Source organism: Triturus cristatus, chromosome 6 (assembly GCF_964204655.1).
Source record: "Triturus cristatus chromosome 6, aTriCri1.1, whole genome shotgun sequence".
NCBI lineage: Eukaryota > Metazoa > Chordata > Amphibia > Caudata > Salamandridae > Triturus > Triturus cristatus.
Genome location: NC_140589.1, coordinates 934,746,588 through 934,818,676, shown reverse-complemented (window position 1 = coordinate 934,818,676; position 72,089 = coordinate 934,746,588).

The window sequence follows — 72,089 nt, the reverse complement described above, 5'->3', positions numbered from 1 at the left end:
TTTTTTACCGTACGCTTACGGTAAGCGTACGGTAAGCGTACTCGGCGAAATTGCCGAAAAAAAAATAAAACCGTTTTTGCTCTTGGGGGATGTTTGGGGACTCCCTCAACATGACTGTGTGGGAGGGAGTTGTCAAAAATGCCCCGTAACATGTTTTTGGGCATCAAGTTTGAGAAATAACTCTCAATGCGAGAGACAAAATGGCGGACGCCGCTTCCTGGTTTCGGCCGATTCGAATGTTTACTAAGATCTAAGAGCCAATCAGAATCGCGCTCGCGCACGCCACCGTACGCTTACGGTAAGCGTACGGTAAGCGTACCGTAAGCGGGCTCAGATATATATATTGATTTAAAGGCTATTTTCTCAGAATCTACTGAACAGATTTACACCAAACCTACAAAAGGCACTTCCTTGACCTAGGGACTACCTCTCTGCCAAATTTCTAGTAATTCTGTTCAGCCGTTCGGGCTGTAGCTCGTTCTAAAGGTCCTATGGAAAAATGCATGGGAAAAACGCGTTTTGGGACCCCCCTTTTATCTCAGCCCCCGCTTGACGAATCCCCCCGAGACTTTCAGGGTAGGAGCGGAGCGTAGCGCCCCACCTATTTTGAGAAATTCGCGAGGATTCATCGACCGGCGCCAAAGTTATTCAAAATAGAATGTTGAGGTTTTCCTATGGAAAAGGGGTCCTAACTATAACTACCTACTGGCGACCGCCAGTAGGTAATATATATATACATACATATATATATATATATATATATATATATATACATACATATATATATCAAACACAAAGGTTGCCCCATTGGAAGGCCTCACTCAAGGGGGTTTCACACTCGTTTGCCGCCGGCAGTGGCACCGCAGCCTGTCATGCTTTACTCCATCTCGTGCCAAACGCGTTTCGGGCGTACCTCCCGCCCTTGATCACTGGCTGAAACAACAGGAGACACAGGCTGATTACTTGCACGTAATTTATTTGAAAATTCAGTCCCGCCCAAATGGGCGTCATCAGGGAGCATTATGGTCTTTGCAGTTCCTTGTTGGACAAAGTGCAACTGCCCAGTGGTTGCCAGTATTTCCCATTGTTAAAATGTCAAGCCCCAGTGGGCAGAGTACAGCGTGATGAGAGCCGCAATGACACCAATATATACCTGCGGCTCAGGCCCCCCTCGTTCAGTTCACTGCTCAAAATCACGGGCAATGTAGATCCGCTCCTCTTAAAGCGGCGGGGCCTTCCGCGACCGGACTAGCCGCATATTACATCAAACACAAAGGTTGCCCCATTGGAAGGCCTCACTCAAGGGGGTTTCACACTCGTTTGCCGCCGGCAGTGGCACCGCAGCCTGTCATGCTTTACTCCATCTCGTGCCAAACGCGTTTCGGGCGTACCTCCCGCCCTTGATCACTGGCTGAAACAACAGGAGACACAGGCTGATTACTTGCACGTAATTTATTTGAAAATTCAGTCCCGCCCAAATGGGCGTCATTAGGGAGCATTATGGTCTTTGCAGTTCCTTGTTGGACAAAGTGCAACTGCCCAGTGGTTGCCAGTATTTCCCATTGTTAAAATGTCAAGCCCCAGTGGGCAGAGTACAGCGTGATGAGAGCCGCAATGACACCAATATATACCTGCGGCTCAGGCCCCCCTCGTTCAGTTCACTGCTCAAAATCACGGGCAATGTAGATCCGCTCCTCTTAAAGCGGCGGGGCCTTCCGCGACCGGACTAGCCGCATATTACATCAAACACAAAGGTTGCCCCATTGGAAGGCCTCACTCAAGGGGGTTTCACACTCGTTTGCCGCCGGCAGTGGCACCGCAGCCTGTCATGCTTTACTCCATCTCGTGCCAAACGCGTTTCGGGCGTACCTCCCGCCCTTGATCACTGGCTGAAACAACAGGAGACACAGGCTGATTACTTGCACGTAATTTATTTGAAAATTCAGTCCCGCCCAAATGGGCGTCATCAGGGAGCATTATGGTCTTTGCAGTTCCTTGTTGGACAAAGTGCAACTGCCCAGTGGTTGCCAGTATTTCCCATTGTTAAAATGCCCGTGATTTTGAGCAGTGAACTGAACGAGGGGGGCCTGAGCCGCAGGTATATATTGGTGTCATTGCGGCTCTCATCACGCTGTACTCTGCCCACTGGGGCTTGACATTTTAACAATGGGAAATACTGGCAACCACTGGGCAGTTGCACTTTGTCCAACAAGGAACTGCAAAGACCATAATGCTCCCTGATGACGCCCATTTGGGCGGGACTGAATTTTCAAATAAATTACGTGCAAGTAATCAGCCTGTGTCTCCTGTTGTTTCAGCCAGTGATCAAGGGCGGGAGGTACGCCCGAAACGCGTTTGGCACGAGATGGAGTAAAGCATGACAGGCTGCGGTGCCACTGCCGGCGGCAAACGAGTGTGAAACCCCCTTGAGTGAGGCCTTCCAATGGGGCAACCTTTGTGTTTGATGTAATATGCGGCTAGTCCGGTCGCGGAAGGCCCCGCCGCTTTAAGAGGAGCGGATCTACATTGCCCGTGATTTTGAGCAGTGAACTGAACGAGGGGGGCCTGAGCCGCAGGTATATATTGGTGTCATTGCGGCTCTCATCACGCTGTACTCTGCCCACTGGGGCTTGACATTTTAACAATGGGAAATACTGGCAACCACTGGGCAGTTGCACTTTGTCCAACAAGGAACTGCAAAGACCATAATGCTCCCTGATGACGCCCATTTGGGCGGGACTGAATTTTCAAATAAATTACGTGCAAGTAATCAGCCTGTGTCTCCTGTTGTTTCAGCCAGTGATCAAGGGCGGGAGGTACGCCCGAAACGCGTTTGGCACGAGATGGAGTAAAGCATGACAGGCTGCGGTGCCACTGCCGGCGGCAAACGAGTGTGAAACCCCCTTGAGTGAGGCCTTCCAATGGGGCAACCTTTGTGTTTGATGTAATATGCGGCTAGTCCGGTCGCGGAAGGCCCCGCCGCTTTAAGAGGAGCGGATCTACATTGCCCGTGATTTTGAGCAGTGAACTGAACGAGGGGGGCCTGAGCCGCAGGTATATATTGGTGTCATTGCGGCTCTCATCACGCTGTACTCTGCCCACTGGGGCTTGACATTTTAACAATGGGAAATACTGGCAACCACTAGGCAGTTGCACTTTGTCCAACAAGGAACTGCAAAGACCATAATGCTCCCTGATGACGCCCATTTGGGCGGGACTGAATTTTCAAATAAATTACGTGCAAGTAATCAGCCTGTGTCTCCTGTTGTTTCAGCCAGTGATCAAGGGCGGGAGGTACGCCCGAAACGCGTTTGGCACGAGATGGAGTAAAGCATGACAGGCTGCGGTGCCACTGCCGGCGGCAAACGAGTGTGAAACCCCCTTGAGTGAGGCCTTCCAATGGGGCAACCTTTGTGTTTGATGTAATATGCGGCTAGTCCGGTCGCGGAAGGCCCCGCCGCTTTAAGAGGAGCGGATCTACATTGCCCGTGATTTTGAGCAGTGAACTGAACGAGGGGGGCCTGAGCCGCAGGTATATATTGGTGTCATTGCGGCTCTCATCACGCTGTACTCTGCCCACTGGGGCTTGACATTTTAACAATGGGAAATACTGGCAACCACTGGGCAGTTGCACTTTGTCCAACAAGGAACTGCAAAGACCATAATGCTCCCTGATGACGCCCATTTGGGCGGGACTGAATTTTCAAATAAATTACGTGCAAGTAATCAGCCTGTGTCTCCTGTTGTTTCAGCCAGTGATCAAGGGCGGGAGGTACGCCCGAAACGCGTTTGGCACGAGATGGAGTAAAGCATGACAGGCTGCGGTGCCACTGCCGGCGGCAAACGAGTGTGAAACCCCCTTGAGTGAGGCCTTCCAATGGGGCAACCTTTGTGTTTGATGTAATATGCGGCTAGTCCGGTCGCGGAAGGCCCCGCCGCTTTAAGAGGAGCGGATCTACATTGCCCGTGATTTTGAGCAGTGAACTGAACGAGGGGGGCCTGAGCCGCAGGTATATATTGGTGTCATTGCGGCTCTCATCACGCTGTACTCTGCCCACTGGGGCTTGACATTTTAACAATGGGAAATACTGGCAACCACTGGGCAGTTGCACTTTGTCCAACAAGGAACTGCAAAGACCATAATGCTCCCTGATGACGCCCATTTGGGCGGGACTGAATTTTCAAATAAATTACGTGCAAGTAATCAGCCTGTGTCTCCTGTTGTTTCAGCCAGTGATCAAGGGCGGGAGGTACGCCCGAAACGCGTTTGGCACGAGATGGAGTAAAGCATGACAGGCTGCGGTGCCACTGCCGGCGGCAAACGAGTGTGAAACCCCCTTGAGTGAGGCCTTCCAATGGGGCAACCTTTGTGTTTGATGTAATATGCGGCTAGTCCGGTCGCGGAAGGCCCCGCCGCTTTAAGAGGAGCGGATCTACATTGCCCGTGATTTTGAGCAGTGAACTGAACGAGGGGGGCCTGAGCCGCAGGTATATATTGGTGTCATTGCGGCTCTCATCACGCTGTACTCTGCCCACTGGGGCTTGACATTTTAACAATGGGAAATACTGGCAACCACTGGGCAGTTGCACTTTGTCCAACAAGGAACTGCAAAGACCATAATGCTCCCTGATGACGCCCATTTGGGCGGGACTGAATTTTCAAATAAATTACGTGCAAGTAATCAGCCTGTGTCTCCTGTTGTTTCAGCCAGTGATCAAGGGCGGGAGGTACGCCCGAAACGCGTTTGGCACGAGATGGAGTAAAGCATGACAGGCTGCGGTGCCACTGCCGGCGGCAAACGAGTGTGAAACCCCCTTGAGTGAGGCCTTCCAATGGGGCAACCTTTGTGTTTGATGTAATATGCGGCTAGTCCGGTCGCGGAAGGCCCCGCCGCTTTAAGAGGAGCGGATCTACATTGCCCGTGATTTTGAGCAGTGAACTGAACGAGGGGGGCCTGAGCCGCAGGTATATATTGGTGTCATTGCGGCTCTCATCACGCTGTACTCTGCCCACTGGGGCTTGACATTTTAACAATGGGAAATACTGGCAACCACTGGGCAGTTGCACTTTGTCCAACAAGGAACTGCAAAGACCATAATGCTCCCTGATGACGCCCATTTGGGCGGGACTGAATTTTCAAATAAATTACGTGCAAGTAATCAGCCTGTGTCTCCTGTTGTTTCAGCCAGTGATCAAGGGCGGGAGGTACGCCCGAAACGCGTTTGGCACGAGATGGAGTAAAGCATGACAGGCTGCGGTGCCACTGCCGGCGGCAAACGAGTGTGAAACCCCCTTGAGTGAGGCCTTCCAATGGGGCAACCTTTGTGTTTGATGTAATATGCGGCTAGTCCGGTCGCGGAAGGCCCCGCCGCTTTAAGAGGAGCGGATCTACATTGCCCGTGATTTTGAGCAGTGAACTGAACGAGGGGGGCCTGAGCCGCAGGTATATATTGGTGTCATTGCGGCTCTCATCACGCTGTACTCTGCCCACTGGGGCTTGACATTTTAACAATGGGAAATACTGGCAACCACTGGGCAGTTGCACTTTGTCCAACAAGGAACTGCAAAGACCATAATGCTCCCTGATGACGCCCATTTGGGCGGGACTGAATTTTCAAATAAATTACGTGCAAGTAATCAGCCTGTGTCTCCTGTTGTTTCAGCCAGTGATCAAGGGCGGGAGGTACGCCCGAAACGCGTTTGGCACGAGATGGAGTAAAGCATGACAGGCTGCGGTGCCACTGCCGGCGGCAAACGAGTGTGAAACCCCCTTGAGTGAGGCCTTCCAATGGGGCAACCTTTGTGTTTGATGTAATATGCGGCTAGTCCGGTCGCGGAAGGCCCCGCCGCTTTAAGAGGAGCGGATCTACATTGCCCGTGATTTTGAGCACTGAACTGAACGAGGGGGGCCTGAGCCGCAGGTATATATTGGTGTCATTGCGGCTCTCATCACGCTGTACTCTGCCCACTGGGGCTTGACATTTTAACAATGGGAAATACTGGCAACCACTGGGCAGTTGCACTTTGTCCAACAAGGAACTGCAAAAACCATAATGCTCCCTGATGACGCCCATTTGGGCGGGACTGAATTTTCAAATAAATTACGTGCAAGTAATCAGCCTGTGTCTCCTGTTGTTTCAGCCAGTGATCAAGGGCGGGAGGTACGCCCGAAACGCGTTTGGCACGAGATGGAGTAAAGCATGACAGGCTGCGGTGCCACTGCCGGCGGCAAACGAGTGTGAAACCCCCTTGAGTGAGGCCTTCCAATGGGGCAACCTTTGTGTTTGATGTAATATGCGGCTAGTCCGGTCGCGGAAGGCCCCGCCGCTTTAAGAGGAGCGGATCTACATTGCCCGTGATTTTGAGCAGTGAACTGAACGAGGGGGGCCTGAGCCGCAGGTATATATTGGTGTCATTGCGGCTCTCATCACGCTGTACTCTGCCCACTGGGGCTTGACATTTTAACAATGGGAAATACTGGCAACCACTGGGCAGTTGCACTTTGTCCAACAAGGAACTGCAAAGACCATAATGCTCCCTGATGACGCCCATTTGGGCGGGACTGAATTTTCAAATAAATTACGTGCAAGTAATCAGCCTGTGTCTCCTGTTGTTTCAGCCAGTGATCAAGGGCGGGAGGTACGCCCGAAACGCGTTTGGCACGAGATGGAGTAAAGCATGACAGGCTGCGGTGCCACTGCCGGCGGCAAACGAGTGTGAAACCCCCTTGAGTGAGGCCTTCCAATGGGGCAACCTTTGTGTTTGATGTAATATGCGGCTAGTCCGGTCGCGGAAGGCCCCGCCGCTTTAAGAGGAGCGGATCTACATTGCCCGTGATTTTGAGCAGTGAACTGAACGAGGGGGGCCTGAGCCGCAGGTATATATTGGTGTCATTGCGGCTCTCATCACGCTGTACTCTGCCCACTGGGGCTTGACATTTTAACAATGGGAAATACTGGCAACCACTGGGCAGTTGCACTTTGTCCAACAAGGAACTGCAAAGACCATAATGCTCCCTGATGACGCCCATTTGGGCGGGACTGAATTTTCAAATAAATTACGTGCAAGTAATCAGCCTGTGTCTCCTGTTGTTTCAGCCAGTGATCAAGGGCGGGAGGTACGCCCGAAACGCGTTTGGCACGAGATGGAGTAAAGCATGACAGGCTGCGGTGCCACTGCCGGCGGCAAACGAGTGTGAAACCCCCTTGAGTGAGGCCTTCCAATGGGGCAACCTTTGTGTTTGATGTAATATGCGGCTAGTCCGGTCGCGGAAGGCCCCGCCGCTTTAAGAGGAGCGGATCTACATTGCCCGTGATTTTGAGCAGTGAACTGAACGAGGGGGGCCTGAGCCGCAGGTATATATTGGTGTCATTGCGGCTCTCATCACGCTGTACTCTGCCCACTGGGGCTTGACATTTTAACAATGGGAAATACTGGCAACCACTGGGCAGTTGCACTTTGTCCAACAAGGAACTGCAAAGACCATAATGCTCCCTGATGACGCCCATTTGGGCGGGACTGAATTTTCAAATAAATTACGTGCAAGTAATCAGCCTGTGTCTCCTGTTGTTTCAGCCAGTGATCAAGGGCGGGAGGTACGCCCGAAACGCGTTTGGCACGAGATGGAGTAAAGCATGACAGGCTGCGGTGCCACTGCCAGCGGCAAACGAGTGTGAAACCCCCTTGAGTGAGGCCTTCCAATGGGGCAACCTTTGTGTTTGATGTAATATGCGGCTAGTCCGGTCGCGGAAGGCCCCGCCGCTTTAAGAGGAGCGGATCTACATTGCCCGTGATTTTGAGCAGTGAACTGAACGAGGGGGGCCTGAGCCGCAGGTATATATTGGTGTCATTGCGGCTCTCATCACGCTGTACTCTGCCCACTGGGGCTTGACATTTTAACAATGGGAAATACTGGCAACCACTGGGCAGTTGCACTTTGTCCAACAAGGAACTGCAAAGACCATAATGCTCCCTGATGACGCCCATTTGGGCGGGACTGAATTTTCAAATAAATTACGTGCAAGTAATCAGCCTGTGTCTCCTGTTGTTTCAGCCAGTGATCAAGGGCGGGAGGTACGCCCGAAACGCGTTTGGCACGAGATGGAGTAAAGCATGACAGGCTGCGGTGCCACTGCCGGCGGCAAACGAGTGTGAAACCCCCTTGAGTGAGGCCTTCCAATGGGGCAACCTTTGTGTTTGATGTAATATGCGGCTAGTCCGGTCGCGGAAGGCCCCGCCGCTTTAAGAGGAGCGGATCTACATTGCCCGTGATTTTGAGCAGTGAACTGAACGAGGGGGGCCTGAGCCGCAGGTATATATTGGTGTCATTGCGGCTCTCATCACGCTGTACTCTGCCCACTGGGGCTTGACATTTTAACAATGGGAAATACTGGCAACCACTGGGCAGTTGCACTTTGTCCAACAAGGAACTGCAAAGACCATAATGCTCCCTGATGACGCCCATTTGGGCGGGACTGAATTTTCAAATAAATTACGTGCAAGTAATCAGCCTGTGTCTCCTGTTGTTTCAGCCAGTGATCAAGGGCGGGAGGTACGCCCGAAACGCGTTTGGCACGAGATGGAGTAAAGCATGACAGGCTGCGGTGCCACTGCCGGCGGCAAACGAGTGTGAAACCCCCTTGAGTGAGGCCTTCCAATGGGGCAACCTTTGTGTTTGATGTAATATGCGGCTAGTCCGGTCGCGGAAGGCCCCGCCGCTTTAAGAGGAGCGGATCTACATTGCCCGTGATTTTGAGCAGTGAACTGAACGAGGGGGGCCTGAGCCGCAGGTATATATTGGTGTCATTGCGGCTCTCATCACGCTGTACTCTGCCCACTGGGGCTTGACATTTTAACAATGGGAAATACTGGCAACCACTGGGCAGTTGCACTTTGTCCAACAAGGAACTGCAAAGACCATAATGCTCCCTGATGACGCCCATTTGGGCGGGACTGAATTTTCAAATAAATTACGTGCAAGTAATCAGCCTGTGTCTCCTGTTGTTTCAGCCAGTGATCAAGGGCGGTAGGTACGCCCGAAACGCGTTTGGCACGAGATGGAGTAAAGCATGACAGGCTGCGGTGCCACTGCCGGCGGCAAACGAGTGTGAAACCCCCTTGAGTGAGGCCTTCCAATGGGGCAACCTTTGTGTTTGATACATATATATATATATATATATATATATATATATACATACATATATATATATATATATATATATATATATTCAGTGAAAAAACCATAGGTTTCACACATGTTATAGTTAGCTGGAAATTTTACTGATAAAAAACCAATGAAATTCCCCCGTTCTAGTTAGTGCAGGCAACTATAACTCACGCGACCGCAATCTTCTGCTGATGCTAATACTGTATTTAGACACTTATTTGCCCATGTCTTCTTCCATTAAATTTTAGCTATACATATATTACAAATATTTTTTTTTCATAAAGACACATATGTCATCAGCAGAGGATTGCGGTCGCGTGAGTTATAGTTGCCTGCACTAACTAGAACGGGGGAATTTCATTGGTTTTTTATCAGTAAAATTTCCAGCTAACTATAACATGTGTGAAACCTATGGTTTTTTCACTGAATTTGCAAGGTTTTTTAAATGCTAATTCCTAACTATAACGTGTGTGAAACCTATGGTTTTTTCAGTGAATTTGTACGGTTTTTTAAATGCTAAGTTACTTTACGCCATTCGTGGCGTGCGCGCCCACTTAACGCAGTTCGTTCCGTGCGCGCACGGTGCGCTTCGCGCACCGTGCGCGCACAATGAGGACGCGGTGCGCTTCGCGCACCGCGCGCCCACTTTACGCAGTTAGTGCCGTGCACGCACGGTGGGCACGCGGTGCGCTACGCGCACCGCGTGCTCACGTTACGCTAGATGGGCCATGTACGCACGATGCGCTTCGCGCACCGTGCGCACATGGAGGACATATGATGCGCTTCGTTGTGAAAGGTAATATTTTAATTTTTCGCATCGGTAATATGCCATGCACAAATGGTGCCCTTCGGGCACCATTTGCCACGGGGTGGGGAGAGTATGGATAATTTTTGCGCTTCGTTGTGAAAGGTAATATTTTAATTTTTCACATCAGTACTATGCCATGCACAAATTATGCGCTTCGGGCACCATTTGCACACGGGGTGGGGATAGTATGGATAATTTTTTTTTTTTTTAATTAATTTTTACCGTACGTGTACGGTAAGCGTAATCGGCGAAATTATCGAAAAAATTAAACTTCCGTTTTTGGCCTTGTGGGGTCTTTGAGGACTCCGTCAACATGGCTGGGTGCTTAGGAGTTGTCTAAACAGCCCCTTTACATGTTTTTGGCCTTTGTTTTTTAAGCCCCTCTCAGACTGCGAGAGAGAAAATGGCGGCCGCCGCTTCCTGGTTTCGGCCAATTCGAATGTTTACTAAGATCTAAGAGCCAATCAGAATCGCGCTCGCGCACGCCACCGTACGCGTACGGTAAGCTTACGGTAAGCGTACCGTAAGCTGGCTCAGATATATATATTGATTTAAAGGCTATTTTCTCAGAATCTACTGAACAGATTTACACCAAACCTACAAAAGGCACTTCCTTGACCTGAGGACTACCTCTCTGCCAAATTTCAAGTAATTCTGTTCAGCCGTTCGGGCTGTAGCCCTGTCTAAAGGTCCTATGGAAAAATGCATGGGAAAAACGCGTTTTGGGATCCCCCTTTTATCTCAGCCCCCGCTTGACGAATCCTCCCGAGACTTTCAGGGTAGGAGCGGAGCGTAGCGCCCCACCTATTTTGAGAAATTCGCGAGGATTCGTCGACCGGCGCCAAAGTTATTCAAAATAGAATGTTGCGGATTTCCTATGGAAAAGGGGTCCTAACTATAACTACCTACTGGCGACCGCCAGTAGGTAATATATATATATATATATATATATATATATATATATATATATATATATATATATAATCTACTGGCGGTCGCCAGTAGATAGTTATAGTTAGGACCGTGTTTCCATAGGAAATCTCAAAATTCTATTTTGAATAACTTTGGCGCTGGTTGACGAATCTTCGCGAAATTTTCAAAACTAATGTGCGCGCACCCTAACGTACGCAAGCGTAATTCTGATTGGTTGTTACATGTCAGTCAACGTTCGAATCGGTCGAAATCAGGAAGTGTCGGCCGCCATTTTGTTTGTTTTCAGTGGGAGAGTGGAAAAGGAAGGTGGCGAACGTGAAAAGGGGGCAGGGTAGAGAGTTCCTGACCCCCTAGCCTTTGTCAGGGGGTCCCTGAAGGACCCCGAAGGCAGAAAAAAACATTACATTCTTTTTTTTTTTAAATCGCAGGGGTGCGCACACGGTGAAAACCCATAAAAAAAAATATATATTTTTTATACGTAGTTTATTGAAAAATAAATGTATAAAAAAAATAATAATACATACATAACTTAGCATTTAAAAAAACGTACAAATTCACTGAAAAAAACATAGGTTTCACACATGTTATGGTTAGGAATTAGCATTTAAAAAACCTTGCAAATTCACTTAAAAAACCATAGGTTTCACACATGTTATAGTTAGGTGGATATTTCACTCGTAAAAAACCAATGAAATTCCACCGTTAGAGTTAGTTCAGATAACTATAACTCGCGCAACCGGCACTCTATCACAAGGATGATGTCATCAGTGATGTCAAGAGTGATGCCACTGACCATGTCATGAGTGATGTAATATGTGACGTCATGAGCAGAGGATTGCGGGCGCGCGAGTCATAGTTATCTGAACTAACTATAACGGTGGAATTTCATTGGTTTTTTACGAGTGAAATATCCCCCTAACTATAACATGTGTGAAACTTATGGTTTTTTAAGTGAATATATATATATATATATTACCTACTGGCGGTTGCCAGTAGGTAGTTATAGTTAGAACCTAGTTTCCATAGGAAAAGCATTTTTTGATTTACTAATAACTTTGGCGTCGTTTGACGAATCTTCTTTAAAGTCTAAAAAAAAAAAAGTTTATCCAGGTCAGCTCCTATCCTAAAAGTTTGGGGGTGATTCGTCAAGCGGGGGCTGAGAAAAAGGGGGGTCCCAAAACTTGTTTTCTCCATGTTAATTTCCATAGGAAATTTTGCGACGAGCTACAGCCCGAACTGCTGAATGGAATTACCCCAAATTTGGCAAAAAGGTAGAGCTTGGTTCAAAAAGCAACTTTTTATTGGAAATGGTTTAAATCCGTTCAGTAGTTCAAAAAATCTATTTCCCATAGTAAAGTTTGAGCAAACCTACAGCCTAAACTACTGAACGGAATTACTCCAAACTTGGCAGAATGGTAGTGCTTGGGTCAGAAAGTGACATTTTTAAACATGGTGTAAATCCGTTCAGTAGTTGCTGAGAAATTAGAAAAATAAAAGCTTCGATATCTTTGCGGAGCCTAAGTCACGTGCGCGAGCTCCACTGTGATTGGCTGCTAGTAGTACAAACCAGGAAGTGTTGGCAGCCATCTTGTGGCTCGGTAGAAGCGAGTCACCCGAAAACGGAGAAACAAAGGTATAAAACAAGAGAAGGGGGCAGGGTAGAAAAACCCCGACCCCCTAGGCCTGCTCAGGGGGTCTCAGAAGGACCCCCTGGGCCCAAAAAATAATTTTCAAAAAATCTGCAAAAATTTGCGCTGGGGTCGCGGGTTCTTGCGTTTCATTTTAATGAGGCCCTTGGGTGGGCTAGGTTCCGGGGGTATCTCTTAAAAAATAATAGCAGGGGCTCGCAGGGGTTGCGGGGGTGCACTGGGGTCCGTGCAGCCCTGGGGCTCCACTCATGTTGGGAGGGGGTTGCGCGGCCCCCTTTCTGGAGCCTTCTATGTGCTTGTAACTTTGGCGTCGTTTGATGAATCTTTATGAAAGTATCCAAAAAGTTTCTCTTTTTTTGATTAGCTCCTATATTGAAAATTTGGGGGTGAATGGTGTAGGAGGGGCTGAGAAAAAAGAGGGTCCTAAAACGTATTTTCTCCATACGAAACTTTACAGAAGACTACAGGTGAAACTGCTGAACGGAATTACGCCAAATTTGGCAGGGAGAAAGGTGACGGTCCAGAAAGCACGCTTTTGTTTAAATGGTGTAAATCCATTCAGTAGTTTTTGAGAAATATCAAATTTTACAGATATCTGAGAATTCTGACATGTGATTGGCTGAGGGGTTATCAGCACCAGCTTGCGGCTTATTGGCTGTGAATGGTTGAAACCAGGAAGTGTTGGCAGCCATTTTGTGATTAACTCCGTGAGCTCGCATGTCTCCGTGTAGAAGCCATCGGGTTCGTAGTTTTAACTCTGCGAGGCAACACTGGCATCTGTTTCTGTATGAGATATGCCTTTCACGCTGCCTCTCTTCATATCACCAGGTCGTGGCAATGCCTTTAGAAGCCCGTCCGTCGGCTCGGAGCTCTGTGAGTCAGTCTGTCAGTACGATCCCCTACACTACCTAAAGACTACCCAAACACCACTGTCATAAACTCTAAAACACTACCCCCAGCACGATCCTCTACACTACCCAAACACGGCTGCACTACCCTAATACCTAAATCTACCCGCAGCACGACCCCCTACCGAAACACCACTGCACTACCCTAAACCCTAAAATACTACCCCAGCACGACCCCCTACACTACCCAAACACCACTGCATTGTCATAAACCCTAAAACAGTACCCCTAGCAAGACCCCATACACTACGCAAACACCACTGCAGTACCCTAAACCCTAAAACACTATCCCCAGCACGACCCACTACACTACCCAAACACCACTAGACTACCCTAAACCCTAAAAGACTATCCCAGCACGACCCCCTACAGTACACAAACACCACTGCAGTACTGTAAACACTAAAACACTACTCTGAGGATGACCCCCTACACTACACAAACACCACTGCACTACCCTAAACCCTAAAACACTACTCCCAGCATGACCCCTTACACTACCCAAACACCACTGCATTTTCGTAAACTCTAAAACACTACCTCCAGCACAATTCTCACACTACCCAAACACCACTGCACTAACTTAAACCCTAAAACGCTATCCCCTGCATGAACCACCAAACAGTACACAAACACCACTGCACTACTCTAAATCCTAAAACAGTACTCGCTGCATGACTTCCCACACTACACAAACACCACTGTGCTACCCTAAATCCTAAAATACTACTCTCAGCACGACCCCCTACACTACACAAACACTACTGCACTGCCGTAAACCCTAAAGCACTACTCCCAGCATGACCCCCTACGCTACCCAAACACCACTGCACTACCGTAAACCCTAAAACACTAATCCCAGCATGACCCTCCACACTACACAAACACCACTGCACTACCCTAAACCCCAAAACAGTACTCCCAGCATGACCCCTTACACTACACAAACACCACTGCACTACCCTAAACCCCAAAACAGTACTCCCAGCATGACCCCTTACACTACCCAACATTACTGCATTGTTGTAAACTCTAAAACACTACCTCCAGCACGATTCTTACACTACCCAAACACCACTGCACTACCTTAAACCCTAAAACACTACCTCCAGCACGAACCTCCCACAGTACACAAAAACCACTGTACTACCCTAAAGCATAAAACAGTACCAGTCCGTCGGTTCGCAGGTCTGCGTCTGCGAGCCGTCATGTCCCTAGCTGTACATGTGCGAGCCAGTCTGTTAGGTGATAGGTGTGTCTCTGGTAGCAGGGCTGTCGGCCCGTTGCTGTCCCTTTGCGAGTTAGACCCGAGCTCTCCCTCTGCGAGCCAGCACGCTGGTGTGAGTTTGCGAGCCGACGACCCATAGCTCTCCATGTGTGAGCCGAGCCGACGGGCCGCAGCTCTCCCTCTGTGAGCCTGCCCGACGGCCCGCAGGTCTCCCTGTGCTAGCTGGATCGCAGTTGTCACTCTGCGAACTGACATTGGGAATATAAGGCAGCTCTAAAAAGAGTTTATTAGTTGGAGCTACATATAAGTGCGGATGCACAGCTTCAGGTTATTCAGAAAAACTCGATTTCCCTGATATGTGAAGTGTACTCCATCACTTCTGTAGATATCAGCCATATCAAAACTTATGTTGTTGTTGTAGATCGAACCCATTCTATGGCCTCAGAGGTATGGAGACACAGCTTTGTTGATATTCTTCCTAGATTTTTCAATCTGAGAACAAAATTGGTTTGGCCATTTCCACTTCTGTCTTTGGCATATCTTGGAATATACAAAGACAGTGTGAGGCAAAAGCAACATCAATTTGTCGAAAGGTTTCATTAGCATTTCCAAACCTACACCAGTCAATGTGCCTAGGTCGTTTCCACCACAGTGCACAATCATGAGGTCAGGGTGTTGGAGATGCAAACAGGTTTTAACCAAAGATAACAATTGATGCCACTTAAATACTCTCTGTCCAAACCATTTAGGTGTCGATTCCGATCCTGTAAAACCCGGGTACGAATGGTCGTACGGAGCGTTTTTTCCGTCCGACTCGTATCCGGGAAAAACACCTTACAAACTCGCAAGTACGATTCGCACAGAAATACCATTTCCGTACGAGTCGTAAAAAACACCGACCGGCAAAAAAATACATACAAATCTGATTCTGGACAGCGCATACGCGACGTCCGGACGAAGTCAGGCAGCGTTCTACGGACCAGCAAGTACGATTCGTGCCGACATCACTCCGCACGCAGCATCTTTTACGGGAGCCAAAAACTGCCGGGAAATTGAGGACGACGCGAACAAGGAGCCCCGGTACGCGACGGACAGCGATGGACCCCAACCTACGTGTCATCCCGGCCCTCATAGCCTACCACCTCGTGTACAGAAACCGACGCAGATGCTGCAGAAGGTCAGAAAAACCCCCAGGGGCAAAGGGGGGTGTGTGTGCAAGGGGCAGGAAACACAACCCACACCCCACAAATGACTAAAACATCTTGCACATTAATTACCTCCATGGTCTGGTCACTTCGGGGGGCGTGTCCACCAATCCAACGTCCCGCCACAACGGAAGTGGATGTGGACGCGGACCCGTCACCACCACAATGGTGGTACGGGACGTCCCCACGCCCCTCAGAGCGTGGGTACGGGCCGTACCACGCCTACCCCTACGTCACACCAACAATGGCGGTACGGCCCGTACCCACATCCCAAAGGCATGGATACGGGCCGCAGCCCCAAAGTTGGGGTGCCGTAGGGGTACGCGCCGTACCCAGGCCATCAGCGTGTGGGTACGGCACATACCACGCCTACCCCTACGTCACACCAACAATGGCGGTACGGCCTGTACCCACGTCCCAAAGGCATGGGTACGGGCCACACCCCCAAAGTTGGGGTGCCGTAGGGGTACGGGCCGTACCCAGGCCATCAGCACGTGGGTACAGCTCGTACCACGACAGTGGACAGATACATAGGGGTGTGTGCCTATCACTCCCAGCAGTGCCCAGACATATGAGGGGTGAGTGCCTATCTCTCCCAGCAGTGGACAGAGACATGGGGGGGGGGTGTGCCTATCACTCCCAGCAGTGCAAAGACATATGAGGGGTGTGTGCCTATCACTCCCAGCAGTGCCCAGACATATGAGGGGTGGGTGCCTATCACTCCCAGCAGTGCCCAGACATATGAGGGGTGTGTGCCTATCACTCCCAGCAGTGCCCAGACATATGAGGGGTGGGTGCAGAGGACTCCCAGCAGTGCCCAGACATATTAGGGGTGGGTGCCCATCACTCCCAGCAGTGCCCAGACAAATGAGGGGTGGGTGTAGAGGACCCCCAGCAGTGGACAGAGACATGGGGGTGTGTACATCACCCTCCGATGAGCAAAACTCCATGGGTGCATGAAGGCATCTGCAATGTGCGACAATGTTGAGAGTGCCATGACAACACATCACTGACAGCAGTGTCCCACTCCCATGAGGATGGATGTCCTTCTCCCACTGCATGACACACCGCATGTGGGTGTGATGACAAATTACACATGCATACCCACCCCTGGTGGAGGCAGCACAATACACACACTGAGATCATGCAACAAGACTGTATCCTCATGTCAAACACCACTAAACTAAGAGAGCCTAAGGGAACACACACTGTCACCCACATTCCAGGAACGATAGGAATTTACAGGTGCCGGGGCAGCCAACAAGTTGTAGCCTCCCATGGAAGGAAAAGGGTGGAGTACACACAGATACAATGCCCACAATTGTCAGTCAGGTGCCCAAATACCCTGTAGAACACGTAACACATGTGTGTGAGGCAGGGAGTACACACATGCATAGTGCATAAAAGGGAAAATGTCCACATGAAGTCATGTCAATATACTCCATACACAAGTACAGTGTCCAGCAAGGATGCCACAAACGATGCAGGTGGAGACATTGCAGAGCATGCATGGCCAAAGTCGAAGGGATGTGTCACACACTGAGGACATGTTGACACAGCTCAGCACAACAATTGGGAAACACCCTGCAGGGAAGATGTCAGGTGCCACAGAGGAAGGAACACACCTTGGGACAATGTCACCATGCAGTAAGAGCTAACATGACCTACGAATATATGCAGACACCTTGTGACGGCATGCAGATACCAGGGTCCACCCCATGAGCAGCACACTACAACATTTCCCAGACACCCAACACATTATCACCACCCCAACTCAGGGAGCAGCAGCACCAACAGCAATACCAGAAAAGCAATAGTGTGCAAAGGAAAAACAAAAAACCACATTCAGCATTTCGAAGAAAATTAGCTACAGTACACTATTCACCAAGCCCATAGACCATGCCAGATGCGAAGTCCTGGGGGGGGACACGTTGGGACGCGTCTCCCCTAGCTTTCCTGCACAGTGCACTGTACCATATCATCCACAGAAGGGGGGGCATCATGTGGGGGGGAAGAACCAGGCACCGCAGGGACAGGAGGGGCACGGGTAGGTGTCGTGGGTGCAGGGATGGACGACTCCACCACAGGGGGTGGGGCAGCGCCAAAGGAGGAGGTCAGTATAGCGCTGCACACGGCCGCAAGCTCTTCCAGTGTCTTCCCTGCACCAGAAGGAACCACAGGCCCCAAGGAGGTGGGGTGTCGGAGGGATGGGTCGCAGCACAACTGGGTGAGGGTGTGTACACCCTCGCCGGGGAATCCCTCAAACGCTTGCGGGGTGGTGTCACACTGGGGCTGAGGGACAGACTGGCCATGAAGGACTCTCTGTCCGACTGTTGGGCAGGAGAGCCAAGGGGAGTGGTTTTGGAGGTAGTGGGTCGTGAGGACTGCAGACTCCTACTGTGACAGCGTGGCTGCTGTTTGCCCCCCGACCCAGTGGCTGTGCCTTCTCCCCCCTGTGTGTGCGTGACAGGAGGTGTGCGCTTGGCCTTCCCTGGTGGTGTGCTGCCTGTGTCTGGTGGGGTGCGTGCATGGGGATGTCTGGGTATGTATGGGACAGGCATGGGAGTGGGAAGTGCAGATTGTGCCGGGGTAGGGGGGGGACGGAGCGCTGCAGGAGACCCACTGCTGCCATCAGTGACGAGTCCATGGACCTCAGCAAAATCCGTTGGTCAGACATCGCTGATGACATGCCCTCCGTGTACAACACCATCCATGTCAGCAGTCTGGTGTGGCCATGGAGGACACGCAGCAGCGATGTCTGACCAACCTGCAACTGGCGCTGAATGTCCACAGACTCTGCATTGACGGCAGCAGGGGAGACAGGGGCAGGGGGTGCGGTGCCTGGGACGAAGGAGACATGTTTGGTGTACCACAAACTCCCCTCAGAACCCAGAACCCCTTATCCGACTAGCTGAGTGTCCCATTCGTTAGCCGAGGTTGAGCTCGGCGGTCCCAATGTATAGACAACCCAGAACAAGCGATTGACAATATTCTCAGGAATGGTGGGAATCAGACATACCTGTTCGTCATTATTCTCAGATCAGTCCACAACAGAATAGACAGAGACACGGTAAAGTTGAAAGAGTTCATTCAATGAACCTCGCGTCCTAAGATGAAGTACTGTGGCTAACATAAGCAGACAAATGGTTAAGTTCAGAAGCATCAGCATTGTTGCAATATCATAGACAATGAAAGGAGCAATCATAAGAAAATGACAGTGGAAACAGCAACCTTCCTGTCGCCAGTAAACCAATAGTAGTATCATTCGACTAATAGAAGGTCTCTAGGCTTGAATGGGGGACCCCCCCACCGTACAGATCAGCTCAGTGGAATCACATCACAGGATCATCTAGTCTCATCCCCTGCGAAAGTTCTCCATCACAATGAAACTAAAACGTGCTGCACTGCAATATGGCAAGCACTCGTCTATCAGGTATCTGCAGCTGCGTGCATGTAATGGCTAAATAGTGGGACGATCAACCTGCACACAACAACATGCACCATCTAGTCACCCAGACTGTTTGTGTACACAATGTACAGTACAAGCTCACTGCTCACTGTGAAGGATGTCAAACAACAGACAGTTCTGATGTGAAGCAAACTTGAGTAGGCATTTTTAAATTAATAACACACAACTACAGTGTCGCGTGCAAAAGCAGCAAAATTGGCAAGATGGCTTATGAACAATTAACGCGGTGGTGCCAACTTAGCATTGTACATAGGGAGATAGGAATCATCACTACACCCCCCCCCCCCCCTTGTTCATACCACTAACCACTAGGGGCGCAAATTCGAGAACGCAGAGTTCAGGTTTGATAGAACGGAACCAAGGGCATGAACTGGAAGTCCATAGAAGGGAAGCGAAAAAGTCAGAAAAGAAATTTCAATAATGAGCGATGTTGCAGGGAAATTAAACATGTAAAAGGGCAAAAAATATAACATTGATGGATGCACCATGAAATGAGCAGGGCTAAAGTCAATCCATCAAGGTATAAGCACAATAAGTTGCAACAGCTTCCAAGAGGAAATCATTTGAACGTTCCGCAAAATTTTCTGCCATCCAGTTCAGCAGGGGGAAAGAACACACATGTTCCTCAACAATCGGGGCATCCAGCACCATTTGTGGACAACAGGTGGGGACATCAAGATAAGAATTCAGTTACAGCCGTTCCGATGGTCCAATTCCCTAGGACTCCATGTGCTGCAGCACAGGCCATGATCCTGATGCCAGAACTCACTAAGGGGCTCATCAGTCGATCATAATCCGGGTCAGGAGACACCGAGTTAGACAGGCACAAATCCTCCGAAGACGCTAGAAAAAATCGAATGATGAAATGCGGGGATCACACCAAACAGAGTTTGGAAGGAGGTCACGAAGCCAGAGCCCACAATTTAGAAAAAAACAGCCAGGCCACTTGTTGATGAGGCATGAAAGATAGTCTGAATCAGAGTCCCAAAATGTAGTGGGAGATCAGTGTTCAAAAGCGCTTGCACCTCTGTGCGTGTGTTAGCTACGTGAAGGACAAATGTTTCTCGGGATGAAGTCAACACGACTTGTTTTCGAGACAATAGAGACCTTATTCTGCTCATCTTGTTGAACTCTGCTTTCAAGGTTGGAATGGAAGGCCAGATGGATACATCGAGCCGGCCATGCGGGGGTGGGAAAAGGACGTTATTACAGAAAACCACTCGTAGTGATACAGCGTACAAGAATGGGTCATAACTGTCACACAAATCCCTTTCAGATTACAAGCTAAATTATGAGAGTGTATATTACAAGCACCATGCAATTGAATGTGCCAACACACCACAGAAGGATCCGGAGTGGAAGTGCACCCTTCACCTTTTAAATACACCTCCTTGCCGTCTCTCACGCACCTGTTGTCGCCTAGCACGGACACAAGGGACCCGAGCAAGTGGGAGGGCGGTGATGGGAATGGAGGGTGCGGCGAGAGATGGAGTGCTGCTTTCAGCTCTGGGAGCAGTCTCCGTCCCCTCTGGGAGCTCTGCCTCGGACTCGTCAGCATCATAGTCGGTGTTGGGACTGGACAGGTCCTCCGCCTGACTCCCCTCGGCCTCCGTGCCACTTGCTGCGCCAGACTCCCCAGCACTGGTGGCCCCAGTGCTGGATCCCACCCCCATGTCCATGCCAGTGTCTTCCTCGGTTTCCCCCGACGATGCTGTGGGCAAGGTGAAGAGACAGGAAATGATCATACACCTGTATACATATGACACATGAGTCCAAACTACATAGGACACAGCGCATAGCATGAACAGCAACATGAGTAACATGTACAATACTACAAACATATGTAGGCCCTGCACCAGACAGTTGGTTTACCCACCATGCCACTGGGAAACAATGGGGAGCATGACACAACAGCAAATTACTTGATATCAATGTATACAGAGGAGCTACTCTCTGGGGACAGTCGAGCACTGCATCACTTGCATGGCACAGTCACCTACACCCGCAACTGTCCCCTGATGCCAGGGACACGGATAATGACACCTGACATGTAACTACCGGCGTTGCACGATGTAACTATGTCATGTGTGTGTCATGTGTTCCCATGAGCTTGCTGTAGTTGTTCCGTGACATGCATCTGCAGTTGCTGCATCCAACATGTGTCTGCGTGTTGATGGGCATGGCACACTATTACGCACACCAGGCCACATGTGGAATCAGACATAACGGGTGTATGCATGCATCGCACATGGACTTGCGAGACAAGGACATATCTGCATAGTCTCAATGTATGTGTGATCAGTCTTGACATGTACCCCTTCATGGCAAGGTGTGTGGACTGTCCTATTTCAAGGACATGTGACCTGTGCCTCTAGTGTTCCGCAACCTGTCTGTTTGATAAAACATCCTTCTTCTGCACATATGTGGATGTCTGTCACTCCTGTAATGTGTCTGCCTGTTCACTTACACTGGCCCACAGCTAGTTTCATGTCATGTTATGTTGACCTTGAGCACCCACGTGTGTAGCTGACTCTTGGTAGGGGTGTCACCTGGCTGGCATACGTGTCCTGGATGCATTGCACAGAACAGACTCTGTATGTAGCATATGTGTATTAGCTGTTGAACATGTGCTCAGTTCATTGACAGTGGTGTAGTGCTGTACTCAATCTTCGTTCTTTCTTCCAAATGTCTGAAGGGCACCGCCTCTCCCCCGACCAATGCCAGACTTGGCTGCCATGAGGGAACGTGACTCTATACGCCGCTACCGCTTCTCCCAACCGTTGATTGACAACTTGACCACAAGGCTCGCACCACACCTCCAACCGCTACACAGGTATCCTACTGCACTGACACCCAAGATGAAGGTGATGGCAGCCCTACATTTCTTTGCCACGGGTATGTATCAATTGACCATAGCTGATGTAGGTTGCATGTCCCAGACCATGTTCAGCCGTGTTCTGCATGATGTGTTAGAGGCCATGTTGGTACACCTGGATGAATTTATACATTTTCCAACTTGTGAGCAGTTGACAGGTGTCAAGGGTGAGTTCTATGCCCTGGGAGGGATGCCCCATGTCATTGGGGCCATTGATGGGACACATGTGGCTTTGGTACCACCACAGGCACAGGAGGTAGCCTTCCGTAACCACAAACATTACCACTCCATCAATGCCCTTGTGGTATGTCTTGCTAACATGATGATATCCCATGTCTGTGCCCGTTTTCCAGGATCAGCACACGATGCCTACATCATGAGGCGTAGCAGGGTGCCTGAAATGATGCTGCAGCTGCGCAACGAACGTGCATGTCTTGTTGGTGGGTATACTCTGTTAGTCTTGTATTTAGCGGTATCTTAATATCTTACTGCTTCTCCTGACCCACTTCTGTCCATGATATTTCCATGTAGGGGACGCTGTCAGGGTCAAGATGACGTATCCTGAAGTGCTTGCACAGGAACAGAGATGCTAGTTCCCAACACCCTCTACACGGCAGCCAGAGTTCCAGAAACGTTCACCTGGACTCCGAAACTACCCCGCAGGGGGGAAGGGGAAGTGGATAAAATAATAAACAAAGAAGAGACTGGTCCTGAAACTCCGGTTCCTCACTATTCTCCTCGGCTTCTTCTTATTTCTGTTGTCAGCTCTGGTTAATGAGAACCTTGAAACAAACACGACACTATTACTTTCTACTCCCTTCGACTTCTAACACTCTCTATGTGTTTAACACCTACCCTGGGTTTCAAGCACTGTGCCCCTCTTCTGTATGTCTGTCTTGTTGTGTGGTGTTTTCTTTTCTTTTCAATTCTTTTCTGTGGGTCTGGTCACTTCTTGCCGACTCTCTTTCCTACAAAACATCTTTCTATTAATTCTTTCTCTTTCCCCTTGCCTTTTCTATTTGTTTCTTTCTTAACTTAAAAAATAATTATTTTTTAGGCTTACTTCTGGAGTGGGAATATTCTTGCTTGTCCTCTTCTTCTGTGTTTTGTCAAGCAGAGTTATGCTTTCTCTCTATTCGGTTCTAGTACTAAACTTGTCTTTACTTAACCTTTCCTTATTTCTAGGTATCTTGTACTAGTGAACGGTGTTGAGTGTATTTTGTATTATTTTCTTCATCTCTATTTGACTGCACATAAATCTTTCTACTAAAGGGGGTGAATTTCTGATTACTTGAGTTATCAGATACGTTCTCTATGCAATCTTTCCTGTCAAATACTTTTCTCATTCATCTCTCATGTCTCTCAAATGTACTTAGCTTCGGTCTTCTTTTTTCTGTCACCGGATGGCGCCAAAAGACCTCCGACTATCTGCTCGGGATACTCGAAGATGCATTGAAAGTCTTCTCGAGGGTTGAAGCGAATTTCGTCGTCTTAACTGTCTCTGTAAATCTTCCTGAAAATTCTCTTCAGGGGGTTTCTTGGAGCGTGAAAAGGTTTCTGACTTGGAAATCTATTCTGTAAAACCTGGCGCTACTAACTAACTCTAATTCTAATCTCTCTGACTTTTTCCTCAGGAACTCTAATGTCAAGATGCTACTCTCTGAATCTCCTCAGTGAAGTGCGTCGTCCTCTAGGAGCGCGCGCCTCTCAAAACCTCGGAACACCTGTGGGGAGAAAGACTAGACTGCCGCTTCTGCTTCCAGAGCGGCCGCCATCTTGGAATTCCTCTTTCTTTGTAGTTCAGTCCATGAATGGTTCTTTGCCCTTCTGTTCAATTCTGGGCAGCAGAAAGACCCCAACGTTGCCCCCATTACCGCCTCTTCGTCCTCTGGTGGCCTGACAGTACCCCCCAACAAAGGAGGTCCTCTCATTCCTGGTTTGGTAGGGAATCTTTGATGGAATGATTTCACCAATCTAGGAGCATGAACATCTGACTCTAGTTCCCAAGATCGTTCCTCGGGCCCATAGCCTTTCCAATCTATCAAGTAATAAAGCCTTCCTTTAACTACTTTGGAATCCAGAACTTCTTTCACTTCGTACTCAACCCCTGATTCTAACTGAATGGGTTTTGGAGTCAATTCCCTGCGTAAGCCTGCTGATGCCTTTTTTAACAGGGAAACATGAAAAACAGGATGAATTTTCAATTTAGGAGGTAATTTTAACTGGTAGTTAACTGGTGAGGTTTTCTCTTCTATCAGATATGGTCCTATGAATCTGGGCTGAAATTTCCTGTTTCCTTTTAGTCTGAGATTCTTTGTGCTTAACCAGACTCTATCTCCTTTTTCTAGGGAAGGACCCTCTCGTCTCTTTTTATCTGCATATTGCTTGTATTTCTGTTTTGCCTGTTCTAAATTTTGTTTAGCAGTTTGATGAACTCTACCCAGATGGGTCACCAGATCTTTCACTGCTGGAACGGAAATATCCGTTTGTCTAATAGTTGCATTTGGGTGTCTCCCATAGTTTAAATAAAATGGGGAATAACCTGTCGAGACATTTTTGGCGTTGTTATGTGCGAATTCTGCCGCCCATAACAACTCTGACCACTCTCCTTCTTGCTTCAGAAGGAACAACCTCAAATACTGCTCTAACTCCTGATTCGCTCTCTCAGTTTGCCCGTCTGTCTCCGGATGATAGCTAGTCGAATACTTGGCTTCAATTCCCAATCCACCCACAAAGGCCTTCCAAAAATGAGATACAAATTGTGTTCCCCTATCAGAAATAATGACCTTGGGGACCCCATGTATCTTTACAATTTGTGTAGTGAAGTGGTGGGCTAACTGTTTGGCTGTTGGAATTTCTTTTAGGGCCATAAAGTGCGCCATCTTAGAAAATGCATCTACGAACACTAGAATTGTATTATAACCTAAACTTGAAGGTAAATCCACTATTAGATCTAGTGTAACTGTATGCCATGGGTATGGTGGAGTGGGTAGAGGTTGCAACAACCCCTTGGGGGCCTGCCGTTCCGATTTTCCCTGTGCGCAGATCTCACAAGTTCTGACGTACTCCTCAATGTCTCTGGTCATATGGGGCCACCAATAATGTCTCTTGATCAGCTCTTCTGTTTTCGTTTCTCCTTTGTGCCCTGCCAAAAGATTGTCGTGACATTCAGCCATCACCTGATTCCGTAACTCCGGGGTTGGCAAGTAGAGAGCTTCCTTAAAGTAAGGCAACTGTTGCTGAATGTTTCTTTCCTTGTCTTCCTCTACCCATTCCTGTATTTCCTCTGGGCTCATTCGTTTGAGGATCTGCTCCTTTAAGTCAGAAGATATTGTAGCTCCAATTATTTTGTCTTCCGGAATTATTGTTTGATCTTTGATTTGATTCTTCTGGTCATTTGTTCCCAATCTGGATAGAGCGTCCGCCTTGCCATTCTGGGCTCCTGGTCTATAGGTAATGACAAAATCATAGTCCGCGAAGTACAATGACCAACGGAGTTGTCTTGGTGTTAGCGTCTGGGCAGACTTCAAAAATTTCAAATTTCTGTGGTCGGTGAAGACTGTCACTTGATGCTGAGCCCCCATGAGATAGTGTCGCCACTCTTTAAATGCGTCCTTAATTGCCAGTAACTCTTTTTCTGTTATGGTGTAATTTATCTCTGCAGGTGTTAGTTTTCGTGATCTATAGGCGACTGGATGTAGTTGGCCGGTTACCTTATGCCGTTGGGATAATACCCCTCCCACTGCCAGATCTGAGGCGTCCGTTTCCACGTAAAAAGGTTCAGTAGGGTCAGCATGCAGGAGTATCGGTGCGGTCGTGAAGTCTCTTTTTAGGAGTTGAAAGGCTCTCTCTGTTTCTTCCGTCCATTCGAAACGCACTCCTTTTCTCAGCAGACGCGTCAAGGGTAATATTTTCCGTGAAAATTCGCTTATGAATCTTCGATAGAAGTTCGCGAACCCGATGAAACTCTGAACCTCCTTTACACACTCTGGGGATTTCCAATCTACCACAGCCTTGACCTTCTGCTCGTCCATTTTCATTCCAGCCGGGGATAAAACAAACCCCAAAAATTCCACTTGGGAGACCCCGAATGCACATTTCTCCAATTTTACAAACAATTTGTTTTCTCTAAGCTTCTGTAGCACTTTCCTTACGTGTTCCTGATGTTGACTTGAGTCAGACGAATAGATTAAGATGTCGTCGATGTACACTATTGCGCATTGGTCTATGTACTCACTGAGAACATCGTTGATGAAATGCTGGAAGGCAGCCGGGGCGTTGCACAGACCGTAAGGCATAACTTGATATTCGAACAGCCCAAATCGAGTCCTGAAGGCTGTCTTCCATTCATCCCCCTCGCGTATCCTCACAAGATGGTAGGCTCCTCTAAGATCTAGTTTTGTATAGATCTGCGCTCCCTTCAACTGATCCAATAAAACAGAAATCAGAGGAAGCGGGTATCTGTTCTTTTTGGTGATCTTATTGATTGCGCGATAGTCTATACAAGTTCTGAGATCTCCCTCCTGCTTTTTGGGCACAAAGAAAAGCGGCGAAGATACGGGTGACTGGGATGGACGAATGAATCCATTCGCTAGATATTTATCCAAGTATTCCTTCAAGTGGTGATGTTCCTTTTCTGTCAACGCGTATACCCGACTGCAGGGGAGATTGCAACCTGGCTCTAGATCTATTTTACAATCATAAACCCGGTGGGGTGGCAATTGTTCCGCTTCTGTTTCGTCAAAAACATCGGCAAAATCTTCATATTCCGACGGAATCTTCTGGGAGTCTATCGCACAGACAGACATCTCCGCTGTGCACAAGGCCTGAGCAGGATTACACTCTCTGGTTCCTTCTTTTGTTTCAAAACAATTTTTTTGACAATATTCTGAATCCATCACTATGGTTCTTGTGCTCCAGTTTATTGTTGGGTTATGCTCCGTGAGCCATGGAAGGCCCAAAATAAGTTGAAACTGTGGTGCGTCAATTAGATTGAATTGAATCCGTTCTTCGTGTCCATCACAGTGAATCAATTGTACCTGTTCTGTATGACTCACTATTGGTCCAGATGAGAGATTCGTCCCATCTACTGCCCGAACCGGTTCACTCTTGGGTTTCAAGATGGCTCGTAACCCCACCTTGGCAGCAAATTTTATATCACAGAAGTTTCCGGTGGCTCCGGAATCTATCATCACTGAAACTTCTGTCAACGTTTCTTGCCGGAACTTGAGTACCATGGATAGAATTAGATGTGGAGCTGACGACTGTAGAGTGTTAGCCACTTGATGTTCTGTTGGAGTTGACTTCTGATTAGCATCCACCGGTCCAACTCCCGCTACTGGTGGTGCTGCGAGTTTTCCTTCGGCTTAAAGGGGGTCTTCGGTTTTCTTGGACAACCCTTTACAAAATGCCCACTGGAGCCACAATACATACAAAGATTTCCTGCCCTTCTTTTCTCTTTCTCTTCTTTGGTTAGAGGACCTCTTATCGTTCCAATTTGCATGGGCTCCGAACCTTGTTGTCCGTCCACAGCCTTACTCCCTTCTGGCCGAACCCGATCAAATCTCGGAGCTACTGGCCTGAATTCTTTCCTTTTTTCTCCTCTCCTCTCTCCTTGACGAAAGTCTATTTCTAAGACCAGGTCCACTAATTCCGAGATCTCTGTGGGTCTATTAGGTATCTGTGCCAACACATCTTTAAGTTCATCTCTTAGACCTCTATAAAAAACTGCAGCTCTCTTGCTTTCTGGCCAGTCCGTTTCTACGACTAATTTATTGAATTGGGCCAAATATGCTACTAGATCTCGGTTTCCCTGTCTCAGGTCCAATAATTCATTGTCTACTGCTTGAGATATTCTCCGCCTGTCGAAAATTCGAAGAAATTCTTGTTTGAAGTCTTCATAGTTTTGTAACAGTGGATCATCCCGGGAAACCAGAGGCATTGACCAGGACGCTGCATCTCCGCTCAAGTACGACAGAACAAAGGCCACCCTAGACTGCGCATCTGGGAAAATGGAAGGGCGACACATAAAGTGCAAGGAACACTGTGTGATGAATAGCTGTGCCTTTTGTGGGTCCCCACTAAAGCGCTCCGGAGGAGCCAACGGAATAACTGGGGACAATGAATGGATCACTTGTGTAGTTATTCTATTTGGGTCTTCAGTGGATGAGTCTAAGGCGTTCCTCCCTGAGCCGAATGGCTGCTTAACCCGTTGAACTAACTCCGCTGTCTCTTTTCTCGAGTTAATCACCTCCTGCCTCAGGTTTTGGTTGTCTTCTCTCACTGCCACCAACTCCTTTTGAATGGTCTCTAGCACTACTCCCAAGGTCTGTAAGTTTATTCCTTCTGCCATCTCTGTCCGGGTGCAAGTTTACCACTTGGGCACTTCACTCTGTCAGGGTCAAGATGACGTATCCTGAAGTGCTTGCACAGGAACAGAGATGCTAGTTCCCAACACCCTCTACACGGCAGCCAGAGTTCCAGAAACGTTCACCTGGACTCCGAAACTACCCCGCAGGGGGGAAGGGGAAGTGGATAAAATAATAAACAAACAAGAGACTGGTCCTGAAACTCCGGTTCCTCACTATTCTCCTCGGCTTCTTCTTATTTCTGTTGTCAGCTCTGGTTAATGAGAACCTTGAAACAAACACGACACTATTACTTTCTACTCCCTTCGACTTCTAACACTCTCTATGTGTTTAACACCTACCCTGGGTTTCAAGCACTGTGCCCCTCTTCTGTATGTCTGTCTTGTTGTGTGGTGTTTTCTTTTCTTTTCAATTCTTTTCTGTGGGTCTGGTCACTTCTTGCCGACTCTCTTTCCTACAAAACATCTTTCTATTAATTCTTTCTCTTTCCCCTTGCCTTTTCTATTTGTTTCTTTCTTAACTTAAAAAATAATTATTTTTTAGGCTTACTTCTGGAGTGGGAATATTCTTGCTTGTCCTCTTCTTCTGTGTTTTGTCAAGCAGAGTTATGCTTTCTCTCTATTCGGTTCTAGTACTAAACTTGTCTTTACTTAACCTTTCCTTATTTCTAGGTATCTTGTACTAGTGAACGGTGTTGAGTGTATTTTGTATTATTTTCTTCATCTCTATTTGACTGCACATAAATCTTTCTACTAAAGGGGGTGAATTTCTGATTACTTGAGTTATCAGATACGTTCTCTATGCAATCTTTCCTGTCAAATACTTTTCTCATTCATCTCTCATGTCTCTCAAATGTACTTAGCTTCGGTCTTCTTTTTTCTGTCACCGGATGGCGCCAAAAGACCTCCGACTATCTGCTCGGGATACTCGAAGATGCATTGAAAGTCTTCTCGAGGGTTGAAGCGAATTTCGTCGTCTTAACTGTCTCTGTAAATCTTCCTGAAAATTCTCTTCAGGGGGTTTCTTGGAGCGTGAAAAGGTTTCTGACTTGGAAATCTATTCTGTAAAACCTGGCGCTACTAACTAACTCTAATTCTAATCTCTCTGACTTTTTCCTCAGGAACTCTAATGTCAAGATGCTACTCTCTGAATCTCCTCAGTGAAGTGCGTCGTCCTCTAGGAGCGCGCGCCTCTCAAAACCTCGGAACACCTGTGGGGAGAAAGACTAGACTGCCGCTTCTGCTTCCAGAGCGGCTGCCATCTTGGAATTCCTCTTTCTTTGTAGTTCAGTCCATGAATGGTTCTTTGCCCTTCTGTTCAATTCTGGGCAGCAGAAAGACCCCAACGTTGCCCCCATTACCGCCTCTTCGTCCTCTGGTGGCCTGACAGTCGCTGGCTATCCCAACATGCCATGGCTGATGACGCCTCTCCGCAACCCCAGAACAGCCGCAGAACACCGGTACAACGACACCCATGGGCAGACGAGGCGCGTGATTGAAAGGACGTTTGGACTCCTGAAGAGCAGATTCCGGTGCCTCCACAAGACCGGTGGCGCACTCCCATATGCACCGGTGATGGTCTGCAAAATCTTCCTTGTGTGCTGCATGCTGCACAACATGGCAGTGGAGAAGGCCGTGCCACTCATCCTGGATCCGGATGAGCAAGATCATCCACCCGTGGAGGATGAAGGGCTTGGGCATGGGGCAAGTGAGGATGAGGATGAGGATGAGGATGAGGACAACCGGAGTCAGCTTATCCGCAACTTCTTCTCATGATGGTGAGTCCCTGTGTCTGAGTGTGCACGCTTAGAGCCTTGTGTGGCATGTGTTGCAATGTGTGTGTCGAGCTGACTGTGTGCTAAGTGACTTGGAGGTGTGTTCTGATGTGTCATTCAAGTGATGATGTCATTCTACAAATTTTTGCGGGAACACAAAATTCATTATTAGCATGGTGACAACATCATTCCTGTAGAGTACATGTACATGTCTGCGGATTACTAGCTCTTCGCTGACTTGTTGTGTGTCTGTCCTCCCCAGGTTCCTGCGGCTGTTGTCTGCTCATGTCATCATTTCCCTCCTGCTATTCCTCATGAGTATTGCAGCGTGTGCTGGATCAGAGTTACATGCACAGACATGGTGAAAAGTCATTTTGGGTAAGGAGTGCAGCAAGGCGTTTTGTGGGTGGTACGTGTTTGTTATATGTGGGGACTGCTCCTGTGCATGTTGTGTTACCATGCATACATGTTGACTCATCATGGGCCACATGACGTGTTGCATGGCTCCCATGAATTGATAGTCACCCTTCCTGACAGTCATCTGTCATGGATTGTGGATTCTGATGAAGGCATCAATGTGTGTATAACGTCCTTCAGGAACATACGGGATGCTAATGGTGGACATGGTGTGGGACATCCCCATGACAGCCTCAATGGGGAATTGCAGCCTCTCGGTGTGCAGCAAGGGGTGTGAGGCTCAACCCCTTCACTTGTCTGCCAGCTCAGTAGGATTTACCACATCTGTGTGTTGAAGGGGGTGTCCAGTGTAGGTCACACATGTTCAGCCAAATGACCTGTGAGTCTGTTTCAATGGATGCATTTCCATTAGTGTGAGGCTGAGTAATAAAGGTGTTTGTCACACTCCAAGGTGCCTCATCTCTGTCAATGCAGGTCTCTTGCCACTTAGCATGCGGCATCTCTGGCATACTTGCTGTAGATAATGCATAGGAGTCCATGTGTAGTTTAGCGACATGCATGCAGTTGCTCATGAATTAGGCTCCCTATTGGGCATGAAGTGCATGGTCGTGTATGTTTTTTAGCAAGGTCGACCACACAATGGGCCATCAACAGCTGCTGAGGGTGTGTCTCCTGTGCGCAGGTCGTCCTTCAGTTTCCTGATCCGGTGTAATGGCTCTTTGGTGATTGTGCATGCATTGTCTCTGGGTGTGCCATGTGACACCGGACACTCCATACTTTACACACGCGCCTGTTGCAGTTGTCCTTCTAACATCCTAGTCTTTGTGTGCAAAATGTGGCTTTTTGCAGGTAGATGGCGTCTGCTGCTGCGGGCCCTGCACAAGCACCCAGTGGCCACACACACAAGATGGTGTGCATCATGTTTGGCTTGCTCACATATGCCATGCTAGTCCACAGCATCTGGACCTCATGCTGCAACGCCCTCTGCATTATGCACATGATCCACAGATAGATCCACTCCAAGTTACGACAGACCATCCCCCAGGTCCATGACAACATCTCTTCTCATATACTGCCCTGCCCTCTACGGAGCAAGTACATCCAAACTCCCAGGACACTGGCCCACTTCCAGGGGGCATCTGCACACCTCAGATTCAACACCCTGCGCCCCAGCCACCTCACCGTCCACCATGGATAGCTGCTATGGATCACTGTCTGCTGCAGGGTGACCTCCACACTCCCCACCCACACTCAGGAGGCAGTCCACAACCCCGACCCCAACCAACCTTGTACGTCTGTCATCCTAGATCCCGTTGGGCCATCTCCGTGCATCCAACCTTGCCCTGGCCACCGTTCTTCACATCCACCGTACTCCAGCATACAGGACATTGTTCTCCCACCTGGCCACACATGCCTGGGACTCCCTCCCTGGGAACCTCCACATGAGCCATGACCTCTACGACTTGATGATGATCTCCCAAATAGGACTCTACGCACAGTTTAGCAAGCCCCCCTCAGCAGCCAGAGGCCATCACAGGTGAGTGTTGTGCTCCATGCCTACATTGAATGATACCTTGTGACCCATGTGTGTCCTGTACCAGACTCTGATCCCAGGGTATGGATGGCTGGAGTTAGTTCACCACTCAGGCATAGTTAGACATTTCCACACACATATGTCGTAGAATAATGCAAAATGACAGCAACATCTCATATGCAGAACAATAAGATTTTATTTTTGGTGGGGTGAGTCTTATGGTAGATGTGCTAAGGTGCTCTACCGGGGGAATAGAATCCAAAGTTCACAGGGGGAGATGGCATCCTTGTCAGTTGGAGTCATCAGAGTCCAGACCACAGTGTTGGTCATCATTGGTCAGACTGTGACCAGCAAGTCCATGTGACAGAGAATGTCATTGGATGAGGTGCTGCTGTTGCGCCAGAGGGCCAGGTGCCAGGCCAGGTGACCTGGGAGATGGGGATGGTCCGCTGACTCTCACGGTCTTTTCCGTGAACGACCCACCTTCCTCCGGGGACCCTCAGATGCAGGCCTTGACGATGCTAGGGACGCTCCGTCAGATGAATCCTCCTCCTCCCTCCCTGTGTCTGGTGCTGGTCTATGCCTGGTGGTACAGGGAGCGTTTGCCAGGTTTTGGGCGATCTGACGGAGTGATTGGCTCACGTCCCTGTGCACCGCCAGGAGCTCAGCCAGTCTTGCCTCCATCCGTCCTTGGTGTTGTTGATAACTGGCATGATGCTCGACCTGCAGGTTCTTAATGTCATCGAGGGTCCCCTGCATCCCGGAAAGTCTGGACATGACCTGGTCGATGCCTCTGGTGTCACGCCTGTATGAGTCCAGGATGTTGCGTATGTGTGACATACCGGGGTCCTGAGCTGGCAGGTCAGGTTCGCGCCTCCGCCTGCCTCCACTCCCACCACCCCTGCCCACACAAGCCTGGCCTGCCGTTGTGGGCACATCGGGTCTACGGGACCCCTGAGGGATGGCATTTGCAGGGTTGTCTGCCTCCTCCTGGGTGCCCGCAGAACCTTATCCCTCCTGGTCAGACTGGCTGTGTTGTTCAGTGCGAGCAGGGCTCCTGGGTGTCTCCTGGGATGTGGCAGGAATGGGGGTGAGGGTTAGCACAGATGTACCTGACGCAGGTGCTGCAGGGGCTTGGGCACCAGAGGGGCCAGGTTGGTCGGGGTCATCCACGGAATGGTGAGAGTCGTCGCTGCCGGTGGGATCGTCTTCACGTGGTTCCTGGGACTGTGATTCTTCCCCCCCCCAGTGTTGGGGGGAGATCGTCGACGTTGCCCTGTGTGTGAGAGGGAGACAATGTTAATGCTGTTTCATGCCACATCCATGTTTCATACATATTCAAGTTGACACAGTTCCTCCAGGTAGTTGGATGTCCCTAGCATTCCTCTCAGTGTCCACTTGGGGATGGGTATGTTGCGGGGGACAGATTGGGATGTTATCCTGAGTGTGTGACCTGTAGATAGTTGGCTCTGATGCTTACTTGGCTCTGGATTGGTCTTGTTGTGTCACATGACCATTGTGGGAGTGTGTGAATCCGTTGCCTGCCCCGGGGGTGTGTGCTTGTGTTAGGGGGGGGTGTGACCGGGCGTGCTGTTGTGTGTAGTGTGAGTTGTCATTGGGTCTCCCAGGTGATGTGTGTGTCCCCTCATGGTGCATGCTGGCATGACAGTGTGTGTGAGTTCCTGTGCTGGGTATGTGAGCTAGTGGAGTTGTTGTTTGAGTGTACAGTGGTCCCAGGAGGGCCTTGTGCTGCATACAGCAGGGCCCAGTGTCAGCTACCTTGTCAGTACTTTGCCAGTCCCTGTGCATTGTGCATGGGTATGTACCTATGCCATATGGGCTGAGGGCATTGTTGTCTGCGTATCATTTTCACAATGTGTTGTGTGGGGCCCACACTCCCAGCCTCCCGGACATCCAGTCTTGTGTTTGTGGTTGTTGTAGCCTTGGACATGGCCTTGCCTTGATTTGTGAAGGGTGCATGGTGAGGTTAGTGGCATGGGCGTGGTTTTTGAGTGTGGTTGTGTGCGGTGAGTGCTTGGGGGTAGGTGCGTGCATTTGTTGTAGTTGGGGTGTGGATGCCATTCCCCCCATGTTACGTGAGTTGTTTGTGTACTCACCAGGCTCTGCGACTCCTTCGACTCCGTGTACTCCCACCGGCGGTAGTATGGCCATCACCTTCTGCTCCCAGGGATGGTAGTGTACGGGTCTGCGGGGCGGCCCACCTCCAGTGATGTTGGTCTGGGCATATTCTTCATTCATTTTCCTCTTGACCGCCCTGCGCAGATCGTACCACCTGGCTTGGCATTCATGCCTGGTCCTTCGGATGGGCGCAACAGCATTCACCTTGTCGACAATCCTCTGCCACATGGCAGATTTTTCAGCTATGCTGGTCTGTCTGACCAATGTTCCAAGCAGCTGTGGCTCAACTCTGATGACTTTGTTGACAAGGAGGTCCAGCTCCGCCGTTGTGAACTTTGGATTCTTGTCTGTGGGCATGGTGTGGGGTGTGGGTGTGGGTGTGGATGGTTGTGGGTGTGTGGGTGTGAATGTGAGTGTGTGTGTGTGAATGTGAAGAGGGGGATGTTTTTGGAGGAGGTTGTGTGAAGGTGTGTGAGTGAAGGTGTAGCGAAGGTATGAGTAATGTGGGGTTGTTTGTGTGTGGGCTCTGTCAGCAGTAGGTCTGTTGCAAAGGCTCATGGTTTGTGTGTGTGTGCCCTTTTTATTGGTCAATTTTTGGGTGTGGCTGTGTTTGAATTTTGGTGGGTGTGTTATAAGAGGTGGTTGTGTTTGGGGCCTCTGTTGGCCTGTTTGGATGTGGCAGGTCAGTCATTGAGATGTATTTTGTCGTGTAGACGTGTTTTGTGTTGTTGTGCGAGTCGATTTGACTCTCCTTGTGCTGTTTTACAGTGTCCTGGTTCTGTATGAGTCTTTTTTGCGTACGTACGATCCGTACATACGCGATGCTGGGTGAGGGTGCTGGAGTACGGTGTTGGTGTGCGGCACGTACATGAAGTGGGGGTACGGTGCATACATGCGGTGGGGGGGCTGGGGGTACAGTGCGTACATGCAGTGGGGGTACGGTGCGTACATGCGGTGGGGGGCTGGGGGTACAGTGCGTACATGCGGTGGGGGTTCGGTGCGTACATGCGGTGGGGGGCTGGGGGTACAGTGCGTACATGCGGTGGGGGTACGGTGCGTACACGTGCGGCCCTGGGGGACGGCGCGTACATGCGGTGGTACAGCACGTACATGAGGGGGTGCTGCGCGTACATGGGGGGGTACGGCGCGTACAGTTGCGGGGCTGGGGTGCAGTGCGGACAGGGTGGTGTACGGTGCTGACATATTTGGGGGTGGGTGAGCTGTACGGCTCGTACCCGGGCATGAGTTTACCCGTGTGCTACTGCGTTGGCTCTGTACAGGCGTTTTTACGTGCGATTGTGTATTCGGACGGACGGTCGGGATCGTACTTGCGCGCTCGGACTTGGGTTTTACGATTTGTATGTGAGACTGTCCGGATCACTTTCGTACACTTTTCCCGACGATATTCGGACGTGGACACTTTCCGACGCACTCTCGTAGACTTTTCCCGACGCTATTCGTGGTTATTTGTCATGGACGAATCATACTTGCCAGTTTGTACGGTACTTGTACGACTCGTACGTAATAAAATACGGATACGGGTCGTACGCAAATTATTTTTACCGGATCGGAATCGGCACCTTAATGTCCACATTTTGTAAACCTTGGTCTATGTCAATACGTCTCTGTTCTGCATACCTCTTGCACCAGAAAACATAGCTATGTCCTACGATCCACATTAGCATTTTGAAGATATGGCTGGAAAGTATGGATAGATGTCTGTAGATCATGCAGTCCATTCGTAGAATAAGATATATGTTTCCGCCGCGTCACCGCTGCCACAGGTGAGGGGAAGGCGGTAACAGAGTGCTACAAAGCGCAGCCTCAACCCCGCGGCGCGGGACGCGTTTGTGCTAGCGGGGTACAAACAGACAACACTGCTGCCTTGATCACCCTGGCGGGAGCCTAAGCCCGGGGTGTTACAACTTCTACCTTCTGCCACTGCTAACCGGCCAATTACTGACATCAAGACCACCAGCCTTTTCCGCCATTCACCCTGGTGGGACTCTAAGTCCCAGGGTGCAACGCAACGTCCTACCACTTTTCTGCCGCATCACTGTAGTCACAGGTGAGGGGAAGGTGGTACCAGCACGCTACAAAGTGCAGCCTCATCCCCCGCAGCGCGGGAGATGCGCGGGCCGCACCCGGGCAAAGGCCCGGGCCAAGGGCGGGCCCGTCCTGCACCCGTCATCGACAGGAAGAGACAGGGCAGGGCCAGAACCCCTGTCCGTGGCGACCCGTGACTTAGCAGTAGTAGCGGGTAAGCCCTCTAGTGCCCCTCTGCATTAAGCAGTTTCTATCGAGGATTTATCATTTACACCACTGGCTCGAACTGTGTGCTGTGGAGCCTCAAGGTCCATCAGACTGAACTAACAACACATTCATCGAGCAATTCGGTTGGCAGGACAGTAGGAGGAAGTTGTTGGGGTTGTCTGCATTTTTTGTTCCACCTGGTCATTGGCCTTTGGCTTTCTCTGGTTTTTGCTCCCAAGTGGTGAAGCTAAACATAGGTCCTATACAATAGTCACTTGTTGTTTAGATTTAGGAGAGAGAGGCTTGGGGTACTGGACCAGTAGGAGGCTACAAAATGGGGAGGAGGGCAGATTAAGCTAAAGCCAAAACTACCAGTGTACCTTCAATACCGCCATCTCCAACAGCTATAGACAAAATCTTGCAGCGGGCAATAGGGCCGGTAGATACTGAAATTGAGCTAACAGAAAGGCGGCTTTCACTTACACCAGACTTATTTATTCCACCGCCCGATGTGGCTATGCCACCAGACATCTCCCAAACTCAGTCAGACGTTCAACTCCTGTCACATCCACCACTGGCTGTCCTCTACAAGAAAGTAGTGCAAAAGAGTAAAACTACCATGAACATTTCTAAGAATGGAAAGCGCAAGCCATCACTGGAGGTTGGTCCAAAAAAGAACAAAAAGAAATGCTGTGAGGGCAATACAGTCCACTTGGAGGGGGAAGGGCAAGAACTGACCCTTGGTAGAACACCAACAGACATCTTAGACCAAACCTATCTGGCGTGGGCTCTGAATCTGATGACAGATTTGCAAACAACTTGAGGGCCATTATCAGAGAAGAAGTGACCCCCCTTGTCAAACGTGTAGACAGTCTGGAGAAAGCACTGACAACAAGGGAAGCTAGATCAACTGACTCTCATAACCATTCCCCTAGTAAGATGGGGAGAGGGATTGACATGGGCTGCCAGGCAGACAGCGGATCACTGACGAAATATCGAGAAGGAGAATATCGAATTGCCAAAATATCGAAGGAAAAATATAGAATGCGAAAATATCGAAGCCCTATCTCCAAACAGGTAAGTACAAAAATATAGAATCCGAAATATCGTTGTAAAAAATATAGTTAGTCACAATATCGAATTATTTTAAATGTCTTAAAATTAATGTAAAATTAATGAAATTAAACATATAATTAACTGAAACATACTCAAAAATACTTAAATAACTTTAAAATTAATAAATAATTAATGTAAGTAAAACAAAATAAATAATACACTATATATTAACGTAATATTAATTTAAAAAATGCAATATTTTTTGCGTAGGATAGCGGGCGGGTAAAATTTACTATTACCACTCCAGTAAGTGCAATAGTAGGGAAAGCGTTGGATAGCGGGAGGGTAAAAATTACTATTCCCACTCCAGAGAGTGCAACAGTAGGGAAAGCGTTGGATAGCGGGAGGGTAAAAATTTGTATTCCCACTCCAGACAGTGCAATAATAGGGAAAGCATTGGATAGAGTAGGGGTAAAAATTAACATTCACACTCCAGAGAGTGCAACAGTAGGGAAAGCGTTGGATAGCGGGAGGGTAAAATTTACTATTCCCACTCCAGTGAGTTCAACAGTAGGGAAAGCATTGGCTAGCGTAGGGGTAAAAATTACTATTCCCACTCCAAAGAGTGCAACAGTTGGGAAAGCGTTGGATAGAGTAGGGCTAAAAATTACTATTCCCACTCCAGAGAGTGCAACAGTAGAGAAAGCGTTGGATAGCGTCCAGGGGAAAAAATTACTATTCCCACTTCAGAGAGTGCAACAGTAGGGAAAGCATTGGATAGGGGGAGGGCAAAATTTACTATTCCCACTCCAGTGAGTGCAACAGTAGGGAAAACGTCAGATGGCGTAGGGGTAAAAAATACTATTCCCACTCCAAAGAGAGCAACAGTAGGGAAAGCGTTGGATAGCGTAGGGGTAAAAATTACTATTCCCACTCCAGAGAGTGCAACAGTAGGGAAAGTGTTGGATAGCGTAGGGGTAAAAATTACTATTCCCACTCCAAAGAGTGCAACAGTAGGGAAAGCGTTGGATAGCGTAGGGGTAAAAATTACTATTCCCACTCCAGTGAGTGCAACTGTAGGGTAAGCGTTGGATAGCGTAGGGGTAAAAATTACTATTCCCACTCCAGAGAGTGCAACAGTAAAGAAAGCGTTGGATAGCGGGAGGGTAAAAATTACTATTCCCACTCCAAAGAGTGCAACAGTAGGGAAAGCGTTGGATAGCGTAGGGGTAAAAATTACTATTCCCACTCCAAAGAGTGCAACAGTAGGGAAAGCATAGGATAGCATAGGGGTAAAAATTACTATTCCCACTCGAGAGAGTGCAACAGTAGGGAAAGCGTTGGATAGCGGGAGGGTAAAATTTACTATTCCCACTCCAGTGAGTGCAACTGTAGGGTAAGCGTGTGATACCGTAGGGGTAAAAATTATTATTCCCACTCCAGTGAGTGCAATAGTAGGGAAAGCGTTGGCTAGCGTAGGGGTAAAAATTACTATTCCCACTCCAGTGAGTGCAATAGTAGGGAAAATAATAATTTAATATTTTATTAAAAATAAATAAATTATTAATACCAAATAAAAAATTTAAAATTAATTGCCAATCACACAATATTTAATAATCAATTTATTATAAACACCAATTTTCTTTTATTAATAACCTATTAATAATTAATTACCCACCAATTAATTTTCAATACCAAAAATTAATAAATAAAACTAATACCAATTAATAATTAATTAAGAGTAAATTAATTAGCAATATACAAAAATTATTTCCATAATTAATTATTTACAATTAAATTAATTCCCACCATATTCCCCTATAAACCCACAACCCACTACAATTAATCAACAACCAATTAATTTTCACTACCAATTAATAATTACCTAATAACAATTAAATTACTTCCCAGCCTATTCCCCTATAAACCCATAACCCGCTACAGAAGTAAAACGCAAAATTAAAGTAAAAATAATTAATAATTCCTAAAAATTATTATTTAATGTACTATAATTAAATTACTTCCCACCCTAATCCCCTATAAACCCACAACCCGCTCCGGAATTAAATTACACAAAAATTAAATAACATAAAATTCATTACTTTAAAAATATTCAAACATACATTCCAAAATTTACACATACTTTTAACACATATACTAACACTTAAAACACTATAAATAAATTCAATATTTTTAACAACTATATTATGACTGTCGATATTGCTTACTTCTATATTATTTAAATCGATATTTTATTTCTTGCCTGATTTTCGATATTCTTCGCCACTATATTTTGGCAATTCGATATTCTGTCCATTCTATATTAAAAACTCGATATTCTGTCCTGTCGATATTTTTAATTCGATATTATGTCTGTTTATCCAGACAGCATGGGCCCAATATCCTGGCCCGGGGCGGAGATACATGACCACGATGGTCGCCCTACCAGGCAAGAATTGGGGGAGCAGAGTGCCGTTATACATTAGAGGCAGGGGTCCAAGCCATGAGCTCAGAGCAAAAAATAGGTCATCCCCCCATAGGCAGCTTGACAAATCCAGCACCCAAGATCAAGTTATTAACAGACAAGTCAGAGGGCAACAGGTACAAGAACCCAGTGAGGGGAGACAGGCCTATTCAAGTATAGACCTGTCCAATATAAATCTTCTCCCTCCCTGCTCCCCGTACGTAGCTGTTTTGACAGGTGTCCCGCTAACTGAATTGTACTCTAAGGAAACCCAATTTCAGCTGAGAAACAAATGTCTCTTCTGGCTGGCTAGACACAAGCACTTTGACTATGCCAGAGCAGGGGACATATTAATGGTTAGAAGGGTTGGGTGGGTAGGCAACCGCAGAAAGAGAGAACCAGGTGACTGTGTAATCATTAATTTTAATAACCCTCAAACTGTTACCAATTTACTTAAAACCACCCCCAACTGCTACAATCCACCAACGGTCATGAGCCTCCGTCCTCTGGACTTTTTTTACCCACAACCTTAAGCATACCCTAGAAGCTGTGTACTATCTTTATTTCCATCAAAAGGTCCAGGGGCTTTTCAAGAGAGAAACAGGGATGCCCATACTAGGTTCCCCCAATTTAATATCCGGTGAACAACAGATATGGCTGCCTCGAGGAGGTAGACTGACTGATGGAGGGACCTCTCAAGGGTGTGGATATAGATCCGACAGGCCATGACATGATGGGCAAAGAGGGTGGTGGCTCGAAATCTACAAACAGGGGTAACAGCTCTAACCTCCTTCATCAAAATGATCCGGCAGGTGGTAGGATAGGATCAAGTGGGATTCACAATGTGAATTCCCCCGTCCTGCCGGGCATCATAAGAAGAGAAGGTCAACTGAGCAGGGAATCAGTTATGCAGTCTGGGGTTGGCACTGGTGACCCTCTACCTCACCGTGCTGGTGCCCCCAAGGTCGTAAGGGAGGGAAGAGGGCAGGTAAGTGGGATGAGGTTACTTTTGTGGAACCTGGCAGGTATCAAAAACAAATTGCCCTGCCCTGACTGGGGTGAATTTGTTGATGAACACGATATATGCCTTTTCCAGGAGACATGGGCGAGGGAAAAACCCCACCGGATAGGTTTTGCCTCATTTAACATTCTGGCATCCTTGGGGAGGAGAGGCAGACCCTCAGGTGGCCTCTCCATCTGGGTAGGTACTCACCTTGGTTGTAGGGCAGAGCAGATGACAACACCCACAAACAACATCCAATGTGTCCTGCTCTCCTTTCCCTCAAAGACGAAAATCGCCCTAATCAACGTGTACTCCCGCCCTGTCAACAATAGTCAAGAATCTGCCACAACCAACCACCTCGGTCACTTTATTCCTACCTTGGACCCAGACATATGGTTAATTATGGCGGGTGACTTTAACTGCCATTTTGAACCCCTCATTGACCCTAACCACTCCGCCTCCACTGATGAAGATCTTTACTGGTCTATTCCCGATCCCCTGACCACGCCTACCAAAGTATGGACACCACTGGTAATGCTGCTCAATTCACTTACCCTAACTCTATCACTCAGGGCACGCAATGGACGGACTAAATCCGATCAGCCAAGCCAGCACACATTCAACAGAGTAGGTCAGTCCTCTCGAATTGATTACATCATGGTGGAAACGAGATTGTGGGACAAGGTCCTCGATATTTACATCACGCAGAGGCAGGACAGTGACCATAATGCCCTGAACTGGATCTTAAAACCATGGGACCTCGGCATTTCCAATCCCCCTCCTAGCACCACAAATGGGACAGGCCCACTAATTCTAACAAATAACAGAAGAAAGGTTAGATGGGGCAATATACAACAGTCTCCTTCTGAACTCGCCAAAGTGTACCAGCTAGCAATCCCAATGATAGCTAAAATGTGAGAGGCAACGCAGATGGATGGGCCTACCCTGAACCCAGAAGAGGTAGGGAAAATACACACCGAGCTAACCACAAAATTGGCTGATGTGTTTTTTCCTCCTGTGCGCAGGTGGCTAGCCAATCGAAATAAATATTCCTGGTTTAACGATAATTGCCGCAAAGCTAAGAAGGACCTCCTGGATGTGGTGAAGGACAGGACACTAACCAAACTTGCTAGGGCCATGTACAAACGGATCACCTACCAGGAAAAAAAACCTGGGAATTAGAGAGGTGGGAATCCCTCAGGATCGCCCTTAACGATAAAAATCTGGAAACCTTCTGGGCCATAGTAAGCTCGGGCGACAGGGAAGGGAGATTGGCCATTGAGCCCAACATAGCACCTGAAGCCTGGGAAATCCACTTTGGGTCCTTATACGCCATCGGGGATGGTGGATCTGTCAATTCTACTCCCCCTAGTATGATAGCGGAGGTCCACTTGGCGGGGTTTTCGGAGATCACCATGACCGAAGTGGGAAATGTCATTAAAAAGTTACACCGCAACAAAGAGCCAGGTCTAGACAAACTACTGGGGGACCTCTTCCGGGAAGAACCAAAAAGATGGGTACCATATTTGTGTGCCATCTTTAATGCCGTTCTGAAGGGTTTGGATCCCCCTGATACCTGGCGTGGGGCGAAGATAGTGCCCATACTTAAAAAAGGCTGTCCCCTTTTACCCTCTAACTACAGGCCAATTAGTTTAATTGATATTACCCCAAAACTCCTCGGCTGGGTGCTTTTGGACTGTCTCCAGGACTGGATGGAGAAAGAACAAATACTAAGTCCCTACCAGGCCGGCTTCAGATCAAACATGTCAACCGTAGACCAGATATTCAGATTACAACTACTTTTCTGAAAAACTGTGATTATAGAGAGTAGCAGCCTCTACCTTACATTTGTTGATCTGAAGTCGTCCTTCGATCTGGTCCCTCGGGAGAAGCTCTGGAAGGTGCTGAGTGATCTTGGGATTCCTCCCATCTTCTCAAGGTCATAGAGAGGCTCCACCTGGGAAACTTTGCCCAAGTACGTTGTGGAAAATATGGGGAACTTACTTCTCGCTTACCTGTCCAAAAGGGGGTTCGACAGGGATGCGTTCTAGCCCCTACCTTATTTTGTCTTTTCATTAACGGTCTGGTCGATTGTTTCATAAACATCATGGACAATGACACTCCCAAGCTAGCATCAGGGAGGGTGCCTGCGCTGATGTTCAATCTAACTAAAACTAAATACATGGTCTTCAACCCCCCTAGCATGACTAGGCCAAACCCTTCTCTAAATGGTACTCTGCTAGAAAGAGTAAAGATATTTGATTATCTGGGAGTTACCCTGTCAGAGCATTTTGAATGGGGGCCCCAGCTGGCCAAAGCAAGACTCCGGCTAAGCCAGACAGTCGGTGATATAATGAAGATGTACAGAAGTTAAGTTTTTAAACCAGCAGCCCCTGTGGTGGAAATTGATAAAGCTCAAGCAAGGGGCGCCACGTTATACGGGGTGGAGTTGTGGGGGCACTGCTCCAACTCCAACCTAATGAAGGTCGAGAACAACTTTGTGCGGCAGCTCGTGGGTCTACCCCGAAGTACTCCTCTCATTCCCCTCCGCATGGACATGGGCATCAGGCCTTGACCAAGAGATTGCCCTGAGACCACTAACATTTTGGAAGTGGCTTTGGGTGACCCCAGAGTTGTCAGTTTACAGGGCTGAGCTAAAGGAGCTCCTGACCTCATGCACTATTAAAAAAAGTCCTGTGGCTCCGTCACATAAGGGACCTAGCCACTAAGCTAGGTAAACCAGGCCTCTGGAGAACTCTCGAATCATCATGTGCCATAATATCTAGGCCAGAACTAGTCAAATGTTTCAGACAAATTAATTTAATGTCCCTGGAAGAAAGTGCCTAATGTGGTCTCTTAACAGCGGAATTTCTGTTAGTTAAAAATACATACAGCAAGGAACAGTTTCTGGACTTTATTCAACCCCCACTGGCCAGGAAACTTTACGTGCAATTTAGACTCGGGACCCTCCCGTTACTAGCAATTACCAGCAAGTGGGTAAAAGAACAAAAGGGGGATTGCCCTGCACGCAATTATAAGGTGGAGTCTGAAATACACGTCCTGTTCCTCTGCCCAGTCTATTGGTTGCCGCGCAAGTTTTGGTTAATAGAACTCTGTAAGAACCTGGGCTTTGTGCGCTGCGCAGAGGCCTACAGAGTTTTAAAGTTATGACACCCATCCACCAATAATCTTTGCTGTATCCCGATTTTTAAATAGCATGGCTAAAATGAAACACACCATCAAGGAGCACAAGTCACACAAGCCGCCAACATCACACCACTGAACAAGCACAGAAGTGAAAAACACACTGCCTGAAATGGAGAAGGGTGAACAACACCTCACATGAAGGGACATCTCACACACAATGCAGCATACACACAAAGGAAGCAGAGCACACCAACATCCAAAACAATGTTATCCAAACACAAACATTCGCACAATCGAACACAGGACACAAATGCACTCGCCTGTGGCGGATAAACGTCCAAAACCGTCAGTAAGAAACAGGCACATGAGAACGCATAAGTACAAACCCACAGTCCAGATGGTGTAGCAATTCACGTATGGCAGTCAGCCAGAGAGTCCGTGACACACACATTGGCATACAAATGACGACACAACACATTTAGAGACAAGTGAAAATGTGGAATTGTTTTTTTTTTAAAGTGCGTGTCAGTACGTCCAAGAGTAGTGCCACGGTATGCAGACAAATGGAGCAGCATGCCTGAATAAGGAACGTAGGAAAACGTCCATGTTCACTTCAGGGTAGTCCATCACCAACACACGTCAGTGTCAAACAGCATTGGTTGTCCGAGCCTTGGACATGAGTCGATACCAATGCCGCAATGTCCACTGTCGTCTTGGGACATGTGACCAGATGCACAATGTGCAATAATGAGGCGGGACATGTGCAATGTGGCACATCGAGTCGTGGTTGCAGGTACCTTGTCACTCATCCATGAACGCGAGTGCAGCTGCGTAAGCCACTATCTCTAATGAGTGATGGTTGGCCACATTATTTGACATGTTATCGACGTAATCCATCAGCTGACTGGGACAGATGTGCTGACTCCAACCACTGTACCCAATGTGCACCAAAGCAGAATCGGGAAGTGGGTCAACTTGCTCACTGCATACTACGACACGTGCAACCTCCCAGGCCCAGTTCCCAACATGCATTCCAAACATCCATGCATGCCATAAACGGGCATCACCATGACACTCCTGGTCGTGGGCCAACCGGGGGCACACACACCCGTCGTAATCCATGTCAGCTACCCACACGTTGGAGAGGCACAATTCCATGCATGACTCAGATAGGCACGTGCGACATAGCAATACAGGTTGAACGCAGGTGACGTTTGCAATGCGGAAGCTCAGCCAGTAAGTGATCGCACCCAGGACATGCAGCAGATGTGCAAGGTATAGGTGGACGTAAATGGAGTTGACCATGTGTCCAGGATACCCTGCCATTGCGTCATTGGCTCTGCTTGTAGCTGCACTGGTTTGCCGTGTGCCAGTCTTGTGGATGAAATGGCACAGCTGGGTGCAATGAGCCGGGTGTGTGTGCAATGAGTGCAGGCCAGGGCAGGGGTATGGTGGGAGTACGAGTGAAGGCCATTTCACGCACACTAACTACGACAAAGGACTTTTGAGTGTGGGATGTGTACTCGTCATTCTCAAATCAGGCAGTGCGTAGTGTGGGAAACGGATGCAAATATTATCGTATCTGTCAGGGGTGGCTGGCCACTTGCAAGTTCCTTCTCGGAGCAGCAGATGTGTTAGAGCAAGATAGCTCAGACAAAGAACCTTTCATCCCTACAGTAACTTCTCCAGCTGCATTCATACAGGATGTGTACAAAGGCCGGTCGTGGGTGTTGTGGGATGTCTGCGACCCTGGTCATCATGGATGAGATGCCCAGCACATGGCACATTGGCGGGTTCACTGTGTGTTACGTTGCCAAACAGCTGCCCCTCCCACCCATGAGCCCCCACACTTTTGTGCACTGTGCTGTTGTATCCCGTGCACTCCTATGGCACACCATTGTAATGCCTATTTGCTCATGTCCTGCGGCATTCCAATCACACTGTGACACTGCCATTTGGAGGTGGTGCATGCCACTTTACAACATCGACTGCTGTGGCCCTTGTGGCGGCCACACCAGAACACAGAGACACACTTACCGCACTTCTTGCACACGGACATGTCTGAGACACCCCTGCGCTGACCTGTGTACGCCGGACCAGCACACGCCGCTTGTGCATGCAGGGGGATGTGTGGGTAGCTACATGTCCACGCTCACTGCCAATGCTGAGGTGACATGGTAAAGTCCGCTGAAGACAGCACACTGTGATGTTGCAGGGCCCGTGCCCATCATACTAACACAATGACCACACAAACACACTTGCTCAGATGCGGGTTCGGGGAGGCGTTGTCGGTCCTGGGGTTGTTGCGATGAGTGTTGTGGCCCTCTTGGGTATCTGTGTATCATGCTCATTGACTCTATGGCACCTGTGGGTGTTCCGGTGTGGCTCTTGGCTGTGTTCTCTTTCATGCTGCGGGTAGTCGTCCTGCTTAACACCAGCAGAAAGCAGGTGTAAAATCCCTGGTGCTAACGCGGCTTATCGCAGGAATTTGTTTCGCATCGCAGTTTTTGCCTTTCGTTGTGAACGTTGTGATGTGTTTTATTCGTGTACAGAAAAATAAACAAACTGGGCAGTGTATCCCGTTAAGATCCAGCACCTGACTCACTATTCCTAATCAATATTAATACAATGAGATTTCTTCATTGATTTTGTGTATACACTGTAAATGCACCCACTACCACAGTGCAATTTAATACAGGATTTTAGTATTTAGAATAAATCGCAAAGGTGCACCTGGTGTGTTTTTGCACAGGAACACCTACTCTGCATCTCATTATCAGCACTTTAATGTAACTAAATTTGAGATAAATCTAACACACTATTCAGAAGCTGGTGCAAACTGCAGACATCACCAGTATTCCCATGATAACTGTCACAAAATTTAACACCATGGTAGACACCACCAAATAACAGTAAAAGGAACAGGGAAGAGTCCCACAGCACTTAAGTAACAACCAAAAACTTTATTGAATTTTTTTTTTTCAAACTTTATTTTTCCGTTTACGTACATATAGAGGATAAACTAAATTTAACAAACTCAATACAAAATAACAAGGCAGAAGACTCCTGTTGGGCCCATCAATGTCGATGACACAGCCTGGAAAATAAAGCACAAAATAAGGACTGTGTAATGCGCATATCAAAGGAGTAAGACACAGAGAAAGAGAGTAGGAAAAAAAGCCAGAGAGTAAAAGAGAGGGAAGGAAAGAAAGGGAGTGAGAAAGGGAGAAGGGAGAGAGAGTGAGAGAGATAGAAGGAAAGGAAGGAAGAGAGTGAGAGAGAGAGTGAAGAGAGGGAAGTGAGAGATAGAGAAAGACACTGCCGCCCCTGCGCATCCATGACTAAATAATTACCTGCTGCCACCGGAGTGTCTACCAGTGGGCACTCCACGTGCCCGTGAAAGCTCCAGGGCCCGGTCCCGCCACCATGGCTGGTGCACATTATGTGGACCCGCTCTGCGGCCCAGCAAATCCCACACATGTCGCTGAGTCCTGAGTCATCAATTGTCAGGGCTCACAGGAGGTTTCCTCCTCGCAGCCCTGTTGTTGCTATTACTTCCACTTTCTTCTTTCAGCCAAGAATGGGTCGTACCTGGAGTTGGCGAGTGTGCTCTCTCTACTTGAACACGAACAGGTTAGTGTCAAAGTTCCGCGCATGCCTATGGGTACGGAGTCTGAGCGACGCTGCGCAAGGAGGAAGAAAAAAGCTAGCAACCCGGAATAGTTAAATAAACACTGCGCAGGTCAGAGTAAGTAGTGTCCAAATCGAACAACGCTATACCTGGGCAGTACACCGGCTAGAAGAATTAAAAAGACTTGTGCAGGACAAACTAGGTAGCATTTCAATCTTCAGTGTAACTCAACTAAGGAGCAGTTTAGAAACTGAAGATTGAATTTAATCCTAATAACTAAGAACACTTGTGAGTTGGAGCATAGTTCAAAAAAACCTTAGTAGCTTCCTTACTAATATCCACTCGACGTCAGGTTAGTCAAGGTAACGAAGATTGAGTAAGAAAGTTAACAAGCGGAAAAAGAAGGATAGAATTTAGACAGTACGAGGTCCTAAGGGCTTCGCTTGCACTAAGGAGAAAATTCCCATTGCAATATAAATAAGTGGGAATAAGCAGCTAGTGTAGGATCCAGTCCATTAAGAACCAGAGAGTGAAAAAACTTGAACACTTACCCTGTGAAGAAGATATTAGGAGGAAGTTAAGAAGACAAGTAAGTTAGAGAAAGGAAATTAGTAACCTACCAAAATTAATTTATGTAGAGCGAACACTTACCTTGTTCTTTCTTCTTGCAAAATAGAGGCCAGCAATCGAATATCACCTGTGAGTATGAAAGAAAGAAAGATCAATAAACACTTCCTCAATAAACTATACAAGAGAAGATAGGCAAGCCCATAGAAGACATCTGGTAATACAAAAAACATATTTTATAAAGACTTATGCAAAGATACTTGAATATTACTAAAGTATATGGAAGGTATAGCAATAGTATTATAGAAATGCAGCTCAGTTCATTAAGTCTTTATTTCGATTATAAAACCATAAAAGACATTACAATCAATTAAAAAATGGTTGAGTCAAGACAAAAATAGCATTGTTGTGAAACAATCGCTGTAAGATGTTTAAAATAAGATAATAATCCAACAGATCGGCAAACTCTAATATACTATAAAAACAATTAATTATGAGAATGGGATTTAGGATATGTCCACACAGCTTTGATTGGTTAGAAAAAACAACAACAACAACAACAACAACAAAAAAAAGTGGTAAAGCCAGGCAGGTATAGCAGTCTGAGAGATAAAAGGCTACCCCGGTCATTTATAAGATCAATAGCCCTGCCTCGGGACTCAACAGGGTGGCAAATTCAAGACTGCCACGCATACCACAAAATTAGGGCAAAACAGATTAAGACAGGTCAGAACAGTAGGCCCTTAATTTTTTGACCCGTATCGCCCATGCCCAACTCAGGAATTTTGCCATGGCAATAACAATGGTTTCCTGAGTGCATGTCTGTAGTGTTCTCAGGGCCTCTTTAGCAGCTTTCGTGGCAAGGGTGTTACAGATGGGTTTAAGCCATTTCAACCTTGGTAGCCTGTAGGCTGGGCAAACAAATAGGATATGGGCGATTGATTCAGCCTGTGGTAAACACGTCGGGCACAATTCTGTCGTTGGCTTGGACCATCTGCTTGGGAAAGCTCTAGTCGGAAGGGAACCTACCCTAAACTGGTGGTAGAGCTTCCTGTCCATTGGTTTTAGAATAAAATCCCAATATGGTTCAAACCCGAGCTCGTGTTTAATCGAAAGAAAATCCCTGGTCAGAATTGGCCTTGTGATGGAAGAAAAGCGCTTCGTCTTCACCATATCCATGTAAACTGCTTTAAGCACTTTTTTTGTCGGTAATGGAGGCTTCTCTGGGTTATCCCATAGTGTACTCATTCCCATTTCTAGCAGGGATTTTTTGATATACTGAAGCCACTTGATCTTGCTTAAGCACCCTACCCCCCTAAAATCCAAAAGGGCTTTGGCATACAAAGAGAGATCAGGGGTAGCCCAAAGCCTTCTCCACAGGGCTATAGGCCTGAATCGAGACACATCCTCGATGCAGAAGCATCCCAGGTCCAAAAATAAGGGCACCAGTGGAGTTGATTGCGGCAGGCCAGTTAATGCCCTCATGAATTTATTTTGAGCAATAACCAAGGGGATAATGTCCTCATGGCCCCACAGTTCAGGGCCATATAGAATTGCACTAGCAACTTTGGAGTTGTATATTTTAAGGGCGGGAGCTATGGGTTTGGTGAAAGAAAGCCTATGCTCTTTTAGAAGAGCCCTAGCCAGCTGCGCATGCTTCAAAGCAAGCATGTCGATCTGAGGCTTCCAATGTAGCTTCCTATTTAAAGTTATCCCCAGGTAGGTAAACACTTCAGTCTGCTCTAAATGAACATTATTCATGTAGACTTTTCCCTTAATAGCTTTGTGTGTGTGGAGAACCATGAACTTTGTCTTATCCACATTGACCACCAACTCATGGTCGCGACTGAACTCCTCAAAACGAGACAGGGCCACCTGTAGCCCTGTTTGAGTCTTGGATAGAATGAAGATGTCGTCAGCGAACATGAGTAGGGGGATTTTCAAGCCCCCCAAGGTTGGAACATCAGTGGGGCATGTGGAATAATACTGTACCACCCTATCAATAAATAGAGAAAACAGTGTAGGAGCGAGGACACATCCTTGGCGCACACCCTTTAACACCGGAAATCTATCTGTAATTTCTCTGTGTGTGCCCATCGGACCTGTGCGTGGTTGGAGTCGTGCAGTTTGACTATTTTTGCTAGCATCTCCAACGGCATCCCCACATCCATAAAAGCTCTCCACATATTATTACGAGGGACCAAGTCAAAGGCAGACTTCAGGTCAATAAAGGCCGCATATAGCGCGCCCCCACCTAGGATGACAACCCGCCAATAAATCATCACAAACCTAAGCACCTGATCGATCGTGCTGGTGTGGAGGCGGAAACCTGCCTGCAAGGGAGATAATATCTTGGATTCCTCTATCCACAGCTGGATACGACACAGTACCAACCTGGCAACTATTTTCTGAATGGAATCTATAAGGCTAATAGGCCTATAGTTGCCAGGTAGTGCACGGTCCCCCTTTTTATATACCAGTATGATAACTGCACCGGACCAGGTGTCAGGAGTGCACGCACCTCTAGCAATAGCGTTAGAAAGATGGGTGATATAAACCACCCAATTGTCCTTATCATGGACAAATAGATCCGCCGGTACGCAGTCAGGGCCTGGGGCCCTTCCTCTCGGAATTAAGCAGAGGACTGTCTCAACCTCAGAATTGGTAAATAAAAGGGTGGGTATCAAGGAAGGGATTTTAAAATCTTCCAAATTATTAACGGGGGTCGAGAACTGGGCCTTTTAGTACAAGGCCCACTGTTCCAGCGGAACATAATTAATAGGTGTAAGAGGTGTCCCACCACTCCCCCACTTCACCAGCTGCCAGAATTTTACCATGCTTTGCTCGTTACTGGCTAAAAGCAAGTCGTGCCAGCGATTATCGTCCCACTCTTTTTTAGCTTTGGATTGGGTTGCTTTGTAATTTGCCCTGGCAAGTTTAACTTCTCCCATATCTTTGGATCTAATGGCCCTTGTCAGTAAACGATAAGCCTCTCTACAGGTCCCGGGTGCAATTTAATATAACGGAACTCTGTCTGTGCGTGATAACCCTTTCAGGCTCCCTCTGCCCAACCTCACCACTTTGCAGCTATGCCGTTAGAAGCCAGTCCGTCGGCTCGCAGCTCTCTACCTTTGCGTGCTAGTATGCTGCTGTGCCTGTACCTCTGCTAGCTACTACACTGCTGTTCCTTTGGGAGCGGACGGCTCGTAGTACTGCGTCTGTGAGTTGAGCAGACGGGCCACAGTTGTCCCTCTGAGAGCCTTGGTGCGAACTGTTCATAAGTCACACTACATAAGCATTGAAAAGCCATTTTGTGATTCAGTCCGTCAGCTGGCATCTGTCCGAGGCCTTTCTGAAAACATACCGGAGTTCTTTGTGTGAGAGATACCCTTTTCACGCTGCCTCTCCCCACATCAGCAGGTAACCCACATTACCAACATACCCCCAACAACCTTCTTGGGCCCGGAATTTTCCCTGTGCGGTTGGACAAACAAGAATTTTAGTCATGTATAGATTCACATATAAAACATTTTATTTAAACAAAATAACAACAAATAAAACTGAAGGGAGTATGGGGCTGTGGTCGCAACCACGAAGTTGGGGTCATTGCCATTCAGGACTCAGGACACAGTTCCACATGTGGGATCGGCTTGTATTGAACAGGGTTAGTGGCACCACGTGTCGCTCCTTGTGTTGTATAGGGTTAGTGGCACCACGTGTCGCCGGCCTTGCATATGAAAATATGCCTCACTGAGCGAAGGGAGTCTGGTGCTGTGGTCGCTGCCACAGACTTGGGGTCATTGCCATTCAGGACTCAGGACACAGTTCCACATGTGGGATCGGCTTGTGTTGAACAGGATTACTGACACCACGTGTCGCTGGCTTGTGTTTAACAGGGTTAGTGGCGCCACGTGTCGCGGCTTGTGTTGAACGCAGTGTAGGCCAGAGGTAGCGGTGAGCAAGGGCCCACAGCCACGTGCATAGGTTGGTGGCCCCACCGGCCTGCGTAGGTCAGGTTCAGTGGCACCATGTGTTGCCTACCTTCCATATGCAAATACGCCTCACTAATCGAAGGGAGTCTGGTGCTGTGGTCGCTGCCACAGACTTGGGGTCACTGCCATTCAGGACTCAGGACACAGTTCCACATGTGGGATCAGCTTGTGTTGAACAGGGTGAGTGGCAACATGTGTCGCCGGCTTGTGTTGAACAGGTTTAGTGGCACCACGTGTCCAAAATTCGAATTGCGAGCTCTGCTGCCCACAGTGTAGACTGCTAATGAGTGTTTGTTTGCACTTGAAAATGAATTTGGTGATTGTACTAAAGCTATAACTGATATAAAAAAAAGTTCTTGAAGCAAGGATACTAAAAGGATATTATGTAGGTTTTAGGCCTGTGGTAGTTACTTGCCTACTGGACTCTGTAGTTAATAAATCAAGACTTAATTGTAATTGTGAGCCCTGATGACCGCAGTGTAGGCCAGAGATAGCGGTCAGCAAGGGCCCATAGCCACGTGGCGTTGAGTTGAGGTGCACAGTTAGCGGCACCAGAAGCATTGAGAGTGTATGAGCCTGTGATGCTGCTTGGTGCTGACGGGCCGCACTGGGAGCAATGTCTCTTGCCTACTGGACTGTGTCATCTGCAATCGCGACTGTATCTGAATTTTGAGCCCTGTTGACTGCAGTGTAGGCCAGAGGTAGCGGTGAGCAAGGGCCCACAGCCACGTGCATAGGTTGGTGGCCCCACCGGCCTGCGTAGTTCAGGTTCAGTGGCACCACATGTCGCCAGCCCTCCATATGCAAATACGGCTCACTAATTGAAGGGAGTCTGGTGCTGTGGTCACTGCCACGAAGTTGGGATCACTGCCATTCAAGAGTCAGGACACAGTTCCACATGTGGGATCGGCTTGTGTTGAAGAGGGTTAGTGGCACCACGTGTCGCCGGCCTTGCATATGGAAATATGCCTCACTGATCAAAGGGAGTCTGGTACTGTGGTCGCTGCCACAGACTTGGGGTCACTGCCATTCAGGACTCAGGACACAGTTCCGCATGTGGGATCGGGTTGTGTTGAACAGGGTTATTGGCACCACGTGTCGCCGGCTTGTGTTGAACAGGGTTAGTGGCACCACGTGTCGTGGCTTGTGTTTGACAGGGTTAGTGGCACCACGTTTCACCGGTCTTCCACAGTGTAGGCCGGAGGCAGCGGTCAGCAAAGTCCCACAGCCACGTAACGTTGACTTTAGCTGCACAGATTGGGAGCATACAGTCTTCTTAACCGATTATACTCTCTTACACAATTTGCATTGGCACTAATCTTGAATTGTTAGCCCTGCTAACCGCAATGTAGGCCGGAGGCAGCGGTCATCAAGGGCCCACAGCCACGTGTCATTGGCTTGAGTTGCACAGAGTTAGTGGTACTTGAAGCACTTAGCGTGTGCGCAGTCAGCGATGATGCGTGGTCCGGGCTGGCCGCACTGGTAGCAATGTCTGTTGCCTACTGGACTGCGTCATCTGCAATCGCAAGTCGCTCTGAATTGTGAGCCCTACTCATCACAGTGGAGGCAGGAGGCAGCGGTGAGGAAGGGCCCACAGGCACGTGTTATTGACTTGGGCAATGTCTGTTGCCTACTGGACTGCGTCATCTGCAATCTCGACTCCATCTGAATTGTGAGCCCTACTGATCGCAGTGTAGGCCGGAGGCAGCGGTCAGGAAGGGCCCACAGCCACGTGTTGTTGACTTGAGCAATGTCTCTTGCCTAATGGACTGCGTCGTCTGCAATCGCGACTCCATTTGAATTGTGAACCTTGCTGTCCTCAGTGCATATCAAAGGCAGTAGTTTGTACAGACATAAGTCCGCAGTGCTGTGCCACTGGGGGCCTGTGTGGCAGAAGCCAGCGATCAGCTGAGGAGGCTGGCGGTCACGTCAGCGGCCTTGTGGCAGGGTGAGGGGCGCCACCCTGGCAGACGCTTTGGCCTTCCCACAAGTTAACCACGCCCAGAGCTCCGGCCTATTTATTCACACACCTACGCTGAAGTGGCGTACGTTGGACCAGCTCCCTCCGGTTACGCTTATGCTTACAGGGGGGGCGACACAGCTACATGACTGAGATCTTCCCAAGTGTTTGACGTAACATGGTTGGGTCCACTGTCCACAACACTACAAGCGCTAGTAGTATTTGTGCACATGGAGAGGTCTGTGTTCTGCATACTGAGATGTGTCCAGCACATCACCGCTACACTTTGCATAGTGTGCATTGCTATTCATGGGTGAATTGCTTCCTTCACATATAGTATGTTCACACCTGTCCCAATATTCAACTATTGTGTGGCTGAGGGGCCATGCCGTTTTCAGAAAGTTTGCTGTCTTGTTCTGCGCTGCCTCGGTGGTAGAGGGGGGGTCCTGGCGGTGGTGGTTGATGTTGTGGTGTTCTTGGGTGTCAGAGCTGCTTGATCAGTAGCTCTATGACATGTGTTGGTGTTCAGATGTGGTTCTGGGATGGGCTCCCTTTCATACTGTATGTAGTTGTTTAATATTTAAAAAACAAGAAGACATTAAATAGTTTAAATAACAAATAACAAAATTACAGTAGGGAGAGGGGTGGTATGGAAGGGGAGGTCCTGAGGGTTGTGGCAGTGGGTGTTGTGTCCTTCTTGGGTCTCGGAACAAACTATAGGTTAAATGAACATTATAATTAGAAATTGGCATTAAAAAAAAACATTGAAATTCACTGAAAAAACCATAGGTTTCAGGGACGTTATAGACAATTGTCACATGGATGATGTCATCAGTGATGTCATTTGAGATGTCATCATTGATGTCATCAGTGATGTCACTGACCATGTCATGAATAATGTAATATGTGACGTCATCAGCAGTGCATTGCGGGGGCGCGAGTTATAGTTAGCTGAACTAACTATAACAGTGGAATTTCTATGGTTTCGTATGAGCGAAATGTCCAACTAACTATAACATCCCTGAAACCTATGGTTTTTTTCAGTGAAATTCTAACGTTTTTTAAATGCTAATTTCTAACTTTAATGTGCCTGAAACCTATGGTGTTTTCAGTGAATATATATATATAGGTAGTTATAGTTAGGACCTATTTTCCGTAGGAAATCCGCAACATTCTATTTGGAATAACTTTGGCGCCCGTTGGCGAATCTTCGTGAAATTTTCAAAACTTTTGGCCAGCTCCGGTAAGCTCCTATCCTGAAAGTCTCGGGATGATTTGTGTAGCGGGGGCTGAGAAAAAATGGGGGTCCCAAAACATGTTTTCCCCATGCAATTTCCCATAGGACCTTTAGCCGCAGCTACAGCCCGAACTGCTGAACAGAATTACACCAAATTTGGCAGAAAGGTAGACCTTGGTTCAGAGTCATGTAAATCCGTTCAGTAGTTCCTGAGAAAATCTAAAGTAAAATCACATATATATCTGGGCGGAGCCTAACCACACATCTCATCGTGAGATCTGATTGGCTGTCAGCACTTCATCCAACAAGTGTTGGCAGCCATCTTGGGACCAATATACATGATAGCACCTCATTAAAAAGCATTGCAGTTAATAGAAGGTTTTAAGACTTTAGTTACATTATAAATCATTTGTTGATGGTACCATACTCATTTTAGGAATTTTGGTATCTTCTAAGGTGATTTTACCATGTGAAAAAGCCTTCTGCTTGGATATCATGAATCATGTTTGAAAGAAAACTATTTTCTCATGCTTTTACCACAGAGGTTTGGAAGGTGATCTATAATCTAAACTGAGAGCATATTTTCTGTAAATTCACATAATCTTTCTCAGTCATGTGAGAATGAAGTCTGACATTCTCAGTAAAACATGTACATCCAACAAGGGTAGAGACTGTAAGTTGATTCCTTTGTGTTCTACTGCAGCCTCCCAGAGTGTTCCAAAGAACAACTAGAGCGCTAACAGTCCTACTTATGATAAACGTATGGCACACCTGAAGCCATCTTGATTGGAATAAAGTGGTAACTCTGAAACCATTTAATTTGAAAAGGAACAAAATGAGGGGGTTCATTTTGCCATAGAAAGTATGATTAGTGCTGCAGAAAGAAAAATTAGGGCACATTTTGATTGACTTCTCAAATCCTCTTCTATTTCATTAAAAAATTCTGACATGCAGACTGAAATATGCACTTTCAATACCAGCAGCAGACTTCTCTGGTAAGCAGTAGCTTTACTACAGTGATCTAATGAGCAACTGAGTGCTAACATTCTGAATTTATGGCAAATGTGTGACACATCTTAATGCCTTCTTGATGGAATCAAAGTAAAAAACTGAAAGTATTCCTACTGAGGAGACTGTAGTAAATGAGGAAATTAGGAAACTTCCTAACAAATAAGTTTCCCAAGATGGCCACCAGAGACAAAAGAGCCCAGATGTAGCCCAAATATCACCCAGATGTAGCCCAAGTATAGCCCAATGACAGAATGTCCCAGAGTGTTTTAAAGAACAACTAGAGCACTAACAGTCTTACTTATGACAAAAGTATGGCACACCTGAAGCCATCTTGATTGGAATAAAGTGGTAACGTTTAAAACATTTAATTTGCAAAGGAACAAAATGAGAGGGTTCATTTTGCCATAGAAATTATGATTAGTGCTGCAGAAAGAAAAATTAGGGCACATTTTGACTTCTCAAATCCTCTTCCATTTCATTAAAACATTCTGAAATGCAGACTGAAACATGCACTTTGAATATCAGCAGCCGACTTCCCTGGTGAGCAGTAGCTTTACTACAGTGATCTAATGAGCAACTAGAGTGCTACCATTCAGAATTTATGGCAAATGTGTGACACATCTGAATGCCTTCTTGATGGAACCACAGTAAAAAGCTGAAAGTATTTCCTACTGAGGACACTGCAGTAAATGAGGAAATTAAGAAACTTCATAACAAGTCTCCCAAGATGCCCACCAGAGACAAAAGAGCCCAAATATAGCCCAAATATCACCCAGATGTAGCCCAAGTATAGCCCAGTGACAGAAGTGTGCAAAACACGTATTTTTTGTGTTTTTGCAGTTTTATATAGTGTAGACTTGTCAGGTATTGGAGTGCTTTACATGCGCATTGGTTACATCACACAAGAACAAATTCATTTTGGTTGTAGACATGGGGAGATTAAGTGATATGACCAGAATCACAGAATGTCGAGCTGAAGCAGAAACTCCAACCTGGTTCCCCAGTTGCAAAGTCTGCAGCTCTGAAAGTAACACCACATCCTCTGCCCTAAGTGCAACATTTAATCAAGTGGTCAACTGGATGAAAAAACATAAAGATAACAAATAATTTAAACGTGCTTTGTCGCTATTTGAAAACTCAGAAAATATGTCCTCATTTTAGTTTTTTAGAGCACTAACCATAATTTTGATGCAAATAAGACCCTCTCATATATGTAATTTCTAAAGGAAATGCTCTGGGTATTAAAGTTTTGATTACATCAAGATGACGTCAGGTGTTCCATACTTTTGTAATAAATATAGAATGTTAGCAATCTAGTTGTTCATTATGATACTGTTGAGAGGCAGAGGCCAGGGGCACGGACTCTGAAAATTGAAGGCAGGTAGGAGGGTGCAGAGGCAACAATTTGACCACACTGGGCAGGCAGGAAGGGCCGTGGCAGCACAACAGACTATGGAGGGCCGTGGAAAGGGGGGCAGGGGCAACAAAACAACAATACAGGACTGGCAAGAGAGGCTGTGGCAATATAATAGACCATTGTGGGCAGAAGGAAGAGGCAGTGGTAGTACAACCATACATGCCAACAGACCCGATTCAGCCAGGAAACGTCATATGTTTTTAAGCTCAAATGGGCTTTATTTGATTTGTCTCCTGTCTACAATCTTCTCATTTTCAATGTAACTCAAAGGGGAAAATAAATACCCCAGTTTTTTTTCAAAATCTCCCTCTTACCAAGTTCAAAATGTTCGCAAGTATGGCACATTGGATCATGGAAGGCAGGAGTAATTGGGGTAGGGACTTGGATAACAGAGGACAGGGGGGACATGTAGAGGTGCACCAAACTGACCCTACAGGGCAGGCATCAGGGTTTGCAGCAGCACAATACACCACACAGGGCATGCGGGACGGGAGTGCAGCACAACAATCCATAGAAAGCAATAGGGAGGGGACAGGACCATGCACATGGACAACAGAGAACAGAGGGGAAAGAGGCAATGGTAGCTAGCTGACCATAATGGACAGACAGGAGAGAAAGCTGCAGCATAACAGACCATAAAGGGCAGGAGGGACGCATCAGGGGCATTACAATGGAACAAACAAGCCAGGAGGGAGGTAATAGGGGTCTGCACATAGAAACAGAGGGCTGGGGGCAAGGGGGCAGGGCAGGAGCAGCAAGATGACCATGGAGGTCAGGCATGATGGACAATAGAAGCAAGACACACCATGGAGAGCAACAGTGAGACTATGATGGCATACACACAGACCATGGAGGGAAGGTGGGAAAGGGTCAGGGGCAGCTAGCTGACCACACAGGGAAGGTGGGAGGGGCTATGGCAGCACAGAAGACCATGCATGGCAAGCGGGACGGTTAGTGGCAGCACAATGGCTATGATGGGCAAGAGAGAGGGTGCAGGGGCATGCACAAAGGACCATGGAGGATAGAAGGGAGGGTCAGGACCTGGGCACAGACAAGAGAGTTCAGGGGAAGGGGCCTCACAACAGACCGTGCGGGGCAGGCAGGAGGAGCAGTTGCAGTGCAACAGACCAGGGAGGGCAGAAGGGTGGGGCAGTAAAATGGACCATGGAGGACAGGAGGATGGCATGTGGACAGGCAAGGTGGAGGTGGCAGGGACAGGTTACAGTCATCTGACAATGCTAGGCAGGTGGGAGGGGAGTGGCAGCTCAACAGAACACTCAGAGTAGATAGGAGTGGCAGGTCCATGGAACATGGTGGGCAAAAAGGATGGCGCAGGGCATGCACAAAGACATCGGAGGGCAGGGGGAGGAGAATAGGGGCAGCAAGCTAAGCACAGAGGCTAAGCAGGAGGTAAATGGTGGGGCATAGAATTGGGCAATGGAGGGCAGGAGGAATGGACTGGTACATCATGCTAAATGGAGGGCAGTGGCAGCACATCAGACCATGCATTGCAGGAGGGAGGAGGCTAGTCCATGGATTTAGACAACAGAGGATAGGGAGGAGGGGGATGGGGCAGCAAGCTAACTGTTCAGAGAAGGTGGGTATTAGGACCTTTATTGTTTTTAAAATGTGCAAACTACTTAAAATATGAAAAAGTATGCAGCATAATCTCACTTTTAGTCAGGAAAAAGAGGACGTTTGTGACTGTGACTCCGGGCTCACTTGGCAGAAACACCCCCTGACCCTCCATTCCACATCGCAAAATGTAATGCCCGTGAAAAAGGGTTGGTGAACGCAGTGTTATATAGAACATTGTCCTCAGAGCACGATTGAAAATGAAAACTAGATATAGTGTATGGTATAAACTATGCACCAAAAAGTGTGATATAAGATGAACCGGGCGTGAAATATAATATGCAATACATTGTGCGCAATGACAGATTCATTGGAGAGCGCAAGATAGCACAGGCACTAGCGCGTGCAATGCGATATGTTCCTTGGAGTGTAACAAGCACAGGGCAATGTTGTGTAACCTAACTAGTCTCTAAAGTTGTAATATAAAATATGTGCTGGGGAGTGTAACGCTGCATATGTACTGTGACAAAGATATGGATCCCAGATTGTAATATGTATGGCATAGCGCTGTGCGTTATAACATAGGCATCGAGGAAGGCATGTTAGATGGGGCAATATAACCTGTGCGAAGGCAAGTGTGGCATGACATATTCACAGGGTGGTGTTACAGTGCACATGGGCTAGAGAGTGTCATAGCATATGCACTAGCTGGTGGAATACAACACAGAGGTGTGTGGCACTCGGCGGGCACTGGTGGGTGTAACACAGCATTGGACTCAGCCAGGAGCGCGCTGTGACTCTCAAGTGAGGTTCGTCTCCTTTCCAGAGAGTAAAATATAAAGTATTACACATCCGGCGGTGGATGTGTGTTTTATTAACCGTGAGGGGGAATTCTTGCATAGTTTTGGTCAAATTTCTATCGAATCCCCTTTGAATGGCTTGGTGTGCGTTATAGTTAGCTGGACTTTTCACTCGTACAAAACCATTGAAATTCCCCCGTTATAGTTAGTTCAGCTAACTATAACTCCTGCGCCTACAATGCACTGCTGATGACATCACATATTACATCACTCATGACATGGTCAGTGACATCACTCATGACATCACTGATGACATCTCAAATGACATCATGATGACATCACTGATGACATCATCCTTGTGATAGAGTGGCTGACCTCCTCTCACCCTAATATAACCTTTGATACACACATTCAAAAATAGAAACTAAAATTTTCAAAACAATAGACATACCAATACCAGTTACAACAACCTATTCAGTAATTCTAAGATCCACATACACATTCACTCATTCACCAACAGTCCTATACAGTCACTCATACATGTACTCACTCATCATATGTACTCATACACCTATACATCCTGTTACACGCCACTCATCCATAGAGTTACTCACACACATAGTCACTCATGCTAATAAAGAATCAAACATCCATTTACTTGCATATACAGTTATACACACACCACCACACTTACTTCTACAGAAACTTACACATACTTAGTCTTTTAAACAATCAATTATAGAAACACATATTTATTCATTTAGGAACTCTTCCAATCTCTCACGCTCACATATACTCACTTATATACAACAATAGTCACATATACTAGTTTAAAACATATGTAGTTACTCATAAAGACACAATTGAGACAGTCATTCACTCACTAACACACCCATGCACACAGTCATCCACCCATACAGTCCTGCACACATACTGTCTTCAACACATACAAACAGTGAGTCACTCATTCATGCACCTATGCACTACGTAATACCCCCACCGAACCATGCAGACACTCATACTGATATTCAAAAAAACAACTAATAACCTATATAGACACTCATGTAGCTACTCACCAACCCATGCAGCCACTTATACAAAAAGTGAGAGACTGATACAGATATTTACATATTTAAACATTACTCACTAAGCCATGTATTCACTAAGATATACTTAATCAGTCAGTTATACAATCAATTTTTCAAAAACAAATCATCCATTTAGACACTTATATACCCATTTATTCTTCCATCGACCTTGAGATACACATATATAAAACATATTTAATTTTCAGAAACACACACATTCACTAGATGATGTCATCAGTGATGTCATGAGTGATGTCATTTGAGAAGTCATCAGTGATGTCATGAGTGATGTCACTGACCATGTCATGAGTGATGTAATATGTGATGTCATCAGCAGTGCATTGCGGGCACGCGAGATATAGTTAGCTGAACTAACTATAACAGGGGAATTTCAATGGTTTTGTACGAGTGAAAAATCCAGCTAACTATAACGCCCCTGAAACCTATGTTTTTTTCAGTGAATATATAGACATATATATATGGTGTTTAAAACCATATAGGCGATTAATATGATGTTGACCGGATTTGCCTCTGACCGACCCCGTCTCGGACTCGGGACTGACCTGAGGTCGGCGGTTCTGACTGCTTGATTATGATGCAACCGAACACTGTTCGGTCGGATTCCCACTGTTCTCCATGCGAGCTTCTGTCATGGCCATAAACTGACCTTAATACAGGCTCTAATAGAGAAATGGGGGTGTGTGAAAAACACTGCACCCTGTGGCAGGCACCCCTTGGTGCCCGCCACACAGTGCAGGGTTTTACAGAGGGGGTATCCTAGGTACCCCCTCAACCACTGACCGTAGATTCCAGAGGCAAGGGGGCCTTGCTAGGGGCCCCCAAAGTCACATTCCGACAGCTTTTCCATGTTGGGAATACCAACACGGAAAGGCTGTTAGAAACCAACATCGTAAATTCGAAGGCGGAAATGCCGTCCATGAGGATTACGGCGCGGTTCTAAATGACAGGAAGTCTGCGAGTGCCAGTCAGAACCGAGTCGGAATGACCGACCGGTTCACGTTCCGACCAACGAAATCGTAATCGGTCGGACGGACCGCAAACAGACTGAGTCGGTCGGAAAGCCTCCGACAACGGTCAGAAAACCTCCGACTAACGGTTGGAGGCTTTCCGACCAACATCGTAATCGACCCCATAAAATATATAGTTCTCATTCGTAATAATAGTAGTAAATATTTTGATCTTTTGAAATATTTTTGATTTAAATAATTAATGATTTACAATTTGAAAGCAAAAACTAATTGAAATAATTTCATGATTTCATGTATTTATAAACAAATATACAAAATTCTAATATTAATAATTGTGTTACAATGAAAAAATCATAATGGTTATCTATATACACAGGTTTGGATTTACATTTTTTGATGTTTAAAACTATTTATTAAAATGTAATGATTGGGAAAATGTAATATTAATATTTCTTGTAGCATACTCAATGTTTGCAAAAAATGGGCATTTCAATGAACAGAGTTGTTGTAGTCAATATAAAATTCAAAAATATACTTTTCTATAATGTTTGTGTAATAAGGATTATAAATATAACTCATGTCACTCCAAACATATACAGTTTCACCAGTGCTTGTAGGACTAGTTTTATAATAGTAAATATGAACTCCGAGTTATATACACTTTCCAAATTGCTGCAAGCATGCGTGCAAGGAAACAGATGAAAACATTTCCTCTGACAGATTCTGCTGATTTCCTCTTTCAGCAGCCCACTGTCTGTAACAGCAATGCTGGCTCCCACAGGAGCTGCAGAGCTGTCAGGGACTGTGGGGGCCTTGAGGCTCCCCGTGGTCCCCAACAGAGGTCACTTCGTGCTTTAGGGGCATCTCCAATAAAGAGTCTGGGACCCAGGGGATGGGTTCCCTGGGGCCGAAATCATCCCGGGGAGGGGGACCCCCCTCTCCATAGTGAAAAGGCCTGGGACTGAGGGATGGGGTCTCTGGGGCCAAAATTGGACTACGAAGGGGGGACACGCAGCCCCCTCCCAAAATAAAAATAACTTTTTGGAAAAGGGCGAGCCTGGGAGAGGGAGTCCCCAGGGCCAACATTGGAGTATTGAGGGGGCGCACGGCCCTACTCCGCATTAATATAATGCCGTGCCCAGGGGAATTGTGTCCCTGGGGCCAAAATAGGCCCGGGGAGGGGGGCTGTGCAGCCCTCATTGAATTTTGGCTGGGCCCCACCCCTAATAAAAATAAGCAGTACTGTTAGGTTGTTGGAGGCCCATTTCCTTTCTCCATCAGTCTGCAAATGCGCCTCCGGGTGCACTACAGGTTGGCAGATGAAGTCCCCTTGGATGTTGAGGGTTCTTGGGGGCCAAGAACCTGTCCTGTTACCTCCAGTTAGTCCCACAATGTGGAATTGCTTAGAGGTCATCAGAGGTCTGCCCTCTTTCTCCACCACTCTGCAAACACACCTCCTGGTGCACTACTGGTTGAACGATGAAGTCCCCTTGGATGCTGAGGGTCCTTGGGGGCCAAGAACCCTTCCTATTACCTCCAGTAAGTCCCACACAGGAATTGCTGAGAGGTCACTGGAGACCCTGCCCCTTTCTCCTCCACTCTTCAAACACACCTTCTGATGCACTACTTGTTGGGGGATGAAGTCCCCTTGGATGCTGAGGTTCCTTGGAGGCCAAGGTCCCCTACTGTTACCTTCAGTAAGACGCACACAGTGGGATTGGTAAGAGCTTTTTGGAGGCCCACCCCCTTTCTTCACCACTCTGCAAATGCACCTCCTGGCACATTACTGGTTGGGGGATGAAGTCTCCTTATATGCTGAGTGTCCTTTATGGCCATAACCTCTCCTGTTACCTCCGGTAAGTCCCACACAGCAGAAATGCTGAGAGGTCATCGGACTCCATGCTCCCTTTCTCCACCTCTCTGCAAACACACCTCCTGGCACACTACTAGTTGGGGGATGAATTCCACTTGGATGCTGAGGCTAGATGGGGCCAAGAACCTCTCCTGTTACCACCAGTAAGTCGCACACAGCATGATTGCTGAGAGCTCATCAGAGACCCTGCCCCCTTTATCCACCCACTTACAGACCCATAAAGCCACACACCAACCCACTCACATACCCACACAGCTACCCAAACATGCACTCACATACCCCTACAGCCACTCACACACCCACTCACAAACCCATACAGCCACTCTTGAACCCACTCACACCACCACACAGCTACTCACAAACCCACTCAGACAATCACATAACCACTCACACACCCAATCACAGACCCATGCAGCCACTCACAAACCTACCCACTGACCTATACAGCCACTCACACAGCCACTCTGAAAGGTTAAAGTTTATAGTTTGGAAATAAAATGATGAAAACCTTTGAAATTCACACAAAAACACAAACGTTACTGGGACGTTATAGTTAGGAAATAGACTTTTAATAACCTTAGAAATACAACGAAAAAAACAATGGTTACAGGGATGTTATAGTTAGGCTCAGGTTCCACTCATACAAAACCATTGAAATTCAGTGAAATTCAGCAGTTATAGTTAACTGAGCTAACTATAGCTTACACCCCCACCTATTGCATCACTCATGACATGGTCAGTAACATCACAAATAACATATCTAATGACATCAGTGATGTCACTGACCATGTCATAAGGGATGTAATTTGTGGTATAATGCTAATATTTGCCAATGGCTGTATTGTGATGTAATATTTGGCAACTTAAATAGCTAAAACACATCAGGCATCAAAGTATGAGTGCACGTCTATCATTTAAATAAATATAGAAATGTACAGTTTTGCAACTATATTTATACGCAAAACTCAAAATAAATATGGATAAATACAGATAAAATGGCCAAAAAATAAATATGGATAAATACGGACAGAAATGTTAAAAAAAGAAATACCATAAAACCGGGAGCCCTATTTATAATTAGCTCACGTAATTACAACTGATGAATTTCACTGGTTTTGTGCAAGTAAAATCTTAGCCTTTTTTATAACATCCCTCTAACCTTTTGTTTTTTTCAGTGAATATATATATATTGTGACTGTGGAGGTACGCGGATCGGCGGACACACTACAACTTTTTGGTTGCAACGTATTATGGTTGCGTCTTATGGGTCGCGGTAAAGGGAACGTGTGAAGAGGAGACTGTCGATAAGTCCATTGTGCATAAGGTGACTGATTGCACGTAGCAGGATCGCAAATGAAGGTCCACTGACTAGTCACATATCATGTATAATGTGGACAGTTGGATTTTAACGAAAACGTGTTACCAATACTTAGAAGCACGGCGCTGACCCATCATAGTGGCCCGACGGTTGCTCACATGCAGCTTTGAAATATTTTGGACCTGTCAGACACAGTGCCAGATATTAGGATCTTATTTGTGAGGTTTTGGTACTTTGTGCTATGCTGGGTATACTACTATCTGGACTGGGGTTCTCTTACATATTTCGTCAAGCAAGAACAGACACTAGCTGTTTTCAATTCTGGCTTGTAGATTCCGACGTGATTGCCTTGAAAAAGTCTTAGCAAAAGACGAGACACGTGTCGGCTATTGTGTGCTGGGAATGTTTTATAAAAAAATAACTTTTTCTACAACATGAATAAAGACTGCTGAACAGCATGAACAATGACCTTTCTGGATCTTTACTTCAGATCAATATTGTTGTGTCTTGTCCACTCTTAGAATAGGGATCTATACCGAATGAACCCACCAATCTGATCTCAACTGTTTATAGATCAATAATAGACTTAATGGTGTGCTGTCAGAGCCTCAGTTTGTGTATATATATATATATTGTTTTTGAAGAATATATATATATATATATAATATATATATTTGTATATATATATATGTTAAATGAATTGTAATAAATTTACCAATAATAATTAAATATAAAATGTATAGTATTTTAAATAATTATACATTTAATGTATATATTTTATTTAAATAATTATTTACAAAGCATTTAATTATAGAGCTCATGTGCTGCAACATTTATTTTTTTAGTTCTAGGTTAATAACAATTACTTTTTACATGAAAATAGTTTTATCATTTTTCTTAAGAATTATTCAACATTATTATTTCTCCTTTAACTTTACCACAAGGAGATCTTTACCCCGGGAGCAAAGATCTACTACTATCTGTGAAAAGTTACTAGTAGCAACTTAACACTAGTCGCAACTTAACACTCTTAAATCCTGTTCTAGCAGGTCCAAACCCTACGTTTGAGGGAGTAAAGACATGCAGGTCTGCACCTAGTAGTAAATATACACGAGTAAATCATACCTGTAAATTTACCTTTGTGACTAGAGCCCTATACTTTTGTCATTGATATTGTGTTTAATTCACAGATAAGTATACATTTACATATTATCACTGTCTCTTCTTTGGTTGCAGATATTTTTAAACTTTCTATATTTTTGTGTGTCAATATTTTGGTAGTAGATGTTTCTGTCATTTTAATATGTGGAATTGGAAATTGATATTTTAGCTGAATTTTTGACCACTATTTTAGGAGGTGAGTTTTTTGTACATGATATTTAGGACTACAAACGAGTACACTGCAGTACTACAAAAGTACAGCTAGAGAACGCTGCATTGTATCCAATTGTCACCAATGCTTGGGAACAGTGCTGGGTCTTATGAGTATGAACAGCTCTAGGGATACTGCAGGACAGTGCTGATGTGAGCACTACTAGAAAGCATTACAGAGAAGGGTGACTGCGGGCACTTCAGGTCATCACGATAAGAAAATTGAAATGCCCTGCCACCATCCATGCATTCAATCAATCATTTGTCCATACGCTCACCTATTTGTCCATGCCTGAACTCATTCACTCATTCAATGTCATCCCCACTCATCTCTTTTGTAAGCTCACTCCTTCATACAACCAGTGACTCACCTTCACATTCAATCACTCACCCATCCACATAGCCACACATACAAACTGACTAATCATTGGAGTACCTCTGCAATTCATAAAAATAGGCAGATGTATTTTTTTGACAATATGTGTTGCACTGTGGTCCCTGCGTTCTCTTTAATTTCTTCTTTCATTGTATGAACATGTATTGTTTGCTTGATTTGAGTGCCTACGGGCAAGAATACATGCTTGTATTCGCCACTTTAAACCGAAAATAAACTAACAGGCTGTTCCCCTCGATATGCTGATTGTTGATCATGCAAACAGGTATATCTGGCAGTAGGCGCTGCCTTGAAGCATTCAGGATACGGAAATCTGACTCAAGCATTCCAATAGTATACTCAGTGGCTGTTTTTTTGTTTTCAATGTGGTGCACTAGAAGGGTTTATCTGAGATCCCGTAATAATGTACCGATTGCCCGGTAGCAAATGTGATAGTACAGCAAATTCACTAACCTCCTTGCTGTTTCATGTATAGTTTTATATATAAGAGCTTTTTGCTTCCTTTTATACAGAGGTTCCTTTTTAGCTAATTTATGTATTTATTGCACCATGCACTTTTCAAAGTCAATTGTGCAACCTTTGTCCAAATCCTATATCCGAAAATTTAATGTATTCATAAACTGAAAATGTGTGTATAATTATCATTGTTTTTTTATTTTAACTATGACTGATAATACGATGAAATTTTAGATGTAAAATGTTTGCTCTGTGATGTACTTTTTAGGTCATTTTGTCCGAAATAAAGTTTTTTTTAATTGAATTGGTATATCTGGATTATTAAATATGATTGTGTAAAAATCTGATTGTGCAGTCTTTTGCCTGGTTCCACTACAAGATAAAAGAGTTAAACATGTCTGAGCAGGTTCATGCAACCTTTAAAAAAAAACTGCCCCTGAAAGTGACCAACACACCACTTGAAAAAAAGTAAAACGCAGTTCATTCAGGAGAGACAACTTCCTCTAGGCTGACTTAAAAAGCTGCCACCTTGAATTCATGCTACTGTGGGCACATCTAAAAATAATTAATTACTCTCTTTTAGAATATACAGATAGACGCAAGATAAAAATATTTTACGTACTGAAATGAAATGCAACAGTCAAATAACCCTGTGCTTTAGTTTGCAGCTATTTTGACACTTTAATATTTAATTAACAAGTAGTTTTATTTCATTGGCATGAAATAGAATAAGCATCCGTTTCTGCGTTGCAAACGATGGCAGATATTGGTTTTAGTGTGTGCGTGACGTTAGCAACGCTTGCATTTCAGGGTATTAAGGTGCCCTGCACGTACTGCAGTTTGTTTGTATATTTTTTCAGGATAGAGCTATCCCAATAATATGTTAATCCGTGGGTAAAATAAACATTGTTATAAAAAGAATAATACTGTACTGCAGTGTTTACATACAAATCATTCTTTATCAAGTGTGGACTTGTAAAAACGTCTTGCTTTAGGTCTTTGCCTTATCTTCTGCTTTGCACATGTTGTACTGCTGACAGTAAAAGAGAAAGTTAACACCTTGTATTTCGAGAGGAAAGAGCCTACATAAGAAATTTATTTTAAAAAGCCTCTCATGAATAAATCAGCTTTTGAGATTGGAGTCACGAGGAAAGCCTATTTACAGTGCATGATTTTATGCAAGCAGTTCTTTCATTTTTTTTTTCACTAATGCTTGACTTCTCCAGCACCAAAGACGAAATGCAGCTATTGGGCAAACAAAAAATGATAGTTGAAAGTAGCTTTTCTGTATAGCTTTATTTTGCATACATAGAGTATCATTTACATTACACAAACATTAGATTTCGCTACCCTGTGTATTTATATTTCACTGTTATTTTTTTAAGACTTTTTAAATATGCATAAACCTAATCAGGTGTACGAAATATATGGTTTGTACCAGAACATCGAGGAAACAATATCGGTGAGCCAAATTGTTGAGGCCTATTAGCAAGAACAAAAGAATTGTGTAGTCAATTATATATAGGTAACAATATGTTTACTATTCTTAACTGCACATATATGTACTTTGACGATATATAGATCTTCAATTTATTTGTGTAGATGTAGTATATCCATACTTACCTCTGTTCACTTATGTTGAAGATATTTAGGGGGATAATCACAAAGAAGTGGCGGTGAGAGGCGTGAGCCTCCTTGGCTTAACGCCTCCCATCGCCACTTCGGAAACGCCAGGCTGCACCCTATTCACAAGAATGTGGTGCACCCTGCCGTTTCCCCCACCGACGGCTCTAAGCCTCATGACTTAAAGCCAAAACAGGCACCCTTGCACCAGAGCGCAAGGTTGTCTGCTGGCAGGGAGGTTTGTTAATGCACAGGGAGGTGTCCCTTCCTGTACATTAACAAACCGAAAATGCCTGTTTGCTTTTTCCATGTGTGCGGCTACGTGCAGCACACATGGAAAAAGCAAAAACGAGAAGAAATAAAGCTTTTCTCCTCGTTTAGCCACCTTAAGACCTGATTTTTCTAGGTCATAAGTTTGGCGCTGCCACCTACTATCGCTGCCCTTGATAATAGGCGGTAGCATCAAACTCAATGGGTGTTGCGGTGGTACGCCCACCGTAACACCCACTGCACGCCCCCTTTCACGCTAAGTTTAGCTTGAAAGGGGCCCTATTCTCAAGGCAGCGTTAAGCCACTTAACGTGGCTTTAAGCCACATTAAGTGGCTTAACGCTGCCTTGGGAATAGGGCTCTGGCCCTACCAACATGGGAACGTGAAAAAATGTGACGTTCCCGTGGCGATAGAGGCTTGTGAATATACCCCTTAGTTTTTTTACATTCTTTCCTCGATATTTTGACATACAATAATACAGCGATGAGCTTGAAGATGCCAACACAAAGATATTTCTAAATGTTTCCAGGGTAGGTGGTGTATCACAATGACATAAACAACAAGGTGTAAGTAGCAGGATAAAAACAATAAACATAAACTAAGGAAAGCATGGAAGCATAAAAATAAACAACCTTTGGTGTAAGATGTCTACAAAACTATTGAAACTATCTATATTTAGTTTCACATGTGTAATAAAGTACAAACAAGCGAGACACTTCCAAATGTACATATCTTTCCCATTCCCAATAACCATCAATGGTTACTATGTATTTTCCCTATATTTATCAGGATTCATAGTATTAGAATGTTGTTTAAAATTAAATCCAGCAAAACTGAAGTTTTGCTGTTGGGTAATAATGACTCTTTTTGATCTCCAAACTGGTGGCCATTTGAGGTAGGAAATTCACCTGTGCCGGATTCAAAAGTAAAAAATCTGGGAATTGTTTTTGACAAAGCAAAAACCAAAGGAAATGATGGACGGAGTGTTGAACATTGCAAGCACTCACCCCCAGTCAACTGATCTGGGTTTAATCCATCACCGATCTTTAGCCCACTCTGCCACCCCAGTTCAGACATGGCCATATGCAAATCAGTCTGACCCTGTGCCTCATGGGAACAGTCCAGCCCGAACTGCCAAGCCATGTCTTCCCTGGACCGGAAACAAGCTTCCTAGGACCGGTTTCTGGCATTTCAGCCATCTTCAGCCAGGCTTGCTTGAATCCAGTGGCAAAGTGAGCAAGGGACTCACGTCTGAGCATACCCTGCCAACTTATGGCGAACAAAGCAAAAACCAAAGGAAATGATGGACGGAGTGTTGAACATTGCAAGCACTCACCCCCAGTCAACTGATCTAGGTTTAATCCATCACCATTCTTTAGCCCACTCTGCCACCCCAGTTCAGACATGGCCATATGCAAATCAGTCTGACCCTGTGCCTCATGGGAACAGTCCAGCCCGAACTGCCAAGCCATGTCTTCCCTGGACCGGAAACAAGCTTCCTAGGACCGGTTTCTGGCATTTCAGCCGTCTTCAGCCAGGCTTGCTTGAATCCAGTGGCAAAGTGAGCAAGGGACTCAGGTCTGAGCATACCCTGCCAACTTATGGCGAACAAAGCAAAAACCAAAGGAAATGATGGACGGAGTGTTGAACATTGCAAGCACTCACCCCCAGTCAACTGATCTGGGTTTAATCCATCACCGTTCTTTAGCCCACTCTGCCACCCCAGTTCAGACATGGCCATATGCAAATCAGTCTGACCCTGTGCCTCATGGGAACAGTCCAGCCCGAACTGCCAAGCCATGTCTTCCCTGGACCGGAAACAAGCTTCCTAGGACCGGTTTCTGGCATTTTAGCCGTCTTCAGCCAGGCTTGCTTGAATCCAGTGGCAAAGTGAGCAAGGGACTCACGTCTGAGCATACCCTGCCAATTTATGGCGAACAAAGCAAAAACCAAAGGAAATGATGGACGGAGTGTTGAAAATTGCAAGCATTTGTCATTTGACAAATAGGTAAGCGCAGTGACTTCTTCATCTTTCCTCACTCTAAAAATCTTGAGAAAGATCCTTCCTTTTATTCCTGTAGATCTGAGGAAATTAGGGGCATATCAGCAATAACTGGCGA